This window comes from Lactuca sativa, chromosome 5 (genome assembly GCF_002870075.4).
Source record: "Lactuca sativa cultivar Salinas chromosome 5, Lsat_Salinas_v11, whole genome shotgun sequence".
Taxonomy (NCBI): Eukaryota; Viridiplantae; Streptophyta; class Magnoliopsida; order Asterales; family Asteraceae; genus Lactuca; species Lactuca sativa.
Genome location: NC_056627.2, coordinates 240,493,858 through 240,565,946, shown reverse-complemented (window position 1 = coordinate 240,565,946; position 72,089 = coordinate 240,493,858). Strand labels below are relative to the sequence as shown.

Here is a 72,089-nt window from a genome sequence, read left to right as displayed (position 1 = left end):
ATATTGGTTGTTTATATGATAAATATGGATTATTTCAAATTATTTGGTAATTATCTAGTGACTAGAATAAGATTAGGTCAAATATAGATAATTATGAAATTAATTGTTTAATTTGAATTATTTGTTATTTGATCCCTAATGTTTTGAAATGTTTCAAAAACTTGCCCTCAAGTTTTGGAATTTAAAATTTGACTAAAAGTTTAATTTTGCAATGTTTAATTCTAAAACCCTAGTAATTTGAAAAAGTTCAAATCACACCCTTATGGTTTTATTAATAATTAAAAGTGATTTAATAAATCCATAAAGTTTTGGTTTACATTTAATTAAATTAAAAGTATAATTTACTAAGTTAAACCACCTAGTATTTTAAAAGTGTAAAATACACCCTATACTATATATAACATTAAAAGTCTAGTATTATATATGTATGAGTAAACAGTCAGTCTTACCGTTAGTAGGCCTCATTCACGAAGCTGGTCTATAAGGGGTGTTTAAGGAAATTACCTATAAAATGGCGATTGAATGGGTATCCACTCTTACCCACCGCACTCTTGACTAGTGGAGGGTTGTTAGCCGAACGGGTAGGATAGGACAGAAACCTTTCATTATAAGTATAATGAAGTACAAAGTAACTAAATGCTTTTTCAAATTCCCAAATCATAGTTACTTTAGGAATAATGTGAAATTGTATGCTAATCCATAGAATTACACTTCGTACCCTTGTCAAACGTTTGTAGAGCGTGTGTGGTTAACCAGCACACTAATTTGGGGATGACATTGGTAGCGAAGGGTGACTCGGTGTTTGTCATAGATCAATGGAGCATGTGTGGCTAACCGGCACATTGATTAGGTGATTGTAGCATTGGGTGCACCACGTGATTTGTATGGTTATTCACACCTTGTTTGTGATCCTCGGCATTCCAGTCACAAATAGCAGGGCATAATCAAGATTAAACATGCCATTGAAAATTTCAATGAATCTCAAAAGATCTAGGAGTTTCAATTCATTTAAAACTTAAACTTCCTTTTCGTTTTTCATGGTGGAAATTGGTAAATCGTCATTTACCTACCTTCAAATATTTTGCAACTAGATTACGGCATCCCTTTTCTAGGTTGTAGAATATTGTGTTGGATCCTAGCCTTAATAACTCATTTGGGTGTTTTATTAAGGACTCAATCAACTTAACTTGAATTTTCTCCCGTTTTGTAGATATCTAACTCTAACCATGGTATTCCCGAATCCCAAGGAAAAGGTGTTCCTAATGAAAGTGAAAGCTTGATTCAAAGTGAAGGATCACTGTGGACTAGCTTAATTTCACTTCCTCCTCTTCCTCCCGTTGTTCTCCCTAACCCTAATGATCGAAGATTTGAAAGGTTCAAGATCACCGAATCCCTATTGGAAATGGAACATCAAGATGGCAAACCCGTGTGTGCTCACATCCTAGGGATGAAATCACACATTGATAGGTTGATTATGTTGGGTGCGTCTATCTCAAATAAGTTGGCTGTGGACTGGGTTCTTCAGTCATTCCCTGAATCATATGATAAGTTCATTAGAGAGTATCATATGATGAAACTTGACGCAACCCTCATTGACTTGACTTACATGCTTATTGCTGCCGAATCAGAAATGATTTGGCGAAGTAATGGAGCATATTTGTCTGATAACTCAACCAACCATGCTTCCATGGACACCACCTGTTCCTGCTGCCAAGGGAAGGGGCAATGGATACGAAGCTACCTGAAGGACCTGAAGAATCTAAGAGATAGGAGAGTCGATAAGTATGGCTCTACTTCAGGTATAAAATCCACTATCTAACTCCATTTAAATTCCTATTCTTTATTCATAATGTGATAAGATTGCATTTGCATGTTTTGCAGGATTAGAGAAAAGAGAGGAAGTTTGATGGAAGAGCAAGATGAGTCTGATCACGAAGAAATGGATTTCGATCGCATGAATTCGAAGATCAGATTTTGAGCTTAGGAAGTAATGATAGATTTGTTAGGAGTATATGATTACATAGTTTTTCATTTGAATTTTGCATTGTAAGGACATGTTTTCCGCTATTTTATGAATAAAATAAATTTTGGTTTTTTATTTGTTTATCCTTGCAATGAAATATATGAAAAATTGATGTTTGTGTACTTCTATTATTAGCAAAATGGATTTGATTCTTAATTATGTTATTTTTGGAAACGTCAAAAGTTTACCAAATAGGGAGACTTTCTCATCGCCCAAGTTTCAATTGGACAGAAACTTGGAATCATGCAATGTGTATTGTATGATGAATGAAAAACTTTCACATTTGGGAAACTTAGACTAATTCTTTGGCAAAGTGTCAATTGAAGGACAAGGAGATCAAGTACACAAGGTTGTGCGTTGATCAAGTCCACCACAAAAGTGACAAAGATATTCGTCATGATTTACTAAAGTTTAGTAAATATGATTATACTTATAAGATTAAGTGTAATTCTGAGTTGATTGAAAGAGTTTCAATGAATAGTAGAACGAATAAAGAAGAATCAAGTAGGCAGAAAGATAAAAGTTTTGCTTTTCTAAGAAGAAGGGAGAGTACCTTTTATTGTGTTTTATGATAAGTCTTAAAGATTAAGAACCATGTCTCAATAGATCCTCTAAGTGAGTCTTAGTGCAATCACATGTCTAAGAAGAGGAATCGAGTATTGTAGAAATGGTTAAATCAATAAGTCAATCATACTTCGTTCCAATATCAAGTCTTAGAGTCAAGATTGTGACATTGAGTGAAAAGTATTAAGTAGGTTTATAACACTCATCAAATGTGGAACTTGGAAAAGTTTTCTTATTCTTGCACATTTGAAATTGGTAAGTTGTGCTGTCTTGGATATGACAAAGACCAACTAGGACCAATTATGTGAAGTGTTTTGTCTTGATAAGAACTACACTAACTCTTGAATATTTGATTTGTCAAGAAATGTTTCTTGACAAGAGAATCTTATATATCAAGGAGTCAGTGGGAGTCTTAATGGTTTTGAAAGGTTTCAAGAACAAATCAAGAATAAACCCTACAGATCATCACTAGCACACGACTTGAGGTTTACAACCTGTCGTGCTGACATTGTTTTTGTTTTCTATGCCATTCCAATTGAGTTAATTATGTATGTGAGTTCTATGAGTTCTCATTTGAACGCATACTAGAGCCTTAGTCGATGGAAAGTACATTGATATGTAAGGACAAAACTACTTGGAAGACATGGTGGGCACTCGTGTTACCACAAGGCAAGAAATCAAGATTAAGAAAGTTCAGTCCATATGAGGTTGAATTTGTCACAAACTTTGGTTTTGGCAAATTCACATGGATAGGAACTCATACACCGTAAAATCTAAGTGTCATAAGATTCCCTCCTTCATGAAAATGACTGTGAGGAAATGCTTTCACTAAGAGAGATCTTAAGAAGATAGCAATTGTGAAAAATTGTATTCTCAAATTTGATTATGGTTACGGCATCCCTTTCCATAGTTCGAATTGTGAGATTTGGCAATTAGTTTGAACAATTGGAACTTAGTAACATAAGTTCTAAATTGTTTAAGCACACATATGAGCTATCTAAGGCAAAGGTGTATAAGTTTAAGAAGCTTAGATAAAGGCTTGTCGAAGCATCTAGTATTAGAAATATGAATTTTAGAAATTCAATAGGCATTGTTTTCTAAAAGTTCATTTGTTTTCTGAATACATGTCAAAGCTAGTAGGAGCATAAGTGTTATGCTTATATGATAATAATCATCATGATAAGTGTTATGATTGTATGATTATTATGGCGAGTATTGCAAGTTAGCAATATTAATTATAGAAAAACAAAGATTCAATTTGCAAAGTTGCATGGGTTGAAAAGTTGTTTTGATATAATTAAGGGAGAGAATATTATACTTCGTTTCAAAATCTAAAGCTTAGATTGAGAAATTTTAATATTTTCAGTCAAAGGATACATTGTGTGTTCTTAAAATTCGATTATGATTACGGCATCCCTCTTCATAGTTCAAATTGTGAGAACGTGACACATAAAATATTATGGCAAAAGATTGGTAAAGTATCATATCTTTATGTAAGACATTATGCATCGTGTCCCATACGCTTCGGGTATAGGATCGATTGCAAATGCTATAATATTTACCATTCTAAGATTTTTTCAAATGTCTAGCGCATTAAGAGGGAAAAAGGACTAGAATAGATTTTGACTAAAATTATTAAACAACTATCATAGGACGATCCAAAGTTCGTTGAGGATTGGTCGCTTGTGAGTAGTTGGAAGTATGGTATTGGATGGACCATATCGACATTATTATGAATAGATAAGATTCTATTAAGAATGAGTTGTCATATGGCAAATGTGGAAATGTTTCCATATTGGGAGTTGGATATTAAGAATCTATGTCTAGAATAGAAACTTTTATGCAAGAAGGATGTTCAAAGGAATGTACTTTGAATGTGAGACTTCACGTCTATACAATTGTCTTATAACAAATTCTAAGTAAGTACTTTGTAATTTCATTAGCCAAGTCTTGGTGACTTTTGTGCTATGACTTTACGAAAGGATCGTTGCGTAAAATGTTAGAATCTAGCATATTCTAGTAGTGGAAGAACCTTGTGTTCTTACACTAATAATGGGGATTGAGGAATTGTGAAATGAGAATCATTGGAAAAGTTTTCAATTGTTCTATTTCACAAAGCATGGACCATAGGAAACAAAGTGTGCATGCCTAAAGCATGGGACAGTTGTCGTTGTAATTCAAGTAATAAGTTGATTATCCGAAACATTAAATGATAAATAATAAGTAATCAATATGGTGGATAAATAGAAGTGTTTTTATTTACTCTCACAAGTTTGGGGCCATATAGGATTAAGTGTTATTGTTATGTTTCAGTTTTCATGTTTTGACTTCCAGAATAACTAGGTTATTCAAACATCCACAGTCGGTCATACGTTGGGAGTAGGTATGAATCAAGACTATCATGAATCTGTCTGTAGATTGTCTGAAGTGTTTAGACACGGCACAAGTTTGCTGCAGAGTTCATGAGTGCATTGATAAGATTAGAGTATTGGATTAAACCCACGCTCACTTGGATCACTTCATGGATTTATCACGAGTGATTAGTGAGACGATAATATTGTATACTCTTGAAACCGAGACGTGTGAGTTGTTATTTGTTGGTCGGTTACACATTGATAATAAGTAAACGCACCAGTAACTTGGTGTTATAAAACTTATTGTTGTGTGTGATTCGATCAGTAAATGCAAGCGAGCATTCGAGTCAAAGTTTATCCATTCCTTTTACCCAAAGTGGGATAAAAAGCGATATCTATGGGCCTCTCGATGATTTAGTGATGACACCTAAGCGCTTGGCCAAGCCGGGACTAAGTTGATGTGTTCAAATTGTAGTCTGTTATCAGTCGTCATAAATCGGAAGTCGGGAAACAGTATAGAGAGAATGATTAAAATTCATGTCTTATGTCTATACGATATTTTGATAATGGAGGAATATATGATCCCTTATCTAGAGGACACGCTATCTGATAAGATCAGATTTGACAGCGGCTTTTGAAAGCTACGATTGCTGATCAGGTTCTGAAGTCATACGGAAAATAGTTATTAGACTTATCCAAGTGGGAGACTGTTGGATTAGTGTCTAAGTCCATAACTATTCTGGTATGTACTTGACCCGATTATGAGCATGGTCCTTTTGGGTTGCCTTCACCATAGCAATATGTAGGATGATTTAAGGAGAGAAGGGTTTAAATATGATTTATTAATGTATTATGAGAATAATATATTAAAGGAGAAATCATATTGTTTAATTAATATTAGTCAATAATTAATTGATAATTAATTTTGTGGCTAAAAGAGATTAATTGAATTCAGGGGACTGGACTGCAATTATTGGATAATTGAGTTATTGGGCTAAGGAATGCTAAAGGATCAAGGGGTGAACGAAATTATGATGGAAGCCCATCATATTTTCGTCCATGGCCTTATCCAGAAGGTTCCATGGGCTGCTTAGAGTTTATGCTGTCCATTAGGGTTTTGACTGAAACCCTAGCAGCCCACACAAGTATATAAAGGACCCCTTAGGCTCCAAAAATGTGGACAACTGATTCACTAGGGTTTCTATTCGTTTTTGGGCAGCCTCTCTTCTTCTCCTCTTCATCCAAGTTGTATAAGGTGTTTGTGACTCCATTGGAGGTGCATCAGTTGAGGCACTAAGCTTTTAAAGCCAATCCAAGCAAGGAATTGATTGTTATTGCTATATAACAATCAAAGGTAATTTCTAAACCCTAATTCAGTTTATAAGATGTTAGATCTAAATTTATTAGTCTTGGATTCAAAGTATGTACAATAGAGAAACCTAGATCCAAGCATTAGGGTTTGTATGAGCACATAGGATTGTTCTTATGCATAAAAGCCATCACTAACTTGATTGCTTGGAGTTCTAGAAAACAACCTAAAATATCTCATTCTAGTATAGAAGCTGAGTACAAGGCACTAGCAAATGGTACAGCTGAAGCAACTTGGATACAGTCATTATGTAACATCCCGAAATCTAGGTAAAGCTATTATGACCTTCCATTTTGTCAAGTTGTCAAAAGTGGCCCTTTCTAAGAGTTCTTGTAGCAAATGAGTACGCTGGGCGTACTCATTCGCTTAATTTGGACGCGGACTCACCTGGGTACGCCGGTTACGCTGGGCGTAATGGGTCCAGATGCAAACCCTAATATTTGACTTGTGCACTATATAATGGATGCTAAGGCTCATTTCTCAGCCTCCATATCAGTGAGTAAAACCCTAAGAGAGCCTCCCAATCGTCCTTAGCTTGAGAGTGAGTGTTGCGGAGCTAAAAGTGCCTTGGTATGTTAGTGAAGAAGAAAGAGAGGAGCTTGTGGAGGCTAGAGCTTGAAGTGAAAGTTTGGATCTGAGATCTACAGAGGAAGGAGTTGCATTTGGAGGTATAAAGTTCAAAACTTTCCTCTTCATTTTGGTTTGATGTTTCATGGACCATTTTAGGGATAAAAGTCCCAAAGGTGGAGACTTTATGAGTGTAATGTGCTCCATGGACCTAGATCTATCCCATTTCAGTGGTATTTGTGTTATAAATCCATAAAGTTTCCATCTTGGTCGTGGATATGAGGTTCTGCATGAGTATTGAGCTTTCTAGTGTTAGGAAGTGGAGTATTATGAGTGTTAATGACTTGTCCAGCCATGCAAAGGCTTAAAGTCTCCTACTTTATGAGGGTTATAAATGGTCAGATCTAGAAGTTGGACGTGGGTCTTAACGGATTAAGACCCCAAAATGCTTAGAGTCTGAAATTGGGAGTTACGCTGGGCGTAATCCCAGTATCCGCGGCGTAAGGGGTCGCGCACCCCGCTTTCTGTGAAGACACCAGGTATGCCTAGCGTACATGTGTGGCACGCGCAGTGTAACCTAAGGAGTTGACTTTTGTTGACTTTTAGGGTTTGGTCAACTTTAGGGTCTTTGAGCCATGATAGGGGTAAAATGGTCTTTTACCCTTTTGAGAGTACTAAGAGGAGGAATAGTCTAGCCTTGAAAGATGTATTGATTTAGAGTGTTCATCTCATATGATTAGGAGGAGGCTAGATCGGAGTTTACAGAGTTCGAGATTTTACCGAGTTACCCGAGGTGAGTCTTCTCACTATACTTTACCTAGAGTGGTAATTAGAGTTATGTGACAAAGTATGTTGTATGATTTTGCATGATGTGATTTCTATGTGATTTATGCTATGTATGTGCCAGAGTTTTCAGATTTACGACTGTAAGGTCCACAGAGTTAGGGCCAGAGGGCCCACAGAGTTATGGGACTGGAGGGTCCCACTGAGACACATTGACCAGAGGGTCAAACAGAGTTATAGCCTCGAGTGGCTAATATGTATTGTTTGTGGTATTTTGGGGAAGTCACTAAGCATTTATGCTTATAGGGTTGTGTTATGTGTTTCAGGTACCAATGAGGATCGCGGGAAGGCGCCAGCTTGATCAGTACACACATGAGGAGTTTTTATATTTTGATCTTGGGATGTAATGTTATGTTTTGACTATGTGATACAGTGGTGTTTTTATAACAATTATGAATGAAAATGTGTATTATAAAATGTGAAAAATTATTTTGAAAATTTGGGTGTTACACATTACTTAAGGAGTTGGGAGTTGTTCAAACAAGAGCATGAGTTCTGTGGTGTGATAATTTGGGAGCCACGTATTTAACAGCTAATCCGGTGTTTCATGCTAGTACAAAATACATAGAAGTTGATTTTCATTTTGTTATAGAAAAGGTGGCAATGGGAGCTTTGGATGTACGATTTATAGCATCTAATGATCAATTAGCAGATAGTCTCACAAAGCCAACTACAAGGAATATGATGGAACGTTTGTGTAACAATCTTAACCTTGCTCCAGTTAAGATTGAGGGGGGATGTAAAACGGATAATAGATAAGTCTCATATTTAAATGTTTAGATATAATTGTTGTAAAGATTAGATCCATAGTTTTAGGTTCTGATTGTTTATCTTGTTACTTGTAAAGTGTTTCTATATAATGAGATTATACCCCTCAGGGCTATTCACACCAAAATCTATTTTCTTAACTCTAACATCCCTTTCGTAATCAAAGAGGCTGCTTCAGACCTCCGTTCAGACCTGCACCTTGTGCACTAAAGTAAAAGAAACAGAGGAAAACAAGAGGGGAAAAAAGAGGGAAGAAAGCATAAAAAATTATTATGCATAGGTAAAACTGGGGAATATGAATTGCTTGGTGCCTAAGCTTTATTAACCGAAAAAGATTTGTTTTGGAAGAATTAGAACAAAACCCACATGCCCTATTCATAATAAGACCAAAAGAGTTCGACTCAAACACAAATACTGGTGTAACGACGTAAATTTCAAAACAATTTTTCACATTTTAAAAACACACTTTCATTCATAATTGTTATAAAAATGTCATTGTATCACATAACAATCCATAACATCACATCCCAAGATCATAACATATAAAACTCCTCATGTGTGTGTACTGATCATGCCGGCGCCTTCCTGCGATCCTCACTGGTACCTGAAACACATCACACAACACTGTAAGCATAAATGCTTAGTGAGTTCCCCAAAATACCACATACAACACATACGCCTTTCTAGACCATAACTCTGTGGAACCTTCCAATCCTAGTGTCTCAGGGGACTTCCGTCCCGAATCCCGGTAGACCTTTTGGTCCTACCCGTATCGACCTTTCGGTCCGTAACCTCCTGACCTTCCGGTCCATGTCCTCTTGACCTTCTGGTCCATATCATCTTGACCTTCCAGTCCTTATCATACATAGCATACATATCACATACATATCACATATCAGCATGTAGCACATATATCTCATAGCATATAAGACCTTCCGGTCACACATAGGTACCCTTCCAGGTACAATATAGTGAGAAGACTCATCTCGGTATCTCGAATAGTCTCGCACTCGATCACACTGGTCTAGCCCCCGCCTAAACACATAACAATACTCTCAAATAAATAATGGCTCTCAAAGGCTAGATTAAATCCACTCTACAATTTCCACATAAGGGTAAATGACCATTTTACCCCTCCCTGACCCAAAAGTCCAAAGGTTGACCAAAACCCTAAAAGTCAACAGGAGGCAGTACGCGGCACGTACCTTCTCTGTACGCGGGGTGTACGTCAGCGAACCACAATCGGGGCTTCAACCCCTTACGCTGTGCGTACTGAGAGTTACGCCCAGCGTAAGTCCCAGTTCAACCATTTCATAGATTTTGGTCTTAAACGGTTAAGACACTCCTTTAACTTCTAGATCTGACTCTCTTACAACCTCTGATTCCATAAAGTCGAAACCTTTAAGCCTTTACATGGCTGTAAAGGTCCTTACACCCTCAAACCTCTTTCCTTTTTCCCTCCAAAGGTCTAGATCTCATGCATGGCTCCATATTTACGTCCAAGATTGCATTTTTATGAACATACAACACTTATAGTCCTGAAATATGATATATCTAGGCCAATGGAGACCATTTGCTCATAAAGTCTCCATCTTGGGATCAAAAACCCAAGAAATTGGTCCAAGAAGCACACAACACAGATAACAAGGCAAGATTTGAGCTTTTTACCTAAGGAAGAAGCTCCAACCTCTGAAAAGCTCAGATCTATTCTTTCCCACAAGCTTCTAGCCTCCAAAATAGCCTCTTCTTCTCTCCTACCACCTTGAAATGACACTTAGAAGCTTAGAATACCAACACTCTAGCTACAAACGAAGGAGGGCACTCTTTTAGGGTTTCACTCTCTGGAATGGAGGCTAAGGTCAAGGCCATAGCATTCCTTTTATAGTGCACAAGCCCCAAATTAGGGTTTTCATATGGGCTCACTACGACCAACGTAACCCTGGGTATGCCCAGCGTACCCAGGCGAGTCCGCATCCAAAATAAGCGCGCGAGTACGCGCAGCGTACTCCTCAGTACGCCCAGCGTACTCACAAGCCTAACATTTACTTAAAGGACTTAAATTGACAACTTGGGAAAAGGAGAAGGGTTAAATAGCTGTACCTGAATTTCGGGATGTTACAACTGGAAACAAAAAAAAATCAAGAAACTAAAGATGTCCAAATTTTTCTCAATTACCCCAACATTTTCCTCCATAATCCAGAAAGTTGTACCATATTCACTCATAACATCTTTCTAATCTCTTTAAACATATTTTTCCCATTGAATTTATCATGATGTCAACTTGATGCTCATGAGCTATCTGGACACCGATGTTTTTTACAAACAGATATTGCAACCAACTCTGATAACTACCCATTTGATCTAGTCATCTTCTATTGGCTTTGAATGAAAACCTCTTGTTCACTTGTCCACCAACTATTATCTTTATCAAAACCAACATCATTTTGGAATGCTTTTATATACCTAGGGATGGTAATTTGGCCCGACCTGGTGGGGAACCCGACTTACCCGCCCCGATCAGGGATGAGTATTCCCTACAAAACGTAACTTGGGGTATAGGGTCGGGATCCCCGCTATGCTAAAACCAGGAAATGGGCCGGGTTCGAATATATTAATCCCCAACCCGCCCCGGCTATATCTATCTATCTATATATATATATATATATATATATATATATATATATATATATATATATATATATATATATATATCCAAGTTCTTTTGAGAACCAAAAGATTTGTGAGAACTTGCGAACTCATAATCAGCTCATTATTTTTCAACACCAAAAACATCAATCTTCTCAAAATGGTGCATTTAAGCCATATCTAGGCTAAAAAAATATTTGGCTATTTTCTTTTTTTTGGTTTTTTTGTATGGCTGTTAATGAGCGCAATAAGCAGTCATATGGATTGTTGATTGCTCATCAACAGTCCATATTGTTGTTGATTGTGCTCATCAGCACTCCATATGATAGCTAATTGTACATACATGTAAATTTCGAAAACAATTAAAAAAGTTGTCAAATCTTTTTTAATTTGAGTATAGATACGGCTTAGACGCGCCATTTTGAGAAGATTGGTGGTTTTGGTTTGAAAAATGATGAGTTGATTATGAGTTTGCAAGTTCACACACTCTTTTTAGTTCTCACAATAACTTAGCCTTATATATATATATATATATATATATATATATATATATATATATATATATATATATATATATATATATATATATATATATATATATGTAAAAAATAAAATGAGAACCCTAAAAGTTAACGTTCCTAAGAGTCACTTATTTTTAGCTTATTTTGGTCTACTCTAATATTTTGATTTTTCTAAGCTTAAATAAATTGCCAAAAGCAATAAGGACATAACAGTATTTTTTTAAGCCTTTTAGCTTTAACAATAAATATCTAATATCTAAAAACATTCCTAACACTTCTAAAAGATTTTTTGCAAGAAAACTTTTTCAAACCCTCTCAAACTCTCCTAAGAACCCAAAACCCAACACCAACTTTGCCACCTACCTCCGCCACTTGTCACCTACTGTCGCCGCCCACCGCCGCAGTCATCTACCGCCTTTTGTCATCGGAATGTTGAGTATCTAAGGTTTTTTGCTTTAGATCCACCTTCGAATTCCACTGATCTCAGATTTAGAGTTAAAAACTTTGTTGCTGAATGTCACCGCCGATGAATAGAAACAAACAACCAAGTCTTCACTCTTCTCTGATGTATTTATTTCAAGATCTAAAATGTCTAGATCTATCGAAGCTACGATCACCATATCAACACTGCTCGTCGTAAACCACCAAATTTGTTATTCTGTCGTCCCGATCTACAAACTCGAGTTCAGATCTATGATTTCCGCCACTACCGACGTCCAGTTCTACGAGCTCCGGTCCAGATCTATGTTTCTACCATAACCGACGTCCAAATCTGAAAGCTGTAGCGAGATTGAAGGAGTTCTGGAGAGATCTGGTTTCGTGTTCTTCAATTCACACACCTGGTTTTGTGTTCTTCATTTTAGATAACTTGGAAAATGTTTATTGTTTTTCCTCTCATGATCTAGATCTCTTCTTACCGTCAAACCACCACCCTCAAACATCTTCAAAGAATCAAAGAACGTTGTCTGACGTTAGACATAATGAGACTCTTATATATATTTTATCAGATCTGATGTTTTTATGGTGATTATGGATTTGACGTATGTGGTGCACACAAAGTGTTTGATGAGATGCATCAATGAAATTTGGTAATTTATTAATTTGTGAATAAGTTTTGTTTATGAATTAATTTGTAAATATGTAAGTTACTAAGTTGTGAATGTGATTTTTTGATGCACTAAATTGTGAATTAGTGTTTGAAAATTTTGAATTAAGATGTGAATTAGTGTTTGAAATGTTGAGTTAAATTGTGAATTCTAATTTCTTTTTTTTTATCTAGATCTTATTTCTAAAATAACGATGTTGGCAGCGTTGGAGCGATGGTTGGTGGTGGCGATGGTTGATGGTGACATATGGCAGTTGGTGGTGTTGGTGTTGGTGGTGGTGGTAGAGTAAGGATATGTTCTATTTCTCACTCATCTTCTTCCCTGACTTCAGATAAGTTATACTTTTTTATGATTTATGTATGTGTTTTTCTTTTGATGTTTTCTTCTAAAATATGAGATAATTTATTTATGTATTAAACTGTGAATGAGTTGCTAATAAAATATGAAATTATACTTGTAAATGAGCTATGAATGTATTGCATTAAACTGTGAATTGTGTGTATTAACTTGTAAATTTATTTACAACTTAATATAAAAAATTCACAATTTATTGTATTATGTTGTGAATTTTGTTTATAAAACTGTGATTTTTGTGTTTTAAACTGTGAATTAGCTGCATTGAGCTTTGAATTTATGTTTAAACGGTGAATCGACCGTATTAGGCTGTTAATTTTGTGTAATAATGTATGAATTTATTATATTAAGCTATGAATTTTGCATACTAAACCATGGATTGACTGTATTAAGATTTTAAAGTTGATAACTTGACTGTAAATGCATAATTTTTGTCTCAAATTGGGAATTTATTGTACTAAGCTGCGAATTTTGTGTATAAAGCTATGATTTTTTTGGTTTTAAACTATGAATTGACTGCATTAAGCTATAAATTTTCTGTTTAATTTGTGAATTGACTTTATTAATTTGTGAGTTTTGTATATTAAACGGTGGCTTTTGTGTTATAAAGTGAGAATTGACTGACTTTCTTAATATGTGAATTTTGTATATTAAAGGGTGAGTTTTGTGTTATAAAGTGTGAATTTTAAACTATGAATATTTTTTATATAAGGTATATATATATTTTTAAAAATCTTCAATTTAGAAAATTAAATGATTTTTCAAGACTTAATTTTATTTTATTTTTACTAATTTTTTTTTATATTTTGGCTAAAAAAAAAAAAAAAAAAAAACATTACCACAAAACATTACCAAAGAAATAGGAGTTACAATGTTTAATCATTAAACTGTAAATACTACCAGAAAAATGTCATTGAATTTACTGTTAGTCTAACGATGCTCCGACGACAAGTGACAAGTAGAGAGAGAGAGAGAGAGAGAGAGAGAGAGAGAGAAAGAAAGAAAGAATATATATCAAATATAAAGGAAAATATATTTGGTAGAAAGGGTAAAAATGCATCGTTTGCGTGTATTTTTTGGAAAACCAACTGAATGAATAATTAGATGATACAAAAATAACAAGATTTGCAAAAACATCCTAAGAAAACATTGATGATTCACTTTTTTCTTGAATCAAGTTGGGATTCCTTTTTCGAACAACTTTAGTGAATCATCACAAAAATGAATCATCGATGCGTTTTTTCGTATTTTTTTGTGAATCATATTATTTTTGTATTATGTAATGATTCATTTTGTTGATTCACCAAAAGACGTATAAATTATTCACTTCTTACCCTTCTACCAAATATTTCCTTCGTACTGGATCTATAGCATACATACTTATAAAGCTAGCATTTTTCTTGAATCTCATGCATTTGAAACTGCATTCATTTGAAACCCCCTTTTTTAACTAATGCAATTCAAAAGTTTTCTTAATTATGATTTAACACTCAAAAGTTTTATAACTTATATTATGTTTAATTAGCATTTAATGAAAAGTTGACTATAAAAAGGTCAATCTTTTGGGAACGCATGCATACAAATCACATAAAAATTTCAGAAAGAAAACAAACTTAAAGGTTTTTTTGTTGGGTTAAGGTCTTATGAGCCCTTTTGGAGATATGCTATTATATTAGAGATTTTAATTTGTAAGTTTGTTATACTAACTCGTTTTTATATTTTCTTCGTTTTTGGATTATGGTAATACAATCATTGTATATCGTGGTTTAAAAGCTCTTACTCGTTTTAGAAAAATCATTTCTTTTTAGAAAATTGTCTCAAATCCTTAGTTTGAGTCGAGACATATGCGAGGGTACATCCGAATCCCTCAAACCAAGGCTATGATACCAACTTGTAACACTCTAATTTTTCAATTAAAATTTTCATTTTTAAAACCACCCAAAACACATTTTCACATTTCTCATACCCAAATTTATAAATTGTTCAAAACACAAGATAACAAAATGTTTAACAATATCCCAAAATCCTTAACACAAAATCTCAAGCTGGTGTGTACAATCATGCTGGTGCCTCCCGCGATCCTGAGAGGTACCTGAAACACATTTCACACAACAATGTAAGCACAAAGCTTACTGAGTTCCCCCAAAATACCGCACACAAATAATTAGCCTCTAATGGCTATATCTCGATAAGGACCCTCTGGTCATGTGTCTCAGTGAAGACCCTCCGGTCTCACAACTCAGGTTGGACCCTCCAGTCCAGTATCTCAGTGAGAACCCTCTGGTCTCACAACTCGGTTTGGACCCTCCAATCCTAACTCAGTAAGCCACAGAATAATATACATCATAAATCACCAGGACAAATTTCATGATATCACATAACTCAACATAAGAACATAAGACCCTTTGGTCAATAACTCAAATAAGACCCTCCGGTCACACACTATTACCACTCAGGTAATTATAGTCGTACTCAACAGTAGGTCTAGACTCCGCCTACATATATCATATTAATCTCTAATTAACAGCTTATAATAACAACTCCAAGATGTTAAGCTAACTCCTTTTCCATGGAAAGGGTGAAAGACCATTTTACCCCTCCATGGTCTCTAAAATCCCTAACTTGACCAAACCCTAAAGTCAATGGAAGTCAACACTCGAGTCAGCATTCCATGTTGACCCAACTCGTCGAGTGCATCTATGCGACTCGTTGAGTTCCTTCGTTTCTCTGAAAAATCGGGAATATCCAACTCAACTCATCGAGTTGTCTCACCAACTCGCCAAGTTCGTAACGCGTCCAAACTATCAGGGAAAACCCTAACTAACTTGTCGAGTTGGCTCACCAACTCGTCGATTCCCTTCAAGTCATTCTCTCATTTAGACGTCTTTAAGCAAGACATATGCACCAAACTATAGATCTAGCCTTCTAAGGCTGAAATACCACGTAAAGCTGCAAGCTTTACGTCCATGCATGGCATCTATGGCTAAGTTTTCCAAACCAAAGCTCAACAAAGGGTTTACGACATGGAAGTTGGCCAAAGCTTGATAAAGCTTGAATCTTTAGGCCTAAGGGACCTAATATTGTCTAGATCTGAAGCCTCATCTTCATGGCATGCTCAAACATCTAAATGACTCAAAAGGAAGGTAGAAATGGCCATAAGCTCCCTATTGGAGAGATCTAACAAACAAGTGGTCAAGGTAATAGCTTTTTACCTCCAAATGATTGCTAACACCGAAAGAATGTTGGATACAAGGACTCCTTCTCGTTCCAAGCCTTTTGTTCCTCAAGCTCCTTCAAAGAATGTACTAAAACACTCTCTCTTAGCCGCTCTCTCTCTCTCTCTCTCTCTCTCTCTCACAGATGATAATAAAACGATTAGGGTTTCTCTCAAGGTGTTAAGGTGATGAGGGAGGTGGGGTAAAGGACTTAAGGTCCTTTAAATAGGGTGCAAATCCTGAAAATTAGGGTTTTCATGCTTAGCTCCTACTCGTCGAGTTGACTCTAAAAATCACGCGGCTATCTCAGTCTCTACTCGATGAGTTGGGGCCTCCAACTCGTTGAGTTTCCCTGCCAAAATGAATATAAAACAATTTAAATTTGAACATGGGATTCAGGATGTTACAAATTTGATAGCAACTGGAGGGGGATGATATAGTAGGATTCATATTCATCCAAAATTGAACACTTAATAATACATGTTCCACATAATTCAGAATATCTCTTTAAGTAAGCATTACCTCTTTTATAATCGACAATTAAGCAATAACATAAAGTTAATACAATATTCCCCAATACTTTTCCTTATGTTTATTTATGTTTTTTTAGATTCTTCATCTTTATAGTATAATCATATCAGGGGCATCCAAATTGCCTCTCATCTTGTGAAACGATTTCAGTCTAGATGTTGCAGGTAGGTTGGGTGAATCAACCATGCTTGAAGCCACCCGGTAGCTTCCTATAGTTGATCTTTTTCTTTATTCAATTTGTTCGTTGAGGCCGCTTTTTTGTAATCATGTGTTTTAATATGTTGTTTTCCTACTAAACATGATGTCATGTGGGCAACATATGTAAAACCCTGTGACGTATGATCCTGGAACTATATTGGCTTAAATCTTTATATAGTTTTAAATTATATATGTATGATCCTAGAACTATATTGGCTTAGATCTTTATATAGTTTTAAATTATATATGAATTTTATATTGGCTAAACTTTTAGCTTGGAAGTTTTCTTTGAATTTTTATAACTGTGGCTTTAATCTTTTTTTTTTTTTTTTGTGTAGGGATTTTGAAAGAACGCTAACATAGAGGGTGTTTTATGGGATTGATGATGATTAATGCAGCTGGAAATGTATAATTTGTGTTCATTATATGGTAATTGGATTTAGGTGAAAGGGTGTAGTTTTTGTCAAAATGCATAACAAGGCTTATTTCTTAATAGGATTGGTTATTTATTTGTAAACAGAGAAAAACTTGGTTTTCATTTTGGATTTATATATAACTAGATGTCTGCCCATGCAAAGTGGCGGCGATAGATAGTTTTTTTGGCAAATATTTTCTTACGGGGTAACAATTATTAGATTTTATTATTAGTTATTATGTAATAAAAAAATTATCACTTTTAAATAATATATTTATGTTTATACCTTATATTTATATTATTTGTTTATACTATTGATGTAAATTAATTAATATTGATGTCTAGTTTAAGAAATATATAATAATTTATATACATGAATTTAATATTTTAAAATTTTCATTATAACCAAGATGAACTTAATTACTTTCCTTAATTATATTATTCAAACTTTTGACAAGTGTTAATGAATTATTTATGCATAATAGATTTGCACAAAAGCTTGTAATTTATACCTCTTAAAATTCAAGATATGGCTAATATTCTTTATAATATAGTATAAGATATAAGATAAGTAGAAATCTACTTTCACGTACAAACAAATAGAACAAATCGAAATTATAAACCTGCATTGTAAATGAAGGTTGTTATGCATATTGTTTACTATATTTGTTTCTTTTCTTTTCATTAGTTTCCAAGTATCTATCTATTAGATGAAATTTTCCTTTGTTCCAAAAAGATGGCTACCCAAACAGCAATTGCTTAAGAGAAGTGAAGATGCCAATGTCTATGCTTTAGGATCACATGCTCCTGGTTTTTCTGATAAAGTGTTAAATGTCGACAAGTGCTTTTTACAAACTGAACCCACGAATAACGTAATGTACTTTGGATCATGAAACCACTGACATTAATTCTTAGTGGATTGAATTACAAAAATTTCATCTTTGGTAAATATGAAAGATCAAGATGATATCATGCTTCCTTTTAATTTGCATTTCTGGTGTATAGGTTCTTGCAGCCGTTCAAGATTGTTTGAGGAATCATGAACTTGGACTCTCACCATATGATTGCCACTCTCAAGATGGTTTTATGATTAAGCACCTCATGATAAGAAGTGGAAGGTACCACTTTTTTCCTTCACATCCCAAACAGAGATGTTGACACTAGACTCCTCAACTTATGGCTAATTTTGTGATTTTTTCCTACAAACAATAGATTTTAAAGCCCCTTGTTGACAAACTATGAGTTTTCCCATAAGTGACATGCAAATTTATCACATACTTCTGGATTTCTATCTTTATAGGCTTATAATCGTCGAGGTCATCTGATTGTTTTGTCAAATTACACCAGTCCATTGTTGTTTTGGTAATTTATGAAGCTGGTAATTATTTAATTTTTCATTTTGCTGTTAATTGATTTTTAGGTGGTAGAAAATGTTAGACAAAACTATCATATTTTACTCCTTTTTTTTTTTTTAACGTAGTCTAATTTGAATTTATCAATTAATCATCTATGGGTGTTGTAAAGTAGGGAATCTTCAATCTATAAGAAATTATTTTGTTTCCTTTGTGGCTCTTACATTGATAGATGTTTTATTTGTTCATTTTTTGAAACAATTAAGTGAAAAATAATCTTATGGTAGCTTAGAAATTTATGATTATAATATAATTATATGACTACACTTGAACTGATGAAGGAATTAGGCTTTTATCAACCATTATGATTCTTACAAGTACATATTTTCTCTTTCTTAACTCATGTTGATCATCTATTTTAATTTTCCATTATAATTTTGTTGATATGAAAGCTAATGTCTTTTTCCACAAAGGCTAAAATGCAAGAGATATGATACATGTACGTATAATGGAGCATACTTCTAAGCAACTTGTATGTATGTTTGATATGTTGTAGTAAGTATTGTTAGAACAATGTGAATTTCATACTTGCGAATGATGTTATTATTATGGATGTTGGTTTTGGTTAAGGTAGTACGTAGTCAACTAAAAAATCAAGTCTTGGTAGTTTTCATATTAGATTGCTATACAATATATTTTGATCTTAATCTCCAAAAGCTATGGTAAATAAATGTTTTTATGAGCCCTTTTTATAAATTTTTCAAGCCCAATATATACATACCTGTTTACAAATTACATTTTTCTTGGTATCAGGAAGATTTCCCACACAATGGTCATTATAAAGAGATAACAATCTATGTACTTAATTATACATTTAAACATGGAGATATTCAACTTCTCATTGTTGAAGGAAGGATGGACATGCAACCATATGTATATCTTAAAACTCTTATGTATTTTAATTTATTTTTATTTTTATAACATTTAAAAAGAAATTATTTTTACAATATTTCAGACGCACATTGATCGTTTTGAAGAAAATAAAATGGCATGAAGATCAACATAGAAGAAGCGTAAGAGAAAAAAAAATCCGGTCGGAAATGCAATCAAAAGAACACGTGAAATTATGATACAATTTATGATTAAAACGTGACAAAAGATGAATCGAGAGACAAATTTTGATTATCGGATCGATACTTACTGCAAAATTCCGAAGAGCTAGTCAGGACGAGTCAAGAAGATGTAAGGGGACCAAAAGTGAGGTGAGGATCTTCGTCCTCAAGTTTGTTCGATCGAGTATCAGCAAAGAACTGTAACACAATAAGCAAAAACTTGTCAACTCAGATCCAATTAAATTCAATAATTAAGCATGAAGAGATGATATGAAGAAAATGATTGCACCGATTGCTTGGGTGAAACATGAAGGCTGAGGAAAATGATGAAGATTCGCTGATTGTAGAAATCGATTTCATTAACGTCGTAGACAATTGTAGGTGTAATCGGAGAGGAGACTGGTGCCATGAGATAAACTACCGATGGTTGTAGCATTTGTTACAAATCGATTTCTACAATAGATCTGGAGAGAGATGTGGGATGAAGGGAGAGAGAGAGAGAGAGAGAGAGAGAGAGAGGGAGGGTAGGGTTGATGTTATCCCCGAAATGCCCCTCATTCATTTTAATTAGATGACCCCATGTCTTCTTTTTATCAAGTATTTACAAAACTGCCACAATGCATCTTAGCTCTTTATTATTTTAATCTAACGATTCTTGTTTAGTTCTTGGGTTCTTGGGATACTATGAGTTCTCAAATGATCATTTCTTTATTTCTCTCTCTCTCTCTCTCTATCTATCTATATATATATATATATATATATATATATATATATATATATATATATATATATATATAATGTAGAATGAGAGAATATAAAATATTTTACATAAAAGTAATATCTGGTTATGCAACCTTCTAAAGTAAGATTGCATATAAGAATTTTCAATGCAACCCTGCTATCAAATGTTGTTGTGTTCAATAAATTTAGCAATCTTTCTATAAAAATGGTGCATGATATATTTTAATGCAACCTGTATAACAAATGAAGTTAATTTATAATCAAATGAAACTAATGCTCAAACGTTGCTTCTAAAAAGTACATTAAGCTCATTTTGTAGTAGTCAAAGTTTAGTCCACATCAACAAGATTATGTGACATTTTTTACCTAGATATTGGTTACTTTCGATAACAATGGTATTTTAAAAAATGAAATATTAGTTCATTATATCCGTATGACGTTTTTAGTTGGGGTATGTCTGTAAACATTTTAAAAAGTTGATTACCATGTCTATGATGCTATCCCTATTAATATCCAAAAATAAATATTAATTGAAAAAAGTTTAGCATTACTTAAGGGACTTAAATTGGTTTTGATAAAAAGAGTGACAAAAAATGCAATAAAACATCGTCACAAGAAAGTTGTTTGAAAAAAAAATTAGGGATTCGATACAAAGAATATGACATACAACATTGACCATTTTTGCACTTTACATTCTTTAAACTTAGAGTATTATTGTAACGCCCCAAAAATACCGAATAAAAATTTCACTTTAAATAAGTCAAAATCATTCTTTCATTATCCCAAAAGACAGTTATAATAAAAGTATTATAAAAACATCAGATTAAAATCATAAATAGTCAATTCGGAATAAATCTTTAGGGGATGTAGTACTATCAAACAATATTGGGTCTATTTCACCCCCTTCGATCTCTTTTAACTGGTACTGGATTTATTTCACCCCCTTCAGTCTCTTTCAACCGGTACTGAGTCTATTTCACCCCTACAACTAACCATACAATCATATCAGCAAGAGTCACAAACACAACAAGCACATACAGGCATAGCAACAAATTTCACAAAGATAACTATCATCCTATAAACATAATCTAATGAGCCGACATTGGTGTCTTCGAACCATGAGTATAGTGAAGTGACTGACCAAAACTACTCAATAAAAGCCTAACAGCTATCTCACCAAAAAAACATCCAACACAGGCTTCCTAAAGCCAAACCAAAACAAATCCTTAGCCAAATGCTAAATTCTACTCAAGTTTCTCCAAAAGTCAAACTGGTCAAAAAGTCAACGGTCAAAGATAAAGTCAATAATGCCAATCAGCAGTTGTGACATCCACAAATTCACGATCATTTTAAAAATGTTATTTATGCTTATTTGGAAATCAGAGTATCCATTTTAAAGAATAATATTGCAGAATCTGTTCCTAGAAAACATGATAAATATATTATCAAAGCATTTCTGAAAAATGTATTTTGTTTATATTAAAACTTTGGGATGTCATCGTCAATACAGAAACATAAGCCTAAACAGACCTTACATTCATTTACACTAGTGATTTACATCTCCTTTAATCTCCCAGTGTAATGTAGCTTCATATCGATACCTGTGATACAAGTAAACTGAGTGGTTAGGTTGGGAAACATGGTAAGTACATAGGGTTTTCAACCCACATTGGTATAATTATTATGTTTAATCATCAAACAATCAACCCAACTACCCATCCCCATTATCTTCTTTATTCTTAAGGATCTATCCTAAGAATCAACTATCATTCATTCATTCATTGCTAAGGATTATCCTGAGTAATAGGCACGAAGTCCATCGCTGCCAGGGTTTATATAACAGGTACTAAGTCCATAGCTATCGATGTTAGGCACATCGGCCAATGTTCTTACATGAGGCACTAAGTACATAGCTGCCAGAGGTTTTAGAATACATCTGGTGAACACATAGTTCAAAAGTTAGGCACAACTGCCAATATTATCCATTAGGCTCAGCTAACATGATATTTAGAGTACATCTGGTGAACACGTAGTTCAAAAAAACCTACAGATTGCGAGTCTGCTAGCATTCCACTTGACTGTCTAGAATAGTCTGTGGTCGTCATCTATACTCTGTTAGATGACATCATTGTTAAGGACAAGGCTTATCATCATCTTACACCTCTCATCGTCCATATCATCTTTTATCTCTCACCTTTTACATCATTTTTCATCTACCCATATTTACCCAATATATTTATAGGTATAAAAATACATATACAGTTTAAATAAAGTAAGACATATATAAATCGTTCATCTAACATAGATATCAAGAACACATATAATATGCACACATATCATGTAATTTATGTTAAATACTTCATATTTATGTGTAAGATGAAAGTAACTATGCACTCACTTGTTAGTGATGACTCCACGCTCGGGCAACGCTTTGCTTCTCACAATTCTATTTTCCTTCGATGAAACCTAGTATCATTACCACTAGATTTTAGTCTAATATTTATCGTGACTATTTACAAGCGATATTTTTTGATAAGTGTTAAACAATAATTTCAACCACTATGTACAGACAGGGGCCAGACATGAAACACCGGAGGGCGGGACCATTTTGGCATTATAGAACTTCTGAAATCCAACAACCCTATGTGGCCCTTCAAACCAGATTCTCCGTACCGTGAGCAGTTAAAAGATATTATAATAACACTTTTTATATCACATTTAATAATATATATTGTTTATATGTTCCTAATAACGATAAGAAATTTAAACATAAGCTATACTTAAAGTAGGGTATTCATATCTCATTTACTTGGGGTTTGGTTAGGAACCGGGCTCTGCAAACGCAGAACTTCTGAGCTGAAAAGCTCTTATTTTCAGATCCTTCTGGCGCTCCGGGGCTTTCCTCTAGCAATTAGAAGTTATTAGGGCTTTGGCAGTGGTTTAGAGATAAGTTAGGGAGAGAGAGAGAGTGAGAGAGAGAGAGAGAGAAGGGTTATGGTGTGAGGAAAAAGGGTGAGCTTCGCATGGTATTTATAGGATAAAAAATGGCCCAACTCGGTGAGTTTAAGCATCCAACTCGTCGCATTGAGTGCCAAGTGTCACCATCTGGTGGCAAGGCGTGAGGAGGAAGAAATGGTCTAGATTAAGCCATGTCACCCCATTCGCGGTAGCACCCTTCCGTCTTTTAAATTTTGTAACTTTCTCATATGAGATCCATTTTCGATGTTCTTTATATCCATGCGTAGGTGGCGACGTTCTCTACAACTTTCCTTTTGACCCAATCGGCTAATTCTCGAACGATTTTGAATTTAATGGTAAGATAAGATTACACTGTTTAACGACTGTGTAAAATTCATAACTTCTACATACGGACTTCGTTTTCGACTGTCTTTTTATCGTTGAGCTCATATTAATGGGATATTCAATTCTAATTTAGGTTGTGTTGTCTAAAAATTGATAGATCTAAAATTCAAATTTTGGGTTGTGCACTTCTATGCTAAATCTTAGAAAAATCATAACTTCCTCATACAAAGTCAGATTTGGATGTTCTTTTATGTACGTTCTCGGTTTAACATATACTAGGACTTTTGTTTAGATCCCTAAGGATAAAAAGTAATTTATCAAAAATTCACTTTTTATGTTATGCGGTGTCATGCCGGTTTAGCCGTAATACTTCGACAAGTCATTACTTTTTCGTTATAACTCGGATTTCAACGTTCTTTATATGTATGGAACCATTGTGACATATACTATAACTTAGTTAAGAGTATTTATTCTAAATAATCTACTATAAAAAAGTCATTTTTTACGCTTATTGTCTCTAAATTAACTAGCCCGAATCTGCGGGCGTTACAATTGTCTCCCCCTTAGGATGATTACGTCTCGGAATCATCAACAAAACAGGGCTTGTCTAATGACTCCATACGTTGTCTCTTCATCGTAGGTTATACCCATAACTTCTATGTTCCTTCGAATGAGTATTTAACTCTTTGACTTCTTGATTACAGGTAGTGCTCAATCTTGCACCTACTCTCTATCTCGCGTTGGACGTTCAGTCGTAACCTTCGAGTTACAAAATCAATCCTTATTGGAGACTCCTTCTTCTTCTTAACAGAATTACGATAATTTCTTTCATTCGATTACCATAATAGACCGATGGGTCTTATTCTAATGACCTCTCATCGTATCATGCAACACTTAGACTAAGGTCTTTTTGAGTAATATTCTATAATGGATGCTTCCTTCCTTCATGTTCTAATGTGATATAATCACATTCCAGCACATAGTACTTCTAGCTACAAGCTTCTTACTTTATCAGTGATCGCGATACTTTTATTGATTGCTTCAATTATCTTTCCCTTAAATCTTCTGGCTTAAGTTGGATACTACATGGAACATGGTTCTCTGAGCCACGTTACACACTCATCTAGCCGGACTCGATTAGATATGACCACTAGGGTTGGAATAACAATCATCTTCTTAGTCATTACTGAAACGATGGTAACGACAGACATGAACAAAATAAAATCAATTACTAGCGCCTTGGTAACCCTATGACTTTCCCTAATCCTAGTGAGAGTCTTGTGCTTCCGGCAGTATAGGCCTCTACTACCTTTCACGCATACTCATACTCATCCCAAGTATTGTTTTGTAGTTCTCCAAGTCACCATACAAGAATTTCACATAGTCATTTAACACATCAAATAACATAACCAAGGTTTATATTATTTCCTGAAACGATTACATAGGTATTCAAGTTCACCCCACATTATGCCTCTTATAATAGGCTTCTCCACATGATACTATCTATATGGTTACTTCATATCTCGATCTTTGGGTATATAGATCATCACTCCTGATCCCTTGCATTGTCACCTGCCTCACTAAGGATCATCTGGAATGCTCTTACCTTTGGCTTCAATGGTATGTATGGCTTTGTAGATCCTTCACTATTTGGGCAGTCTTGCTTGAAGTGTCATTCTTCACCATAGTTAAAGCAGGCTTCTCTCTTGGCCGTGCATTCGCCAGCATAGTGACTAGTCTTCCCGCATTTGAAGCAGGTCATCTCTTTAGAACATCTCCCAATGTATTTCCTTCTACGCTTGTCACACCACTTTTCTTTACCTCCTCCTCCAGACTTTGAGAGCAAGATGTTATTGTTGGACCTTGAAGATCCCTCAAATTTCCTCTTCTCGTCAACTTCAACCTTGTTAGTGGTTCTACCTTTGATTATTTCTTCATTAGACTTAGCAACCCAGATGGTTACCTCAAGAGTAGGTGCCTACCATACTGGCATAGTAGGTTCGTCCTTATTTTGTTGAAGTAGATTCCTTGTCTCTTCCATCTGACGATCCAACATCATTTGCATCATTGGATGTACTCCTGCGATCGTGATTGACTTGAGTGCAGCTGCTACTTCTGGTGCACGCTCAATCACTTGTGGCTCAGGCTACGGGTTACCACTTCCGAATTCGCTTTGAGTTCTCAGCATGTCGATATATACACCAAATCATACATTCGGTGTGAAGTGACAAGAATTTAGATAGGAAATCTTTTATTTACAATCTACATGTAAATCTCCTTATCACTCCGAAACGTTATATGACAGTTCTAATACTATAACTAAACATTTAGAAATCTGAACACATAAAGTTTCCAGATGCGGTCAGCAACAGAACATAGATCCGATAAAACGATAGCTTCATAAAACATCATAAATCATTTAGCACATAAAAGCATTTTAGGCATCTTCCATAAATAAGCTAGTGCTTATGTCTATTCAGGTGTATTTCGTAAAATATATTAGACACACTCCTCACGATCATTTCTTAGCATTTTAAGTTGAAGTATAGAAATAAAACCTTATTACTAGTTTGCTTAAACTAACGCTATGATACCACCCGTGACATCCCCAAATTCACGGTCATTTTAAAATTTTTATTTATGCTTATTTGAAAATCAGAGAATCCTTTTTCAAGAATAATATTGCTGAATTTGTTCCCAGAAAACATGATCAATATATTATCAAAGCATTTCCGAATAAATGTATTTTGTTTATACTAAAACTTTGGGATGTCATCATCAATACAAAAACATAAGCATAAACATACCTTACAATGATTTACACTACTGATTTACATCTCTTATAATCTCTCAGTGTAATGTAGCTTCGTATCGATACCTATAATATAAGTAAACTGAGTGGGTCAAGTTGGGAAACCTGGTGAGTACATAGTGTTCTCAACCCACAATGATATAATTATTATGTTTAATCATCAAACAATCAACCCAATTACCCATCCCCATTACCCTAAGAATCAACTATCCTTCATTCATTCATTCCTAAGGATTATCCGAAGGAATATGCATGAAGTCCATCGCTGTCAGGGTTTATATAACAGGTACTAAGTTTATAGCTACCGATGCTAGGCACAGCTGAAAATGTTCTTTCACGAGGCACTAAGTCCATAGCTTCCAGCATTTTTAGAATACATCCGACGAACACATAGTTCAAAAGTTAGGCACAACTGCCAATATTATCCATTAGACGCAGCTACCATGATATTTAGAGTACATCTGGTGAACACGTAGTTCAAAAAAACCTACAGATTGCGAGTCTACTAGCATTCCACTTGACTGTCTAGAATAGTCTGTGGTCGTCATCTATACTCTGTTAGATGACATCATTGTTAAGGACAAGGCTTATCATCATCTTACACCTCTCATCGTCCATGTCATCTTTTATCTCTCACCTTTTACATCATTTTTCATCTACCCATATTTACCCAATATATTTATAGGTATAAAAATATATATACAGTTTAAATCTAGTAAAGCAAGTATAAATCGTTCATCCGGCATAGATATCAAGAACATAGATAGTATTCACACATAGCACGTAATTTATATTAAATACTTCATATCTATGTATAAGATGAAAGTAACTATACACTCATTTGTTAGTGATGACTCGACGCTCGGGCAACGCTTTGCTTCTAACAATTATATTTTCCTTCAACGAAACCTAATATCATTACTACTAGATTTTAGTCTAATATTTATCGTAACTATTTAAGAGTGATATTGTTTTATAAGTATTAAACAATACTTTCAACCACTATTTACAGACAAGGGCTAGACATGTAACACCGGAGGGCATGACCATTTGGCATAATAGCACTTCTGAAATCCAACAACCCTATGCGACCCTTTAAACCAGATTCTCCGTACCGTGAGCAGTTAAAAGATATTATAATAACACTTTTATATCGTATTTTATAATATATATTGTTTATAAGTTCCTAATAACGATAATAAATTTTAACATACGTTATATTTAAAGTAGGGTAAACATATCTCACTTACTGGGGGTTTGGCTAGGAACCGGGCTTTGAGGGAGCAGAACGTCTAAGCCAAAAAGCTCTTATTTTCGGAGCCTTCTGGCGCTCCGGGGCTTTCCTTTAGCAATTAGAAGTTATTAGGGCTTTGGCAGTGGTTTAGAGAGAAGTTAGGGATAGAGAGAGATGGAGAAAGGTTATGGTGTGAGGAAAAAGGGTGAGCTTCGCATGGTATTTATAGGGTGAAAAATGGCCCATCTCGGTGAGTTTGAGCCTCCAAGTCGTCATGTTGAGTGCCAAGTGTCACCATCTGGTCGCAAGGCGTGGGGAGGAAGCAATGGTCCAGATTAAGCCACGTCATCCCTTTCACACCAGCACCCCTCCGTCTTCTAAATTCCATAAATTTTGTATACGAGCTCCGTTTTCGACGATCTTTATATCCACACGTAGGTGGCGACGTGCTCTACAACTTTCCTTTTGACCCCATTGACTAATTCTCGACCGATTTAAATTTAAAAGTATGAGAAGATTACATACGAACTCCATTTTCGACTGTATTTTTATCGTTGAACTCCTACTAATGAGATCTTCAATTCTCATTTAGGTTGTGTCGGCTAAAAATTGATCAATTTGAAATTCGAATTCCAGGTTGTGCACTGCTATGTTAAATCTTAGAAAAATCATAAGTTCCTCATACGAAGTCAGATTTGGACATTCTTTTTATGTACATTCTCGGTTTATATACTACGACTTTCATTTAGATCCCTAAAGCTAAAAAGTAATTTATCAAAAATTCACTTGTTACGTTATGCGGTGTTGTGCCAGTTTAGCCGTAAAACTTCGACAAGTCATAACTTCTTCGTTATAACTCAAATTTCAGCGTTCTTTATATGTATGGAACCCTTGTGACATATACTATAACTTAGTTAAGATTATTTATTCTAATTAATCTTCTATGAAAAGTCATTTTTGACGCTTATTGTCTATAAATTGACTAGCCCGAATCTGCAGGCGTTACAACATCCCTCCACGTCGTGGCCTTCATTGGCCACATTGTAGAAACAAAATACCAAAATAGTCGCTAATCCTCCATTCTCCATGTTGTGGCAACCTAAGGCCACACCATGGGGATTGGCCTGAACAACTCAAACGAGCTTAATCCATTTTCTTTTGATTTCATGGGCCTAAATCCAAATAAGCACAACATGCTAGCCTCAAGTCCAGAACAGAAGTCTAATGGCCCAACAAGGCCCAAACATACAAACCCAAACAATGGCCCGATATCGAAAACTTCAAGCCCAAAATCTCATCTGTTGAGTACACAGGGCGTACTCAACTCGTACGCTTAACGTACTCCATCTGGGGCTAGTACGCGTAGCGTACCAGTTGGGTATGCCCATCTTACTCCCCAGTTTTCCAACCTACTCCATTAAGCACTTAATTGGTTGATAGCTCAAGCCAAACCCTCAAATCTTATCCTAAAGGGGGACTTATCACGTAAAGTTGGCAACTTTACCCTCATGCATAGCTTAATGGGACTCAAAAGCTCAAAAAGAGCTTAGTAAAGGTCTTACTACTTGAATGAACCAAAAACATCCATAAAGTTTTCATTTTTATGATCATAGGGTCTAAATGGGGCTTAGATCTAGCATCTATTACTTCTGGAGTAAATCAAGAGCTCATCTTTACTTCAAAAGACCTAAAAATGCCCAAGAAACACTATAAAGTAGATCTAACATAAATACTCATCAAGGTGTGAGCTTTTTACCTCAAAAAGCTTGAAAATGAGAAGGTGGTCTTGGATCTTCAAGCTCAAGCCACTCCTTTAAGTGATCCTCTTCTTCTTCTTCACTATAAAACACCAACAAATCACTCTAAAGCTCAAAAATTCACTAAATGCTCTAAGGGTTTCATTTTCTTAGTAAAGGGAGATGGAGGCTGATAATAAATGTCCAAAAGATGTTATAATGAGGCTTAAATAGGGTGCAAACCCTAAAAATTAGGGTTTCCCCTTGCACTACGTACGCCATTTCCACATATGTCCTACATACATTGGTGGAACCCGCGATCATCAGGAGGGCTAGTACGCTAAGCATACTCATTGAGTACGCTCTAGATACTAACCAAGGGACCAAATTGAAAAAAAAAAATTGTATCAAAGGGTTAAAAGGAAACTTACCAAAAACTTAAGTGTTACACAAAGACAACAAGCACATACAAGCATAGCAAAAAAATGTTACAAAGACAACTTTCATCCTATAAACATAATCCAATGGGCCGATATTGATACCTTCGAACCATGAGTATAGTGAAGTAACCCACCTGAACTATTCAACAGAAGCCCAACAACAAAACATCCAACCCAAGCTTCCTAAAGCCAAATTGAAACAAATCCTTAGCCAAATGCTCAATTCTACTCAAGTTTGACCAAAAGTCATACTGGTCAAAAAGTCAACGGTCGAATTTAAAGTCAAAATTGCTAATTAGCAGCCATCTATGTCGTGGCCTTCCATAGCCACGTTGTAGACTCAATGCCAAAACAATCGCTAATCCCCCAGTCACCATGTCGTGGAAGCCTAAGGCCACACCGTAGGGACTTGCCTGGACAACTCAAACGAGCTTAATCCATTTTCTTTTGACTTCAAGAGCTCTAAAGCTTAGATCTGGTCCTTTCCATGGTCTTAATGGATAAAATTTTTAACTTTATCGATTAGGAAGACCCAAAAATGCATCTTTCTCAACTTAATCCATTAAGTCAAAGTCTCCAAGCTTCAGACCTAAATCAACATGATGTTTAGATGGATAAAATTTTGAACTTTATCCATAATAATGTCTCAAGATTTCAAGATATAAACTTTAATACACCAAAATGGCCTAAATGACCAAAATAACTCGCAGGTTTGAAAGGGAAGGCAAAAAAATTAAAACTTTCCCAGTCAATGAGGTCCAAGAAAACATTCTAAACTGATCAAAAGGTGTTGGAGTCCAGATCTGAAACATACAATGTTCTTGGGACCTTGGAGAGTAATAAAGTTGCCAACTTTATTCCCAACTCTCACTCAAAATTCATTGAAAAGGAACAAAACACCAAATACACTTAGATCCAAAGATGAAATGCAATAAAGCTTGGAACTTTATAACTTACAAAGGTCTAGAAGGTAGATGAATGTTGAGATCTTTAATTTCCAAGCTTCAAGGATCAATCTTACATGAAAACATTGCTCCAAAACAATCAAAAACTCCAAAAATTGATGAGATATGAGAGGGGATGCTCAAATCTTGAAAATGGAGGCTAGGGTTTTGCCAAGAGGGTCTAGATATGATGGAGGCTAAGAAAATACCCTAAAACATGAATCCTTACCTTAAAATACCATGAAAACCCTAAAAATTTCATAGGTTTTGGGTTGCATCGTTCTTATTTCATGAGAATATATTCTCACCTCATGAGGACTCTCACGTCGTGAGAATTACTTCTCACCTCGTGAGAACGGATTTTCACTCAATTTCATTACAACTTCAAACAATCATAACTTCTTCGTTTTAACTCTGTTTTTGACCTTCGTTATATGCACAGAAAGGTATTGACAAGCCCCACAATCCTATATAAATACATTTGACTTAAAACACATCGAACTAAAATCCTTAATTCATAAAAAAAGCCTAAAACATCACTTTTCACATTTTACCCATTGACCCCAAGACACAAACCAAGGCTTTAATCACTTATCCTACATTATCATCATCCAATAAGGTCTAAACCCCGTTCCATTGAAGCCCAAAGCCTTTACTTGATTCATTTATTGTCTACAATCACGAAATAAGAAACTTTTCGAAAAATGATGTTAGAATTATATGGGTCTAAACCATGTTCAAATCCTTTAGTGGTTTGTTATTTTTTCCTCAATCAATATTGTTGTTAACCTATACTACTTTTATGTTTTCTAGGCGTGGTTTATTTTTTTATAGGTGAAAGGTCTGCAATATAAGAACCAAATCTACAGACCTTTATAGTAGATGAAATGGACCAAACGTATGTGGTCTGCTGTAACGACCCATTTTTTATTTTATTGTTTAAAAGTGGAATATAAGTATAAGAATAACTAATCAGAAATATGAATTTATTAGCATTTTAAAATTTTAAAAGAAATTTATAAGATTTATTATCATCTAATAGCTAGTTAATTGATTAAATTAATAAAAGGCAATATATATAAATTTAGGGCGATTAATTAGTGGTTAATCATATTTATAGAAAACAATAATAATTATTAATAATACATAAAATGAAAAAAATAGTTATTTTGTATATAAAGAACTTTAATTTAAGTATGGGACTAAATAGATCAAATGAGAAACTTAAAATGTTGAGCTAATGTTCAAAGGGACAATTGTTGACATTAAGTTCAAAACATGAAGGACCATTGTTGTAACTTTACAATTACAAACAGACAGAAAGATGGTACTCTCATTTAGTGCATTTTAAACGAATTTCTTTTAGTTTTCTCTGAAATTGAACGGCAACTTGATATACAAACGAATACAGAAATGTATAAAGTTTGCGAAATTCTTTTGCAGGCGAATCTCCTCCAGAAGTTCGTATGAAGCAGGCCCGACCCTGAGGGGTTCGGGGTGTCCAGGCCCAAAAAAATAAGGCCCAAGTTCTAGTCAAATTATAGTGTTAATAGTTATATACTTTTCGTTTTTTTATTAACCCGTTTTTCATTGATGTATAACACTTTTCGTTAACACTTTTCAGATCTCGTTCAGTTGGCAATAGTCCAACTTTTATTTACTCCTAAATAAATAAGGTTTGATTCCTCTTTTACCACCTTACGGATTGTTAAAAACAAAAATCAATTTTATAATATGGATCGTTTTCCGCAAACATTTTTTTAAAAAATGACTTGTGCGATAACTGCTACCTTCAATCTCTCATTCTAAATGACGAAGGTTTCCAACTTTTTAGTATTTTATCTTTATTAATCAACTTTATTCCTCACTTTGCATAATCGTTTTACCTAATAACCATTTTTTTTTAATTTTATTAATCGGCTTTATATTCCTCACTTATGCATAATAATTTTTTTAGTTGACCAACTTTATTTTAATTCACCTTCACCCACCTTATCGAATGTTAAGATGCTAAGAGAGTCTTACGATTCATGTGACAATCGTTCTTTTGTTTTGATTATTTTCACTAGGGCTTAAAATCAACGGACATGCCTTGGTATAAGGTTCCATTTCCAGCAGCAAGGTTACGAGTTTATAAGTGTTGATTATTCTTGGGACTCGATGACGACACTATTATTTTCGGTGAGCTTTAGAGCATTAGGTATGGCTGTATGGGTCCGTTGAGGTGGTGTTATAACACCTTATAACACCAAGGAGAAAATGGTGTTCATGGTGTTATGATACCACTTTTCATTGTTCATATCATATGCTTTTAAAGGTGAGTGCAAATATTATTTTATCCGGTGGTGAAGTCGTTGAGCTCCGTTAAGCTCATAATTATTCTTGGTGACCATAATCACATTGATGGGTTTTAGAAGAGATTTTTTTTTTTTTTTTTCATTTTTCATTTTTTTCATTATTTATTATTTATTTTTATGCTTTTTTGCAAATCATTACTACAAATAAGGCTCTTTCAAATTGATTCGTACAAATTGGGCCGTTGGCCCAGACATCTAACTTAATTATTTAAAAGTTACGTAAATGGTTCGTGTTATAGTTTTCACCCTTATTTTATATAACAATTTATAAATTTCTTATTTGAACTAGTTTATTTATATATTTATTTTATAAATAACTCTCGTAGATCAATATAAATGAAAATTTTCATTTAATGTTATACTTTTAACCCGTTATTTTTTGTAATATGTTATAAATATATCATTGGTATTTTTAATTTCTATTTTATAACATTATTAAAATTTCATATATAACCTTATTTGTTTTAAATATATTATTAAATTCTATATATTATTTAATTTTAACGCGTAAAGATCTCATTAATAACTTCAAACCAATACTAATATTAAATATAAATATAATTATGTAATGCAATAAATAAACACATAATTTACGTTACATTGATAATATTTACAAACTACAACCTTTCAGAACTTAATTTGGAAATTACAATACAAATTAAATATGAAATTACAAGATCACTAATTATAAAATAACGAGATCAGTAAAAAATTACAGTTTATGTCACATGGAATCGTGGATGAAAACTTGAATTATTTTTTCTATTATGGCCTGGTTGATAGTGCGAAGTCCATATTTCTGAGGTTCATCAGGATGAGAGTGTCCATCTCATTGCAAATTCGGTTTTCAGGCCTCCGACCTCGACATACATACAGTTTTTAGTAACCCGCTTAAATCACCCAATTTGAAACCAATAAATACCTATAACGAGTAAGTTGTACAAAACCAACGTTATATTGTTGTTTGTACATCATACTAATGTATACATCATTCATATACGGAAAGAGGATTATCCCTTCTATATCAGCAAACTGCAATTGCATGTGAACATGAAAATCTTTTCATTTGCTGCTTACCATATGTACACGTATGTTGAAAATATTGGACAATATGTGTATTTCCTCCTCTGTCATTTATTTGTAACACTGTGACAACTCTAAAAAACACTTTCGTTAGAAATAACAGGTCGACATAGATGAAATGCATTAATAGCCGGTCCAAAAGCCCAAAAAACATACTTGAACATTGCCAAATGTGGCGAGACATTTGGGTTATGGAACCACTGCACAATTGTATCGGGGTTTGAAGCTTGCAAAGCTGAAATGTATTTGGAAACTCAACAAAAATACTTTCCAATGTTCCATAAATAGTCTCTATTGCTTGTCTACTACCACGCCATGCCATGCCTTCTAGTAAGAAACATTAATATTTAGACTATTTTTAATATCTGATTGCATGTGTTTCAGCTGATAAGCAACATCTTTTCGAATTGAGTGGACGATGTGTGATAAAATAGTTATATGATTTAAAATTCTTGTTATTATTGGCAATACAAGATCCAAAACAATGATGTGCATCAACCCAACACGTAATATGTCACATATGACGGTTTTGTTTCTTAATTGAACGCATATACCATTGACAAGGTGGTGTATGGTGCATAGAATTAAAGCTTTATCCTTGATCTCCTATAGTATTATATTTTGCTACCAATTTGTTATTTTTACTTTCATACACTTTATACTCTCTATTTTGGGCGATAGACTAAAGTATTGCTATTATGAGCCTAATTTTGTTTTCAAATTTATTCAAAAGATCTATATGAACGTTGTCCTCTAAATCTACTATGTCACCGTCTCCTAGATTTCCAACATCATTCATAAAGGCCACAACCGAAATCTCACTTACACCATCATAGTCTTCCTTAAAATTACTTAATGACTCACTATTGGAGTCGATGTTTGGACTATCAAATCCAAAGTCATTATCTATCTCAAATCTATCATTATTTGGCAAAGAAAATCTTACCTCAAAATTACGAAGGAGATCTACAAAACTAGTATTTATATATGTCATAATAACAAATATATGTGAATGTAAATGCAAACTAAATAATAGGATAAAAACACAATTAGTGTCCTACATCTAATGTTTCACATCAAATATTTATATGATAGTTAGAAAAGAAATACATACCTTATGTTAGAGTCATGATAAACCCAACGATGCAAATTTAAAGGAAAGATGAAAGAATTAAGAATGTAAATGTGAGTAGAGAGCACAATACCGAAATAAGGATGATAAAAAAATACTTAGCTCAAATTATCGAATTTATAGCATCAAAGCCTAAAATTATTCAAATAAAAGTAATGATATGACACTTCATACAAATGCGTTTTAATAGTTTTTAGATGGATAGTGACATTTTTGTTTTGATACTTTTATTTTCTTTTACAATTCAAAAATTGATTTTACAACTCAAATTATAAACTATATATTTATTTGTTATTTAAATAATATAGTAATACTTAAAATTAAATTATAATAATATTGAATATTTTTATTTATTTGGAGTAGTTAGATTTTTTTTATGGTATAAATTGTTATATAAATTTTTATAGTATATTTATAAGAAATAAGATTATATGTTAAAATTTAATAAATATATTAAAAAGAATTTAAAAGACCAATAATATGTTTTAAACCCGTTTATATATAGTAGGGTAAATGGCACAAAAAACACTCTTTTACATAGAAATTTGATTTTGACACCGTGTTTTTTTTTGTGTCAATTTTGACACCGTGTTTCCCAATTTGTTACAATTCTGACCACTTGATCGGTTAACCAGGTTACATGATGACGTGTCAGTTTTGATGATGTGACATGCTAACGTGTCAAAATTGATTTTTTTCCACAAAAAACACTAGGTTTTCACTTTTTTTTTTTCGATTTTGACACTAAGTTTAATTTTTTATTTCAATTTTGACACTATGTTTTTTTTGTTCCAATCAAACATCATTTGTCAAATTTTGTTCAATTTTGTCTATTTTCCATTTGAAATCATATAAATATATTTTTTTTATTATATTTTAAACTGTATAAACATATTTTTTTTCGTTTAAAAACCACATTTTTATTTAAATACAAGGTGTTTTTTTTCTTCTTACATTCAAAGCATTAGTTATATCATAAGAATCAAACTAACTATAAGCTTCTAATAAGATGTAAAAATTTGATGGGTTGCAAACTTGATATCCGAATTTTGATCAACTACACGCCTCCAAACCTCAAAACACATTTTAAAGTTGCATATTTAGTATAAAATATAATTTTTATATAACTAATACATATTCATACATAAAAATATCGTTTGAGTGTAAAAAAAAAATATATTTATACAAAACTATGGTTTTTAAATGAAAAAAAACATATATATACTTTTTAAATGTATTAAAAAAATATTTATACGGTTTCAAATAGAAAATTGTCAACATTGAAAAAAATTGGAAAAAATAATGTTTGATTTGGAACAAAAAAAACATTGTGTCAAAGTTGAAATAAAAAATTAAACTTAGTGTCAAAATCGAAAAAAATAAAAGCTTAGTGTTTTTTGTGAGAAAAAAATTCAATTTTGTCATGTCAGCATATCATGTCAGCATGTCACGTCATCATGCCACGTCAACATGTAACCTGGTTAACCGGTCAAGTGGTCAGAATTGTAACAAATTGGAAAACATAGTGTCAAAATTGACACAAAAAAAACACAGTGTCAAAATCGAATTTCTGTATAAAAAGAGTGTGTTTTTGTGCCATTTACTCTATATAGTATTATGTAAAATAAAATGTTAAAACCGACTATTTCTATTATATTATAGAAAGATAAAGGGTTGAAACTAACGATTTAACGGTTGAATGAAAGTGACCACTTATGTTATTTTTAAACAATCAATGAAAATATATGGGCCACCCACCCCTATTTGTAAAAAAGCAATTTGATATAATCCCAAAAAAGGAATTCGAAAATAGCAACGTTTTTAGTTAAAAAAAAAAAAAACTCATTTTTAGCATGTGAGGAAATCAACTTCTGTTGCTGGTCAAGAAATAGTGGTGCAGGCATTTGATGTGTCATTCCTAGTCTAGTGATTATTAAATTTGATTCAAAAGTATACTCATAGCGATACTTGAATAATTAATTATAGTCATAATCTTATGAGAAAGCTTTCCAGAAGCATTATAAATTATATTATAATGCTTATGTGGATTTATTAGATAACATCATTCATTGTTATTTAAGAGGATCAAGAATAGTCAAAAACAAATAAATATTCATATTGGTGGTAGATGAATAGATATTAGCAAAGATTGACACCGAAAATATATGGAATTCCAATGAGTCCGTCGATAAAAAAAATGAAGTATAACTAAAATAAATACTTTATAAATATTATTAAGTAAAGTTTGGTTTTGTGAACCAAGTAATGAATATTAGAATTATCAATAATTTGATTTTAGGTGCACAATATAAATAACTTGGATGCAAATATAATTATTTTATTGATATAAAATGAATAAAATGGGAAATGCAAATATGATTATTTTATTGATATTTAATGAATAAAATGGGAAGTGTTTTTTATTTATTATTATTATTATTATTATTATTATTTTATTTTAAACTAGAAGATGTCTAGATTCTAGTCCATATCTTGTGACAAAGACAAAGGAAACCAAGAATATCTGCCGATACTGTTGTTAATTTGATTAATAACTAGATTATGTCATACACGTTTTGTTTGAATTAAAATGATATAACAAGTTGGAAATCCAAAAATATAAGGTGTATATAATTTATCATTTTTCTTGTACCGGAACACTTTTTTATTTTACAGTTATTTAAAATCATTTTGATCTCTTTAATATTTTTTTGTAGCCCAATCTATCAGTCATGCTTATTTTCACATTGTCAAAAAAAAAAGGCCATGCTTAGCTTCACATAGACCATTAAAATTGTCTTAAATTCTAATGCAATTAATTAATCGTAAGCGAATCTAAAATGTTGATCTATGTTTCTATAAATAGTTTAATAACGAAAACATTGTCTATTGCAATTCGAGCATAAGAATTTGTTAATTAGCAATGGCTTTTATGATCACCACTGCATCATCCATAACTATGAACTCTTCCCCATACCCTAATTACATGACATCCAGCAAGTTTGGATGCATTCCAGGGGCCATGCATGAGCATGAGAGGATTAAGTTAAAGCAGGCTTCTTCCTGGAGTTTGCAATTTAAAGCTCCAATGAAGGTAAACGCTACAAAAGTAGATGCCATAGATTGGAGCATGGTCGACCCCAAGAAAGAGAGTCCAAACATGGTTTCGGATCTTCGCGTAGAAAGAATGATTCACGATGATTCTATATTCCAAGAAATATTTTGTATTAGGTTATATGAAGTAGGGCCAGATGAAACAGCTTCGATAGAAACGCTAATGAACCATTTGCAGGTATATATGTTCAGATTGTATATACGTAAAAAAAAAAAAGCAAGATGCAAATAAACTGTTATGGACATGGCCTTTTGGTTTGTCTGTTTCTAGTTATATACATGCTATTTATTCACAATCTCAAGGTGGACTAACAGGAAACAACAGCTAATCATATGAAGAAAAGTGGATTAATGCATGATGGGTTTGGGTTTGGGTCCGAGGAGATGTCCAAGCACAACCTAACGTGGGTGATGGCAAAGATCCAAATGATTGTGGATCGTTATCCAATTTGGTACAACATGCATGACTCATTTTCATCTATACATGGACCTTGATTCACTATAATTCTATCATTCAATCATCTTTGTCTTTAAAGCTGATATACATTTAACTTTTTGTAAATCATTAAAACACATCTCTTTACAATTATGTATATTGATCGGTAACTAAATCCTCAAACTTACTAGCTTTGTGAAATTCACATTTCCTTTAAACCACAAGGAATTTATCATGTAGAGATTATTAGTTGGACCATGATGTACTCTGGCATGCTTAAATCTTCTACAGGGGTGATATTGTTCAGATGGAGACTTGGAAAGCTGCTCATGGAAAAAATGGTGTGTGTTGTAATTTGACATTGCATGATTGCAAAACAGGCGAGATATTAGTAAGAGCTTCAAGGTATAAATCTTATCGTTACATAATACATAATGACTTAAAACTTCTTTGTGTGTTGATATAATACTTCTATCTTGTAGCTATTGGGTGATGATGAATACAAAGACAAGAAAGTTATCCAAATTTCCAAATGAGGTTCGAGCTAAACTCGAGCAAATCTATGTAGATAAACCCCCTTTAATCGAACAGGACACTAGAACATGGTCAAAAAGTGAGGAAAAGATTAATGAACACATTTGCAAAGGTTTAAAGGTGGGTCGAGTTTTATCTAATTTGAAATATTGTATATTGGTTATTTGCTAAATATATGATTTTTGTTTCACTTGACACACAAATATTAGCCAAGATGGAGCGATTTAGATATTAACCAACATGTGAACAATGTGAAATATGTTGGGTTGATCCTTGAGGTAATTGGTTTATCTTATATTTTAGAGAAAAAGACAATTCTAGCTTAATTCCTTAACGTTTTTTTTAAGAAATAACAATAAAATTAAAAAAATTTACCAAAACAGCCATCGAAATCGTACTTGGACCGGATTGGGCTGTGATTTTCTCCTGTTGGGTGCAATTTACAAATATATTTCTGTTAATATACATAGCGTAAATAATAGTTGAGGGAAGCTAATTACAAAATATGTCTACTTCTTTAGCGGTAAGCTAATTACAAAATATGCCTTGCCTCTTAGGAGGTACAAGTTAAAAGCTCACCCTCTCCTTTTCCTATTTTCCCTCAAGAGAAGAAAATCGTTGCTTAATCCAATCCAATCCAACTATGATTTTCATGGCTATATATTTTGGTAATTTCATAATTTGTTGGTAATTTTTTGATAAATCACCAAGGAATTAGGTTAGATTTATCTCCTTTATATTTTAAGGATAAATGATACATGAGTTATAATGACACTTAATTGCTATCGTAGAGTGTTCCCAAGACAATAATAGAGAACTACGAGATTCATAGCATGACACTAGATTACTATCGAGAGTTTACAAAGGACAATATACTGCAATCCTTCACTTCTATATTGACAAACAACAGTGATGAAACATCTAATTATGACATTGTTGATTGCCAACATTTGCTTCGATTTGATATTGATGGTGACAATAGTAATATCATGAAAGGAAGGACTAGATGGCGGTTGAAACAAGGAAACAAGTAAAGACTTCAAAGCGTCAATTACTTCTGCAACGCAAGTGTCCAACAATAATTAGTGTCAGAGTCAACCCTCCTCCATCAACGTAAATGTATTTACGTTCTTTATACGAATGATTGTTACTTTGAAATTCATGAAATAGGTGTGTTTATTTTTATTAAACTTTTGCAATTATTGTCTCTCTATAAAAATCAAGGTACCCTTGTGATTATATATATAGATACATATTTTTTTAAGGATTACAAACCATTTTTCTTGAAAACTAAATGATATTGTTGTGCTTATTATAAATGTGCAAGGAAAATAAGATGAAATAGAAAAATGATTGGATAATCTATTTAGATTCTTATTTACCATTTGATGAATACGTACTTACAAATATGATAAACAAAAGAAATGAGAACTGTATGAAACATTAATGAATTAGGAAGACATAAAGCTAAGAGCCTCTCTTCTCTGATGCTCGACCTCATTTAGAGTAACAAAACACTACCAAATTTGTTGGAGATAACATCCAAGACATGAAGATAAGGCGAATCTTCAAGTCAAATAAATTAAAGTATGCTGATATTTCTTGTAGTTTAACAAAAAAGGCCTAGATGCATGAAATAACAATATACTTATACTTATTTGTGGTAAAGGAAGCTTAAATATAAGAAATAGCAAATTACGTTGCTATTTCTTGCATTTGAGGACATAAAAGGACATGTGTAATTTCTTGCACTTAATGACCTGAAGTGCCTCATCTAGCTTTATCAAGTACTCCTCTATCGTGGTTCCATTCTGTTGACAACATAATAAGAAGAGAAGTGATTTGTACACAACAATTTTTTGTCATACACAATAATGTATGCACTGTAGAGTTGTATAATACAACATTTTAAAGCACCAATTGTTGTGTATGGAGAAAAATTGTTGTGCACAAATCATCTCCCTAATAAGAAATATGTAAATCCCAGAAGCACAACCATCAGAATTTATAGAACAATTAAGAAGTGTGTGCCTATTTCACATTTCTTATAAAATAACAATATGGTGCAAACTACCATACCTTTGATAAGATTTTTATTATCCGCTTCATTTCCTCTTCAAAGTTTGCTTCTAATATTTTGTTAGCTTCATTAATCATAAAGCACTACAACGTCCAAAATTGATTAAACTATCCAATTGTTCATTTCAAATACAGATAAAAGAATTAGGTCATGTATCTTGAAAAGTTGCAAAGTGGAAGTGTAGATTTAAGGACAGACTTTTAGGAAAACATGATTACAAATTAGTAAAAAGTTAACACTTAATAAAGAAAGTCAGAAAAAAGAGGCTTTCCCCATTAAGTTCTTGCTTTTTAAAAATTTGCCCCCTTTTTATTTCCTCTGATATGATGCATGTTTCTCAAATATTTTAAAACATTACTTATGCATACATCAGTTAAAAGGAAAAAAAAACATGAAATGAACAACGTATCTCTTATTATGCTGTCAACAGTTATTACATGCATACAGGTTGTTCTTTACTTGTTTCTTTTAAGTGATCTACATCAAGTTATCACATAATTGGCAGATCAATTTTCCAAAATGACATAATGTAAACTTCATAAAAGAAATAGATAAAAAAAGACCTATTTGTTACATATAATGAATTTATATTATAATTACATAATCAAACACTAATTATCAAGTAAGAGCCTCCAATTTCCTTGCCCATCTCAATCATGAAATTTTCTATATCCATCTCACCACCTCCATTTTTACATAGCCAAAAAATGAAAGAAATTATTGTCTAGTCTCACTTGATCATTTCATCCAACACCTCACATGCACTTAATCAGTTCACTTCAATTAAAATTAAAACTGATAGAAATCCCACCAAAAAGTAGATAGCATAATCTTCTATGGCAATATAGGAGTTGATAACACTAACCAAAGTAATCCAATCTGGTTGCATACCATAATTCCTCATTATTTTGAAGATTCTTGCAACCTTAACTGGTTGTCCATTTTGAGCATAAGTTAAATGATTCTAGTCCATGATACAATCTACCACACTTGGCATATATTCAACAACCCATTCTGCACAAACACAACTACTTCAAATCCACGCCTGGAGATCTGCTCATGTACAACCCAACCAACTTTCAAGGATGCAACTTCTCCACACACCTTAAGTACATGAGGAAGTGCGAAGCAATCCGGCCAAATACATACCTTTTGCATTTGCATGTACAACATAATAGCTTCTTTAAACATGTTTTGTTAGATATATAGAGACTTATCATTAGATCTGGATTTTAAAGACTGAAAATGTTTTGGGTGGGCCAACTTTTTTTTTTCTAGATCGTTTTTTTTTGTGTTTTTTAGTCGGTCTTGGCCTTTTAGATGTTTAGGTCAAATCTTGTCGTTTATATATATATGAACGGTCATACCTGTAACATTGTAGCAGAAGTGGAAGGAAATCTCTCTCTGGTTCAACAATGGACGTAGCCTATCATAAGATAGTGTGAACCACTTAAATCCATGTTTTCTGTGTGTATTGATTTCGTTTCTGATTTCTCATGTTTCTCAAATCTATTTTATTTCTCATTTCTTCAAACCTAACAACTGGTATCAGAGCTTTAGCTGAAGACGGAAAGGTGAAAATCAATAAATTTGAAGGACATGATTTTGAATTATGGAAGATGCTGATTGAGGATTACTTATATCAGAAGAAATTAGACTTACCGTTATCTGAACAGAAACCTGAGAAGGTGGATCTTGCAGAATTCATCTTGTTGGACATACATGACATTGGCGTTGTTAGATTATCACTCGAAAAGAATGTCGTGTACAACGTTGTCAATGAGAAGACCATGTTTGGATTGATAAAGGCACTATCACACATGTATGAAAAGCCATCTGCAGAAAACAAATTTGTCTAGATCAGACAATTGGTAAATATGAAGATGAAGGAAGACGTTGTCAATGAGAAGACCATGTTTGGATTGATAAAGGCACTATCACACATGTATGAAAAGCCATCTGCAGAAAACAAATTTGTCTAGATCAGACAATTGGTAAATACGAAGATGAAGGAAGGAGTGTGTATGGTAGTCCACGTCAACGAATTCAACTCGATAATATACAAGATAGGATCTATTCAAATTAAATTTGAAGATGAAGTCCAGGCTTTATTATTATTATATTCATTGCCTGAAAGTTGGGTTGGAACAGTTACTACAGTCAGTAGTTCTTTAGGAACTACAAAACTCACATTCGAAAGCATCAGAGATTGGATTCTATGTGAAGATGTTCGGAGAAGGAATGTAGGAGAAGGTTCCACCAGTTTACTCAATACGGAAGAGAGGTACAGAAAATAAAACAGAGGTAGATACACAAGCGAAAGATCAAAGTCAAGGAAGAGAGGATAGTTAAGAAGCAAAAAAGAAATCGTATGATGGAACTTTAATGAGAATGGACATTTCAGAAATAAATGTTCTAAACCTTCTATAGATAATGGCAAGAAGGAGATGAATGTGGTTGTAGACTGCAATGATGCACTGATTTGTTATGTAGAGAATCCAGTCGATTCTCAGATGATTAATTCAGGAGCATCATTTCACGCTTGCCACAACAAAGAAATCATGAGAAGTTTTAGATCTTATAGTGGCACTATTCGCCTGTAGGATGGTAAGTTTGTGAAGATCACTAGTATTGGAGATGTAGCTTTAGAAACTTCAATGGGTACTACTTGGATTTTGAAGGATTTGAAATACATTCTTGATCTAAAGAAAATTTGACCTCAGTAGGACAACTGAATGAAATGGGACATGATGTAAAGTATAGAAAAGGTAAATGTAAGGTTATTAAAGGGAAATTGGTCATTGCTAAAGGAAAGAACAAGGGAGCTCTATATATGGGGGAGTTTACCTCAGGAGAATCAAATGAAACTATTAGAGATGGGGAGTCCTCTTCTTTATGGCACCAAAGACTTGGCCATATGAGTGAGAAGGGAATAAAGATGCTTGCTTCAAAGGGTAGGATCCCGCAGTTGAAGAATGTAACAATCGGATTTTGTAAACCATATGTATTCTGTAAATAGAGAAGCTTGAGCTGATACATTTTGATGTCTTAGGTGCTACATCAGTTTCATCAACAAGAGGTTCTCGATATCATGTTACCTTTACAGATGATGCTACAAGAAAGGTATGGGTTGACTTTATGAAAAATAAATCTGACGTTCTCTTTAAATTTAAAAGGTTCAAAGCTTCTGTGGAAAATGAGACAAATCTAGCGATAAAATGTATGAAGTCAGATAATAGGGGTGAAAAGGGGTTTATTGATTACTATACAGAACACATAATCAGAATATTGAAGACTGTGCCAAAAACACCTTAGCAAAACGGTGTTGCAGAGAGGATGAAAAAAATTAAATGAGAGGGCTAAAAGCATGACGTTATCTGCAGGGATGCCAAAAATGTTCTGGGCAGACGTAGTAACCACAGCTACTTACCTTATGAATTACAAACCCCCAGTCACCATTGGGTTTAAGATTCCAAAAGAAGAATGGCATAAAAGGGAAGTATCTCTCTCTCTCTCTCTCACACATACACACACACCTTAAAGTATTTGGTTGTTTTTCTTATATCAAGGTTAAAGATGTAGAAAAAGACAAACTTGAAGCCAAATATAAGAAGTGTAATTTTATCGGGAACAGGCTGGATGATATGGGCTATAGATGTTGGGATAACCAAACCATGAAAGTGATCAGGAGCAAATATGTCACTATTAATAAAGACGCATCTATATAGATGATCTAGATATAGCTCCAAGAAAAATCAAACAAAATCAAAAGGCGATGTTCAAAGAATTGACAGATGCTGATGTTTTACAACCTAAAACAAGTGAAGGCTCACAAAATAGTGAGAGAGCTGAAATGACAGTAAATATTGAAGTAATTGGGAGTTATAAAGAAGACAAAGACTCAAAAACCGAAATCCCAGATTAGTCAAAAAATGAAGCTCCAAATTAGACTGATGTTGAAATTCTTAATCTCAAAAGATCGACCTGAGATCGGAGACCCACTAGAAAAATCTTATTCATTCACTAATTACATGTTACTGATAGAGAGCAGAGAGATAGAGTCTTATCCAGAGGTGATGAAGCTGAAAGCCTCTATAAAATAGAAGAAATCCATGGAGGAGGATTTGGATTCACTTGACAAGAACTATACCTGGTTTGTAGTCAAATTACTAGCAGGAAAGAGAGCTTTGCAAAATAAATGGGTGTTTAGAATCAAGGATGAAACTGATGGCAGCAAGAGGTATAATGTCATACCAGTTGTAAAGGGTTTCTAACAGAATGAGGGGGTTAACTACAATGAGATATTCTCTCCATTTGTAATGATGACTACTATTCGACTGGTCATGAACATTATGTCTGCTGAAAACTTACTTCTAGAACAACTGGATGTTAAGACTACATTCTTGCATGGTGACCTTGAGGAAGATAATTACATGTTCCAACCAGAAGGGTTCCTGGTGAATGGTAAGGAGAACCTGTTGTGTAAACTGAATAAAAGTTTATATGGATTGAAATAAGCTCCAAGGTAGTGGTATTTAAAATTTGATAGCTTCATATAGAAAAGTGGGTACAAGAGATATGAGACGGACCATTGTTGTTATCTAAAGAAGTTCATGTCTTCTTACAATTATCTTTTATTATATGTTGATGATATGTTGGTTGTTGGATCAAACATACATGAAATCAATAGACTGAAGTAACAGCTCTCCAAAGAGTTCGAGATGAAGGACTTGGGAGCTGCCAAACAAATTCTCGGGATAAGCATAGTCAGAGACAGAGTTGCTAGAACTTTAAAGGTTTCAAAACATAAGTATATTAGAAAGATTTTAGAGGAGTTCAACATGACTGATGCAAAGCCAAGAAGTACACCTTTAGGAAGTTAGATAAAACTTTCAAAGGAAAAGTCCCTAAAGACAGATGAAGACAAAGAAGAAATGGACAAAATCCTGTAGTTGGCAGCTTGATGTATGTTATGGTATGCACAAGATCGGACATTGCACATATAGTGGGAGTTATGAGTAGATTTATTTTAAATATAGGTAAAGAGCATTGGGAAGGGCTCAAGTGGCTGCTATGTTACTTTAAAAGTACTTCTGAAGTCGCTCTATGTTTCAGCAGAAATAAAGTGGTTTTGGAAAGATTTGCCGATGCTAATTTATAGGGATGTGCGGATTTGGGAAAAAGCACTAATGGAGGCAGAATATATGGCCATTGTAGAATCAAGCAAAGAGTTGATGCGGTTGAAATTTTTTGCTCAGAACTAGGAATAAAACAAGAAGACTGTGTTCTCCATCGTGACAATGAAATTTTAGTACATCTCATAAAAAGTCCAATGAAGTGTGTTAGGATTGATTACGAACACAAATGATTAAGACAATCAAAGCTGCTAATGAAAACGACATGTAAATAATGTCTGTTTGCCTTGATTTAGTCTGAATGAGTACAAGAGTACAAGAAAGAATACATCAAGTGTTCGAACGTTACTCTACTCTATGCACCTACCCTGTTGATAGGGTACGACAGACTCACAAAAATTTACAAAAACTAAACATCAAAGTGTCGAAACAACGATGCCTTGTAAAATAGATAGAGAGTAGAAGTCATACTAATTTCAACTCCTTATATACTCTGACTACTTTGACTCCTTACTATTCACATTCGACCCCTATAATCTCCCCCTTAGTGAGAGTAGTCGAAATTAAGCAACCAACTTTAAATTTTGTAGAAGTTATCTTCGAACTCCATATACCATAGAATGGTTTTTCAAATCTCAACTTTGTCTTCAATGTCATTCTTCTTGCAATTATTGATTCAAATATGGAGATTAGTATATTGAGTGTTTACGTACCTCTCAAGATCACTAATTTGAAACAAAAACATTGTCATTCACTCTTTCTTGTTCTTTCCACGAAACACAACACTATGAGGTTGAGGAACAATTTCACCATATTCATAATCATCAATATTTATCTTTCCTCTTAACAAAGATTAAGGGACTTTCGATGGCTTCTTGACAGCTGTTTCAAGATCAATATCTGTGATCGCCAAGTAGTCATAATAGTTGTCAAGAAAGAGTTTGATATGAGCAAACCCAATAATAAAATCATCCTTATTGGTCTCTGTTATCTTCAAAACATCAACAGCTCTCAAAATCTTCATGACCGTGATCAAATCATTTAAGTTCATCAATGGAAAATCTGCTATTGTGAACTAAAAAACAATGTTATTTGCTCTTACAACAGCATAACGAAAGTTTTGTAGTAGACCTTAGAACATGCTATCACGAGTAATGGTCATCACTTTTTTTATCTTCACTGGAGACCATACCCCTTCCTCATTCTTCCCCAAGACTTTGTGAAAGCGAATCTTCAATCTTCTAAATTCTTCCTTATCACTGAAGTTCTCTACGATCTGGAATTGTGAAGAAGTGAACAAGATAAGATTGATCGGAAAGTCGAGATGATTAAAATCAAAATTTTATGTGTCGTAGCTCTTCTTTGGTAGTTTTTGAAAATCATCATTTATTCCAATAGAAACAATATCTTCTATTGTTTCATAACACAACTGCTTGTTGGGAACATCCTTGTTCAAGTCGGGCGAGTCATTCGCTCTTCGCCTTAGAATGCTGTTTATTACCCTTTCTTTTTAGAATTCGATGGCTTGTTGCTTTTTCTTCTCTTATTCTGATTGAACAACTGAGATTGATTTCCGTTTGTCATTTGGATCAACATTTGAAGTTGACTTGTTAGGGATTGAACTTGAACCTCCTGCTCCTTCATTGATCGAGATTCCTTTTGTCAAACTTGTTGTTGTTGTGGATGTTGTGTTTCATAGCCGAAGGAAACACATAATATGTGATATCATTTCATACGAGAACTGATAACTGATGGTACACTCCAAAGAAAATCCTTGGTACTAAGAATCCAGTTGATATATTTACTAAGGTGGTAAGTTGAAGCTGAGCATAACTTCAATTAGGCTTCTAGGAACTTGAAGATGAGGCAGGGACTAGAGAGAGAGAGAGAGAGAGAGAGAGAGAGAGAGAGAGAGAAAGAGAGAGAGAGAGAGAGAGAGAAAGAAAGAAAGAAAGAGAAAGAGAAAGAGAGAGAGAGAGAGAGAGAGAGAGAGAGAGAGAGAAAGATGAGTGTTACATGGGATACGATCTTTGTTGGTAGTTAAATGATATTCAAGCCTTCAAGTGGGAGATTGTTAGATATTGAGACTTATCATCAGATTTGGATATTTAACGACTGAAAATTTTTGGGGCGGGACAACTTTTTTTCTAGGGATTTTTTTTTACTTTTTTTTTTTAATTTTTTGTTTTTTAGTAGGTCTTGGCCTTTTAGATTTTTAGGTCAAATCTTATCGTTTATATATTTATGAACAGACGTATTTGTAACATTATAGCAGAAAAAATCTGTGAAATAAAATCTCTCTCTGGTTCAACAGTGGATGTAAGCTAATGCAAGATAGATTGAACCACTTAAATCCCTATGTTCAGTGTGCTTTGACTTCATTTCCGATTTCTCGTATTTCTCAGATTTATTTTATTGATTGTTTCTTCAAACCTAACATGTTTTGCTTAAAATAACCCCGAATAATGGTGTTCCACAGAAACATATATGGTTCAGGAAATTTATCAAACAACTTGCAAGAATATGATATATCCCCTAGATTATGGATAAATTTTGTGATGATGAACACATTACACCCAAACCAGGTAACAATTATCAGGGAATGAACTTCATAGAGATGTCTCCTGCAAATTGATTTATCAAGAAGAGACCTGTAAAAAGATTCAGAATTAAAGTCACTATTAATGATGTTCCTACCGTTGTTTAGTTTGTGAAGTGCAAATGGTTAGACATTTGATGTTTGAATCTATATGGATAGAGATTTTCGGGAAAACTTCGTCAAAGTTTTTGGAATAGTCAGAGTTCTAACCATGATTGTGATGATCTTTTTCCAGAAACTGTAAAGGTAGTGATGCTTTCTTTCTCGGGTGTTTTAACTTGAGAAACGATGTTTTCATCCATTGAAAGTACTAAAAAGCTCAAAAAACGACAATTAATTTTAGGACACGCAAAAATGTGTGATAATCGTCAATTTTGATCAAACAAAGTCAACAAAAGTCAACCAGGTCAACTCAACTCGTATTAAAATTTTAAGAGAAATGTGATATTCCCTAATGTTTCTAATGTACTATTGACAAGTTATAATACAAAGTACCTCTCTTGTTAAAAATTATTGAATATAAACCCTAATTAGGGTTAGTGATGTAAAAATTCGATAATTAAATTATATACTATTTATGTATAAATAATATTCATAACACAATGTAGTTGAGTTCATAAACTTTATACTACATGACAAAATTCATGACAAATGTTACATATTCAGATTTTTAGTGAATTCGTTACTGAATGTGACAAATTCTTTACCCGGCTTAAACACTCAAACTTTAACGAAAAGAATTAGGAATCATCCTAACTTTCGTGTAATGTGTTATTATTTTTTATGATAATGATTTTTATAATAATTTGAATTTATATGATTCAAATTAAGTAATTATACATCATTTTTACCACACTTTTTTTTTTTATAAAAATCACCAACTTCTATAAAAATTACCCATTTTTTTTATAAGAGTAAACTAATAAGACCACCTTTGTCTTATATGATTATTACACCTTTATTAAAGTATTATTGTTTAATTAAGTGAGACAAGCTGGAATATTAAATTCAAGAAAACACTCCATGTCTCCCGATACCTACCCCCTCTCTCCCCCTCCCTCTTCTCTTTAATTTGGCCGACCCCCATCCCATCTTCTTCATTTTTGTTCATCTCTTTCCTCAAAGAGCAAGCTTTCTCTCTCAAGGCTAATTTTCATAAGTTGGTTCTTAATCTTTTGGTAAGTTTTTCCTTACTAATCTAGTGATTATATATATATATATATATATATATATATATATATATATATATATATATATATCATCTATAAAGGGTATATAATTAAGGGCCCCACCATTTTAAGACAATGTCTTAAAAAACAAGGAGAAGACATTATGACCTTTGATTTCAAAATAAATGGTGTAAGATGAGTATCCATGTGAAACAAAAGCAACCAATCAAATTCATCTCTTGAAAGCACATTGACTCTCACACGTAGAGGACATCTTGACCCTTAATTTTATCTTAATACCATCAAAACCATTCATTAAGTTATTCATCCGTGTGAACAAAATTCAACCAATCAAACTTCATCTTAGCATGAATAAATAAAGCCACTTTCACAGTCATTTCTTTAATCATCTTAACTACAAGTCTCTCCCCCACTTATAACTCCCCGGATGTTTCTAATGCCTCACATCAAATCAATAGCACCATTCTGTAGTTTTGTTGAAATCGGATACCATTCCTTCTCTTTGTTTCATGTCGTGAACGTTGTATCTAGATTCAACTTGTATTTGTTTCATCAATAGCTCTTTTCTGTAAAAAAAAATTCAAATTTGTGATTTTTGTAATTTGTATTGTAAGAGAGTGGTTATTGCTGTTACTTAAAGTGTTCATAATAACGTATCTTTGCAGATTTGTATCAAGTATTAACATATATAAAATGCACAATGTAAATTATGTTTGATATGTGTGTAAATTCAATTTTGTAAAAGAATATATCCAGCATTTGTGTTTGGATTTTTTCCCTTTGAAGTTTTTTAGAATCAATTTCATACGTGAGAATGTGGGATAATCTTCCATGTCTATTAATAATGAAAGAATATTGCAAAAGTAGTACTTATGTATCTTTATTTTTGCAATGTTGTAATAGAGGTAAATCAAGGATGTAAGAAGTCTGTTTTTATTATTAACTAAATCATTAAATCACAAGCAAGTTATAAACTTCGAGATAGAGAATACATTAAAAACAAAGTATATAGGAACGAAACAAAGACACATGTAAATTAGTTCTTATTGTTTGATGGAAGCCTTTACAACCCAATCTTAGATACAAAATCGAAACATCCATGTTCATAGATTCTTATAATCGAACCTTGATTACTAAATAATGAAACTTTATAAGAAAGAGTATTTTGAAGAGAGCATGATACATTTAAAAACCCAGTTTTGATCAGAAACAGAAAAATAGACAAATTTATTCCTTTTTAAAAATACAAAACACAAGTAAATTTTCTAATTACTAACACAAATACAAACGGAAATCGGTACCACAAACTAAAAGTGCTACAGATTCTAAAACAAGAACAAAAATTTTCTTACATGCTAGATGCTGCTTCGGGGATAATTGTTGGAGATGGTTAGACCGTCGCCGACTGTTGCCTAAGTTATCAGTAGTGTTGCAGAAAAAGTAGTTGCTGGTTGCTGCCTGACGGCTGGTGGTGTAACTTCAGTTGCTGCTGGTTGGCGGATATTAATGCCGAAGACAAGATTCGAGATGCAAGATTTTAGGGCTAATGTATAGGGGAGGTTGATGATGACGGTAATGGACAAGGATCAGGTGGCGGTGGCGGTGACGTCATGTATGGGGCCAAGGACATGGTAGCGGAGTCATGCCATAAAGATGTACCAGTTGAGGCGGCTGTGTAAAGAGGACGAAATTAATTAGGTTTAGGGTTGTCGTGTTCTAAATATACATGTTGTATATAAGTGTAATGTTATATGTGGCCCAAAGCTGTTTTATAGTAGAAACCACATATGTTATTTTAAATTAATTATGTTATAATTGTATATAAAATATTAAATATCTAATTAATTACGTTAACCATTTCGTTGTTTCTAATAACTTTTATATTTTTTAACTGTATTACATATACAATAAATATAAGCTATAAACTTGTATATAAGTGTAGATTTTGAGATAAGTTTGTTGTTTACGAAATAAAAAACATAAGCTATTCAATTTCAAATATATTTGTCTAAAATTTAAAAAGTATAATTGTTTTTTTATTTAGTAATACTTAACTATTATTTGTATTACATATAAATACACAAACAAGTATTATAATTAATGTTGTTGTTTGTTTTTTGGAAAAAACCTCTTCAGACCTCTTATTGTTGTGCGACGCATCACGCGCACAATACTTTTTATTTCGCAGTTGTTTGTTTTTCAGAAGTCTTCGAATTAAAAAATATCTGCGTGTGTTCTTTTTGACGCAACACTTGTTTTGTCTCTTCCTATCTCTTCCAACCTCTTATTCTTCTTTTTTTTCTTGCTAAAATATTGATTATATATTGTTGAAATCTTATTTCACTTTTTTTTTTTTCGTTTTTTTTGTTTATTCTTGTTGAATTTTTTTTATATTGAATAATAATAATTTGTTGATGTAATATCATTATTTTATGCTAAAATATCTTTACTTTTTTTTGTTAAAATATCATTATTTTTTGCTGAAATATCATAAATTTTTGCCGAAATTTCATACTTTATTAAATTTTCGGTATTAAAAAACTATTTTCGGATTATAAATCAGTTTATTTTAAATTTTTAATATCTGCAGCTGTCACACCCCCAAACTAGAACGGTGGAATCGTTCGAGGACGGATGACTTCATGTAGTATCGAAACAGTTGAATACATAGTAAAGAAAGTAACACAAACATCATATATATAATTTGAAAGTTTACATTGTAGAAAGTACTTGTTTCAAAAGAAATTACAATATGATGTCAAAATGAAATTAAACTAACGCTGCATCGTCCCTTCTTCAAAAGAAATAGTATTACCTGTATTACTGAATTCCTGAGAAATACAAGTAGTTTTGAAAGAGTAGGTCAGCATTTAAGCTGGTGAGTTCATAAGTATTTAGTGACAATGTTTGTATGAAATAGAATGAAAATGGTTTGTACATGTTTAAATGTTCCTAGATAATCCCATATTTTCTACTGTAGTAGATGGTAGTTTAATTGTTCCAAAACTGTGATGCAATAGTGCTTTTCATGCCTAAAATAGTAGGTTTATGTATAAATCGTGAAGGCATTTGAAAAAACCCCCGTAAATCAATGTGTTTTTAATACTCCATGTGAGTCTTATAACCATACTATTTGACCAGGATGCCTATAACAATGTGTTGGATTACTGTCTAAGTCCATAACTATTTTGGTATGTACTTGACCCGATTGTGCATGGTCCTTTTGGGTTGCCTTCACACTGGTGACTAAACAGGATGATTGTTGAGGAGAGAGGCTGGTTTATTGTTAAGAATAATAAATTGGAGTATAAATATGATTTGTTAATATATTATATGAATAATATATTAATTTGGAATCATATTATTAATTAGTATTTAATCAGAAATTAATTAGGAATTAATTTCGGGATTAAAGGAATTAATTAAAAGTACAGGGGCTATTTTGTAATTATTCAATATTTGAGGATTTGGGCTATTAGATCACCTTTATTAAGGCTTGAACGAAAATCCTAGAAGGATCTAGGAGTTTTTGTCCATGGGCTTAAGGAAAGGAGTCCATGGACTTGCTTAGGCCCTAAGCTAAGGGATTAGGGTTTACACCTTGAAATCCTAGTTAGCCTTAAGTATAAATAGCACCCTAAGGCACTAAGATTTCATCCAAGCCTTGGGAAACCCTAAAAGGGAAGAAATCTAGAGCAAGATACCCTTCTCTCATATCTCCCATATTCATCCTTTCACCTAGTGTGTTTGTGAGCCATTAGAGGTACTACACTTGTGGTACTTGCTTTCAAGAGCTAAGGAAATTCAAGGAACTAGTTGTTATTGCTATATAACAACAAAAGTTATGTATTCTACTTTTATATATGAATTTCGAAAATAATAGTAGCATGCCAGGTTTCCTTTTATGTTCATAAAGTTGTATAACTAATAGTGAAAACATAGATCCAACTCTAGGGTTGCATGCACACATATGATTGTTTGTATAAAACCCATCACAACGTTCTTCAGGCGTTGGAAAGTTATGACATTTGTCACCCCAAGCCTGCCGGCCTAACAGTAGCTAACAGCTTAGGTGTGGGATTGCCAATCCCGTATAGATCTATACTCAAATATCACGCTCCCCCTACAAGGGATTATGGTATATAATACATGACTTAAAATGCATACTCGAAAGTATGTGAAATGTCTCACAAAACTTAGTATAAAACATATTTACGTATGAAAATGTCCATTTGTTCTTGTATATGAAAGTATTTCCTTGATATAGTATTCATTAGTATGTAAATGTTCATGATTTTCTCGTAAACTATACCTATTATAGTTTCTCAAAATGTGTGTTTCATTTGTATAGTAAACCCTAGTGTAATGCTCACTTGTTATGAATAGTATAACTTCTGTAGTGCCATAAATGAACACATATACTTAAAGTATAAACATAGTGTTTGATTTGTGTGTGTGTGTATATATATATATATATATATATATATATATATATATATATATATATCAAAATATTTCATTTCAAAAGACAAGATGTTATCGTGATATATTTTGCGTATGAAAGTTTCCACATAGTAGTTATGAATCACATATGATTCACTTGATAAAAAGTGTATAATGAAACTTTTATGTAACACACTATAATAACCGTGTCTTTACTTGTATTTCCCCCCCTTTAAAAGCGTATAGAAGCAATTATAAAACATTTAAAAGTGTAGATTATAGGGGTATGAACACACTTGGTTGATTGAAGATAGTGATATGAAAATTGAGCAGAACTTCGTCTTGTGAAAGTCGATTTTCTTGGGATTATTGGGAATGCAAAACCTTCCTTCGGGACTTGTACGTGAAAACCAGGGCTTCGGGAGGGTCTCGGGGGCTTAGAATCAGAGTTTCAGCACAAGAGAAGAGAGAATTGAGCACTAGAACTCGAAACCATCGGTTTCTATTTATAGGCTGTGTTTTGGGGTCTCACGTTGTGAGTTTTGGGTGTCTCATGTTGTGAGGCTTAGTCAGCATGATCCTCTTCGACGATTTGACGTGGCTGACACTCTGGCACCCATCAGTCACGAGCTCACGTCGTGAGTTTTGGTCTCCTCACATCGTGAGGCTGAGTCAGCCTCGGATTTTGTGTCCCAAACTTGTAAAATCCGTAACTTTTGCGTACGAGCTCCAATTTCAACGTTCTTTATATGCACGCGTAGGTGTGAAAAGGCTCTACAACTCTCATTTAGACTTTATCGGCTAATTTTTAATTTATTTTTATTATATCATTTTTAACGGGACGGGACACGAAAAGTCTGTTAAAAACCCATAACTTCTTCATCCGATGTCCGTTTTCATCAGAATTTTCACCGTTGCGCTACTATTGTTGGGACATTCGATTCTCATTTAGGTCGTTTCGGCCAAAAGTCTCTCGGTCTCTATTGTGAGTTTTTAGCTGTCTACTGCTATATCCGAATTTTTGAAAAATCATAACCTCCTCATACGAAGTTAGATCTGGACGTTCTTTTTACGTACCTTTATGGTTTAATGATATATACAACATTCACTTAGATACTTAAGGCCAAAAACTATTATATTGAAACTTCGCGTTTTTCGTTTAATCGGTGTTGTCGGTTTTGTCGGAAATCTTAGAATGGTCATAACTTCTTCGTTATAACTCGGATTCTAGTGTTTTTAGTATTTATGTAAACCTTGACACAATATCTAACACAGTAGGTAAACCAATAGAGACTTTTGTACATTTTATTTTCAAAGTTAATTTCATTATTTCAAAAGTGGTTACAATACTTGACTTTTTATGTCATTACATAGAGTCGAAATATCGGGTTGTCACAGCAGCAACATACAAATGTTAAAAAATCAAACATGTTTCTTATTACAGTCTGCAGTCGTTTGGTCCATCTCTTCTACTGCAGAGGGTTGTAGAGGTGGTCTGCAGACTTTATGGAATTTTGCTTCAAAAAAACAAACAACACCAAAATGTGCGTGCGTACGATTATTTTTAACTAGGCGAATTCACGCGCGTTGCGCAGAAACACCTATATAGTTGAAATCTGTACAAATATGTGTTTTCTGTAATATAACAATAACATTATTGTTAAATTTTATATAATAATTCGTATACTAAGTTGATATAATATATTTATTATTTTGAATTATATAATAGCATATACATCAACTGAAAATGCATAATCTCAATCGTTTAAATGACCATTACCCGTGGGTTACTTATGAAAAAATTAAATATAGTATATGGTTTAATGTTATTTATAGTTGTTATTGTTAATTAATTTTTCAAAATTTTATTTCTTAGTGTTTTAATTTCAATCATTGAAATTATTTAAAATATCAAACATTGTTTTTTGTTTTTAAAGGTAACAATATAATCATTTATATAGAGTTATATTTAACCGTTATTATTGTAAGTTATTTTAAGCTACTTATTTGGAAACATTAATGATTATACAAATATCTCAGGAAATATTTTAGTTACATTAGATTACAATTTAGTTTTTGTATTTAGCAATACAATTTATCACTTTTACTTATTCGCATGGTGTATCTTCGGCCACGTCACCTCACATGCGAGGCTTCCCCGTGTACACTCGTTTCCATCTCTGATTGGTCCGAATCCGAGGTCCAGTGGGCATCAGACGCGCCTCGTGTCCTAGGCGCCATCTAAGACGGATCGTAAGACGCCTTCGCATGCGCGTCTAGCCTCCGTGTCCCCTTCGGATATCTGACGCGTGCAGCTCTCCGATTCGACCGAAGTCTTGTCCAATCCCCTTCCGACATGCCATGCCAGGTGTCCAAACCGAAGCCCATCACCTCGCCACTTGTCCGAGCACGTGACAGCCTTTCCTTGCTTCGGATCGGAGGCTTCGGCCTTTATAAGAGGTGCGAGACTCTCCAGATTTTTCACCTTTATCACCCCAAATTTCACACACTTTCACCCATTTCACTTCCATAACCTTACAAACAACCCCCAAAGCCCCGGTATCTAGTCTAAAACCCTAAGCAATCTTCGAAGGTCCAAGATTTCCGAGAAAAACAACCTCTCTCCAGTCGAAACTCTGCTCGATTAAAGTCGGTTTTTCACTAAATAAACTCCTTTCCAGAAAAAGAAACGCTATCCAAATCACCACTTATCAAGTGAGTCTCCATTCGAAACTCTGCCCGATTAAAGCCGGTTTTTCACTAAATAAACTCCTTTCCAGAAAAAGAAACGCTATCCAAATCACCACTTATCAAGTGAGTTCATACCCCCGTATTTTCATAATTTTTACTGTTTAAGGTGGGGGGGGGGGGGGGGAATACAAGTATAACACAAGAACTTTGTGTTACAACTAAATGATTTCAAATCACGATAAAACAACATTAAGGCATAAAAAATACTTCAAATATTGAACTCTTTTATAAACTTATATTTTTCCCTAAAATTCAGATTTGTATACATATATTAATATAAATAAGATTTAAAAGGCTTAGGAATAATAACTCATTCTAGGTCATTTTCCTTGTTTGGATGTGGACTTATAGTACCGGTTATTTGTCCGAATGTCATTTAAAAATTACTCTTATATATAAAATTGTATACGTATATAAATATAAAAGTTATTTCATCAGTTTAATTACCCTTTGTAATATGTTGAGCAAGGCGTTACATGCAAAAATAGTTAAATACCAATTCATAAAGTACATAGAACTTATAATAGGTATAATTTATGATACATAGAACAACAATTCATGATTCAAGTATACTAGAATACACCATTTTACAAGAAACAAAGGTTTGATTCAAAACAAATCAAGGGTTTACGGTTTTCAAATACATGTTAATTCATGGATATACAATCAATCATTTATTTCAGAATGATTGGGTTTTCATTATACATGTAACGTTTATATGCTTTTTATGAGACATTGAATTCAGGTTGTTTAAATTTATCTAAACAACTAAGTTAAAGTCCTGATAATTATAATTAGAGTCTCTAGTCAGGGGATCAAAACAAATTGTGTGCAGATCTATATTGGGATTGACAACCCCGCACTCAGGCTGCTAGCTATAGTCAGGCATGCACGCCAATGAGTGACAATTGTTATCAACAGTTTAAACGTCTACAAAGCGTTTGTTTCAGGCCATTCAGTCACAATATGGTTATAATAACTCAATAAAAAGATATTAACAATACGCTAGTGTATAAACAACTAAACGTAAGTACATCTTCATAGTACCGGTTTAATAAATACAAACTACAATGGTATATTACAATTTTGAATAACAGCTGGTGAAATGGGCACACTCTCAGTCATAAGTTTTACAAATATAGAACATTGGTTTACAAATAGAACGGTTTATGGGAATAAAACTACTTTTCATATACAATAGAAAAAATAGGATTTTCTGGAACAGTTAACATATTCAAGATACAGAGATATTCTTTCAAACATAAAGACTTATGCACTCACTCAGCTTTATGTTGATACTCTCTTTTCAAATTACTTGTATTCTCAGGGAAATAATAAATAGGTACCCCCGAGCTTTTTGAGACGATGGAGCTATTTTGAGTCATATCTTCTTCTATTATATAACTATTTTGGTTTCAATATACATTGATTCAACACATGTAAATACTTATACTATTTAAATACAATGGTTGTTTGTACTTTGATTGCTATGATGCATGTGTTGTGATACTACAAATGAAGTCCTCCACCCCCGGACGTTTCTGCCGTTTGGTTTGGGGGTGTGACACAAAGTGAGTTCATACGCCTCATTTTCATTTTTATCCAAGTTTTAGGAGGAGAATACAAGTAAACTTTTATAATTGTACAAGTTGCTATACATGCTTTACTTTCATGTTGTGTACAAATGTTATCTACATGAAATAATGCTATTACCTAGTATTATGAACAATTATTGTGTGGTATGTTGTTCAAAATTCAAATTTATGAAAAATGTGTATAAGCATGCTATATGTTCTCAAGAAAAAGTCATAAAAACTATGGTTTTATGGACACAATATGACTTTTCTAGCAAAAAATGGTTATAACCAAGTTATTATACCATTTTGTGGGATATTAATCAAAATATGTTATTTTGGACATACGTTATGAAACTAGGTATAAATAATAAGGATTTGGTTTTAAGAAAAATGAAACCTAAAAGTCTATCATTTCATGTGAAAATTAGGGTTTTCAAACAAAAATGGTCATAACTAGGTTATGCTACCATTTTTTTGAGATTTAACCTAAAATATGTTGTCTTAAACATAAAATGTTAACTTCACTTAAACGTCACAAAAAGGTAATAACAAATTTTACAAATTTTATAATTCATTATTTATCGTTTGGTGAAGTAAAGAAAGTCAAAAACTAGAAAACTCACTTTATCATACTAAAAGTTCATATACTTGTGTTAGCTGTATAATATATGTTATTTATGAACATATAAACATGTCAACTTATATACATGTGCATATATAGGTATGACCAAATATTTATAATAAACTATAATAGGTGTAGTTTATGGGTCATTAACACTATTAAAACATTTTTGGATAAGACGAATAATTATATAAAAGTGTATAACTATTATACACTATATTAATACTATGGAAAAGTGATATTTACACATACAAGGGTTTTCATTACACAAAACGTAAACTTGTTGAAACAATTGTATGAGACAAAGTCTTCATCATACCTACAAGAGTACACACTAAAGTCCTGAATTACAAATAGAATCTTGGTAAGAGAGCATGATACTTGTGTATAGATCTATACGGAATTGGCAATCTCGCACCTAAGCTGCTTGCTACAGCTACACCGGCAGGTCTGGGGTGATAAATCTATAACATTCCAATGCCTGAAGAACGTCGCAGCAGGCCAACTTTGATTTTAGCATGGTTGTAATAACTCACATGGGGAATCAACGATACATTTAGTTTACGGGGTAACATGCATTCAAATAGTTTTATATAAGAATAAAACTATGTAATACTATTTCAAGTGCATAAATACTTATACATTTTGTTTCATCTTAGGGTTTTTAAGACTACAACTCATTTTTATGGAAATATTGGATTTCTAGAAATAAACATTATCATTTTACAAGGAAAGAGTTACAGATTTTTCACATACAAAACTCTTATGAACTCACCAACTTAATTGTTGAAACTTTTCAAAACTGCTTGTATTCTTAGGAAACCGTTAAACAGGTAGTCACAAGGCTTTTGAGGATGGGATGTTATGGCGTCGTACTATTCATTTTGTCATCGTAATGTAATTGGTTTTGAAACATACACCATTTGGAAACAATGTAACATTTTGAATTATATTTATGATGGTTGTGATTGCTTTGATCAATATTATACATTATGTTGTGATACTCCTCCTGAAGTCATCCACACCTAGACGTTTCTGCCATCCTAGTTTGGGGGTGTGACAAATATGTATTAGAGCATTGTTTATAGTGAACTAAGTATATCAAACCATGTAAGATATACAAGTATAAATACAATGGGACTAAAAATATCTGACTAAAACATTTCGTACAAGTGTACTTTTAAAATATAAGGATATTTTTATAAAGTATAAGTACATACATACATACTAGAACAATGTCATAACAAGAACAATACAAAAGTAATAAAATAAGTTGAGCACTACGAATAGGCCTAGGTAATTATGTAATCAGATCTAGGATAGATAGAGCCTGATCAACTATATTTGGCCAATATATGACTAACATGTGCTTGGGAATCATCGTAGTGAGCAAGTCTTAGAAAAACCTTACCAACCCCCCATACAAAGAAACTTTACAACCAAACATAAAGTTTAAAATACTATAGGAGTATTTTATGATACTATAGAACCATACACCTAGACTCCTTATGTGCCTCTTATACCTCTATCTTTGCATAATCGACATGGCCCGATTTCACCTACCAGGAGATCCTTACTTTCCCAATAATAAGAATGGTGGATGGATCGAGGAGGAGCCCGAGGAGCAAGTCGAGGCTGACTCACTAGCTGCTGAGGAGGACCCGGAGGAGAGATAAGGTGATGATGAGGACATTAACGAGGACCTGATGGAGGAGGACTCCGATGCTGATTCTGAGGTCAGCAACCCACGTTTTTCCATCCCTAACCTGCACGATCCTATACCAGAGTCGAGCTTTCCGGTATACCGCCATCCAAGTGGTCCATTATGGATGCGCACTCCTCGTAAGACGATACCTCCTTTTTGTAGACCCGAGATTTTTCTGACAGGTGTACCAATCGAGGATCCGACACCCTGTTGGGCAGAGGACCTACAAAGGGCTCTCCCTATCATGATTCTCTGCATTTCACACCTTGATGAGCATGATAGGGCATCTACCAACCAGATCCTAGATGTTGGTGTCACTGCTGAGGTCACCGCCGCCCGATTTTGTCATCTAGATGAAGATAATGATTAGACATGCAAGATTATTGATTATCTTATGGAGGATGTTACGACTGCCCAAGTCGAGGCTAAGGAGCTCATGGACAGGCATGCCTACATGAAGTAGAGGATGATCGAGAAAGAGCTCCGAGCTAAGGAGGCTAGGGAGGAAACAAGGGAGATCCGAGCATTCATAGCCACACTTCGAGGGCCGAAGGATGTCACTCGCCATGAGTAGTGTTTATGCTACTAAACTTTTGTTATAGACTAGGTCTTTTGAGTAAGCATTTGTGCTACTCCCTTATGTATGTAGGTCTAACCCTGAAAATAAGTGATTACACTATTCTAAGGGTCGTTATGCTGCCGATTTTATTTTGGGTTTTAGGTATATTACAGACCTCCATGAAGGTTAATTTTCCAAAACTATGTACTACAATGAAACATTATCAATGAACTGGTTTGCATTTTATTTCATTGGGTATTACAATTAATTCATAAATTGTTATGCAATTGTTTAATTATTCTAGTAAATTTTTATGAAATATTTACAAGTTACAATAAAGGCGAGACAAAACAAACATATAACTGAGATGTTCCATTTCGATGATACCTGACTTATAACTACTATCGAGGACTTACCATCATTCCATCTCTAATCCCTATGGAAGAAGAATGCCACCATGCAGAAGTAATCGACGTACCAATGTAAACCAAGAGTTCCACCAACACCAACTCCCCAGGTGGACCTCGTTGTTGGGTTTTAAGAACTATAACACTCGTATGGTGCGCATGCAACCCTATATGCTTTGGATATATATACTCTAATTATACATACATTTTCAATTTTCCAAACCATACATCCTAACTAGCATACAATAGAGGATATACAACATAAAAAGCAAGTTAGATGAATACCTCTTGATGTAGTTTGTAGTTTTGGCCATTCAAGAGCTTAGCACCTCAAGTGTGATGCCTCAAATGGTTCATAAACACCATGAAGAAAGGAGGACTTTGAGAAAGAGGTTTAGACAGTCCAAAAACAATTTTATCTCTTCCTAGAATTCTTAGGTGCGTCAATTTTGGCTAAGGTATAACATATATATATATATATATATATATATATATATATATATATATATATATATATATATTGTAGGATTCGAAGAGTCATGGGAAAACCCTAATCAACTTAGCCCATCATGGATCAATAGCCCAAACTATATATATATATATATATATATATATATATATATATATATATATATATATATATATATATATATATATAACTGATTTACATAATCAGTCCCCGTTAATTTTATTAGTCTCTTTCGATCACAAAATAAATTCCAAATTAATTATTGATCAATACTAATTAAATAATATGATTTCATATTAATATATTAAACTTGTAAGATATTAATAAATCATAAATAACCTCTTTCTCAATTGTCCATCCTATCAGGTTGTTTTTGTGAAGGCAACCCAAATAGACCATGGTACTCTTGGGTTGAGTACATACCAATTATAGTTATGAGCTTAGACACAAAATCCAATAGTCTTCCACTCGGATAAGTCTAATAACTATTATTGCAAGTACGACTCCAAAATCCCGACTAGTAGTTGTAGCTCTTAAAATCCGTTGTCGAACTCTGACCTAGCAATGACGCGTCCATTAGATAAGGGATCATAAATTCCTCCATTCTAGATATCGTATGAACTGATAGATGGATTATAATAATTCTCTCTGTTCATGTGTTGTTTCCGGATTTCCGATTTATGACGAACGACTAATTGAACAAATCAAATCAGTCTAGGCTTGGCCAAGTGCTGAGGGTTGTCATCACTAAATCATCGAGGGGCCCACAAATATCGCTTTTATCCTACTTTGGGTAAAAGGAATGGATAAAATTCGACTCAATTGCTCGCTTGTACTTACTCATCAAATCACACACAACAATATGTTTTATAACACCAAGTTACTGGTGCGTTTACATATGTTAATGTGCAACTGACTTGCAAACTACAATCACATGTCTTGGTTTCAAGAATATAAGATATTATTGTCTCATGATCACTCGTGATAAAATCCATGAAGTGATTCAAATGAGCGTGGGTTTAATCCAATACTCGAATCTTATTCCAAAAGTACTCATGAACACTGCAACAAACTTGTGCTATGTCTAAACGCCTTTAGATAATCTAAAGACCCATTCATGACAGTCTAGCTTCAATATCTAATTCCAAAGTATGATCAACTATGGATAGTTTGAATAACGTAGTTATTCGAGAAGTCAAAACATGCAAAGTGAAACACAAGAATAATCGAATCCAATATGGTCTCAAAACTTTTGAATATAAATAAAACACCTTTTATTTAGTCACCATACTGATTACACATTATTCATTATATAATGTTTTGATTTATCAACTAAATACTTGAATTAAAACAACAGTCACCACATGCTCCAAGCATGCATACTATGTTTTACCTATGGTACTTACTTTGTGAAATAGATAAATTGTAAACATTTCCAATGACACTCATTTCAAAATTCCAAATCCTTATTGTAAGTTTGAGAATACCAAGTTCTTGCCACTTATTGTAATCTGTTAGATTCTAAGCTTATATGCAATGATCCTTTTGTTATGACTATGTACACAAGTCTCATAGACTTTGCCAACTACAAAACTTTCCATTGGAGATTGTTACTAGACAATTCCATAGATACAAAGTCTTATATTCAAAGCGCATTCCTTTTAACATCCTTATTGCATAAAAGTTCCTAACATACTCATAGATTCTTGATATCCAACTCCTATTATTAAAACTTTTCCATAATTGCCATATGACTATCCATTCTTAATAGAATCCTATCTATTCAAAATCATATCAATATGGTCCATTCATTACTATACTTCCAACTATCCATAAGCAACCAATCCTTGGTAAACCTCAGATCGTACTTGACAGTTGTTTAATAAGTTTAGTCATATCCGGTTCTTGTCCTTTTTCCCTCTTAATGCCCTAGACATTTGGAAAATTAGAACAAGAGAATATTATAGCATATGAAATCGATCCTACACCCGAAGCATGTCGGATTAGGTGTCTAAGCCCATAACTATAATTGGTATGTACTTAACCTGTGAGTAGCATGGTCCATTTGGGTTGCATATCACCACAACAATTTGATAGGATTGACTTTTGAGAAGAGGTTATTTATGATTTATTAATATATTTTAAGTTCTAATATATTAATATGAAATCATATTATTTAATTAGTATTGATCAAGAATTAATTTAGAATTAATTTAGTGATCAAAAGAGACTAATTAAATGTAAAGGGATTGATTTCGTAAATCAATCATTCTTATGATGTAGGCTTATGGTTATTTAGGATGGGCTAAACCAATATGGTAGTCCAGTTTTAACCCATGGATCCTAAGTAATATGAAAAGTCATTCACATTAGGGTTTACATGGATGTAACCCTAATCCTAGCCACACTATATAAGAAGACCCTAGGCTACTAAAATCAATACCTAGTGATCTTTGGAAGACTATAGCCGATTTTTAGTGTGTATAAACTCTCTCAAAAGTCATCATTTGTCTATGGTGTGTTGTGAACCATTTGAGGTGTCACACTTGGGGCACTTAGTTTTTAAACGCGAAATACAACAAGTTCTACAAGCTACATGATGAGGTAAACTCCTAACCAGTATTTTTTGTTAATTGCATGCTAGTTGTAGGCTTAATGCTTTGGAAAAAATATTGCATGTATAATTATAGAAAACATAGATTCGAAGCATTTAGGGTTGTATGTGCACCATAGGATGTTGTAGTATACTAAAACGCTTAAGTGGTATCAAAGCCTATGGTTGGTTTCTATTATACTTAACGCTTATTGTTTTTTAAAGCAAGAAAAATTGTTTTTTGGAATCTGCCTGATCACCACGAGGTGGTGACTGTTCAATGGGCAAAATTTTCAGTTTTTTGGCCTGTTTTGGATTACGATCATTACCAAAAAATGTTTTTGTTCATAAAATTTGATTTTGTTGCTATGGTAATGATTATCTTCATCCAAAAAAAAGATAATTGTCATAGTTTCGAAATTTGTATTAGTTTATATGATAGGCTAATTTCTTGCAAATGGTTGATATGAATTATCTTGACTTATGAGTTTAACTAGATTATGTATGTATTATTTGATTATTGTGTTAATTGAAATAATGATCTAAATGATTTTAATGAAATCCATAACTCGTCCTCAAGTTATGGAAAATGAAAAGTCTTTCTTTCAAAATGTCATTAAAACTCATAGGTTACGGAAAATGAAATGTCTCATTTTAAAGAGTCATTTTAAATGGTTTAGAAGTCTTCCATAACTTGTCCTCAAGTTATGGAACCTGAAAAGTTTTCATAAAAACCATATTAAACTCATAAGTTATGGAAACCAAAAGTTTTGACAAGTTTCAAAACTTGCCCTCAAGTTTTGGAATTTGTAAAGTTTCACTTATGAATACTTTAATTCCATATTAAACCCAAGAATTTTAAAAGTTGAAATTCAACCCTTATACTATTATATTATTATATGTTTATAATTATATATGTATAAGAATAAGTCAGTCTAACCGTTACTAGGCCTCATTTACGAAGCTGGTCTATAAGGGGGTATAAGGTTACTGCCTATAAAATGGCAGTTTAATGGGTGTCCACTCTCACCCACCGCTTCCTTAACTGGTGGAGGGTCGTTAGCCGAACAGGTAGGATAGAACATTAACTCTCATTATAAGTATAATGATAATTATAAACTAACTAAACTTTTATTAAATCCCAATCTTAGTTACTTTTGGAAAATGTGAATATTGTGCTAACCCATGAAATTGCACTTTGCACCTTGTTAAGTCGTTAGTGGAGCGTGTGTGGTTAACCGACACACTAATCTGGGACTAGCAGTGTGTGGAAAAGGGTAGCTTGATGTTAATCATAGATCAATGGAGTGTGTGTGGTTAACTGGCACATTGGTTAGGTGATTTGTAACATTGGGTGTACGAAGCTAATTTGCATGGTTATTCACACCTTGTTTGTGATCCTCTGCATCCCAGTCACAAACTTGAAGGGTACAATCGACATTTAAACATGCCATTGAAAAATTCAATGAATCTCAAAGGATCTAGGAATTTCAATCCATTTAAAACTTAATAATCAATTTCGTTTTTCATGGTGGAAAATGGTAAATCGTCATTTACCCACCTTTAAATATTTTGCAATTGGATTACGACATCCCTCTTCCGAATGGTAAAATATTGTGTTGGGTCCTAGCCTTAATATTTCATTTGGGTGTTATATTAAGGACTTAAATCAACTAACATGAATTTCTCCCATTGTAGATGTCTAGTTCAGACAACTATGGTCTTCCCAAATCTTTTGGAACAAACATTCCTCTTGAAGATGATATCCCACGTGGTGATCAAGGTGAAAGATTAATCCCTTTGTCATGCATTAGTGGAAATGGAAATCATTCTTCACTTCCTCCCCCTCTCCAATAATTCTACCTAACCCACAAGTTCAAAGACTTGAAAAGTTCAAGGTCACTCAAGCCTTACTTGCAATGAAACATGAAGATGGAAGACCTGTGCGTACTCATGTCTTGGAGATGAACTCACATATTGACAGGCTGAGAGTATTGGGTGTCGAAGTCTTGAGGAAGCTAGCCGTTGACTTGGTTCTTCAATCACTTCCTGAGTCATATAGTGAGTTCATTAAGGACTACTATGTGACAGACCACGGCATAACCCTTATTGATGTTACTTATTTGCTTGTTGCTGCTAAATCAGCAATGATTTGGCACACTAGAAAAGCAAATTTGATTGGAAGATCTACTTCTAAAACTTCCATGGACATTGACAATGGTAACATTGGAAGTCCAGAAAAGATTTCTCTTCCCAATCGAAAGGGATCATCCATAGTCAACCCGGTTGACCAAATGGTAAAGAGAAAGGCTAAGTCTGAGATTGTCTCATGTGCCAATGCAAAAAAAGCCATTTGATGGGACATTGGAAGCGAAGCTGTCCTAACTACCTGAAAGATCTAAGAGAATGTAGAATCAAAAAGTTTGACTCTGCTTCATGCAAGTCTGTTGTCTTACTCTATTAAGTTCCTAATTGTTGATTCTTAATACATGATCTGAAAAGGTTGCATTTTAATGTTTTGTAGGATCATGCAAAAGGAAGGAAGCTTAAGGGAAGAGTATGCTGAATCTGGACTCGAAGATGGATTTCAATTGCAAGGTTTGATGATCGGATTTTTGAGCTGCTACTTAAGAGTTATGATAGATTGCTTAGAAATTTGTAAAAACATAGTTTTCATTTGTAATTGCATTATAAGGAAAAGTTTTTCCTCATTTTATAAATAAATAAAATTTTGTTTTTATTTAATTATATCTCCTTGAAATGGCATTTGTTGAAAATTGATGTTTCTATGTTTCTATGTTAGCAATATGAATTTGATTCTTTTGTTTGTGGTAGTGTCGAGAATTTTCCAAATAAGGAAAGATTCTCATCACCCAAGTTTCAATTGGATAGAAACTTTGAATCATGCAACTTGTAGTGTGTGATGAATGATAACCTTTGCCTTTGGGAAATCAAGACTAATTCGTTGTTCACATGAATATATGAGTCAAGTGAAGGACTAGGAGATTGGGTACACTTGGTTGTGTACTGGTCGAGGTCCACCACAAAGATCGATAAAACTATTCGTCATAATTTACTAAAAGTAAGTAAATATGGTTATGCTTACAAGTTGAAGTATAATTTTGAAACATTGGAAAAGTTTCAATGTATGACAGAACGAATGAGAAGAATCAAATTAGGCAGAAAGATAAAAGTTTCCCCAATTTGAAAAGATGAGAGAGTACTTTATGATCGTGTTTTATGATCATCTTAATGATTATAGAAAACTATATCACAATTGATCCTCTAAGGACACCTTAGTGCACATGTATGACTAAGAAAAGGAATGGTGAATTGTTGAAATGGTTAAATCAAAAGGTGAATCATACTTCATTCCAAAAACTAGTCTTGGAGTCATACTCCATGATTGTAACTTGAGTGACATAATATTAAGAAAGGTTTATAACACTTGTCAAATGTAGAGTAAAATGTTTTATGTTCTTGTACATTTGAAATTGGTAAGTTGTGATGTTTTGGATAAAACGAAGGCCAACTAAGACCAATGGTGTGAAGTATTTGTCTTGATAAGAAACTACACTAACTCTTGAATATTTGTTTGTCAAGTGATGTCTCTTGACAAAGAGAAAATTATATGTCAAGAGGTCAGTGGGATTCTTAAAGATCTTGAAGAGTTTCAAGAACTAATCAAGCGTAAACATATTGTTAATCACTAGCTCACGACTTAAGGTTAGTAACCTATCATGTTGACATATTCTTGTTTCTGTGGCCAATCCAGTTAAAGTTGACTATGCATGTGAGTTCTCTGAGTGCTTAATTGTTTTCATAACAACTTGGAAGCAATGGTAGGCCTTTGAGCTTCCATGTGGCAAGAAATTAAGATTGAACAAGTTCAGTCCATATGAGTTTGGATTTGTCACTAACCTTGTCTTATGATTATGGTTTGACAAATTCACATGGATAGGAACACATACACCATAAAATCTAAGTTTCATAAGGTTTTTCTCCAATTCATGAAAATGATTGTGAGGAAATGCTTTCACTAAGTAGATTTTAAAGAGATAGCAATTGTGATATTTGCATTCTCAAATTCGATGATGATGATGATGACATGCCTCTTCATAGTTCGAATTGTGAGAAATGGCAAAAGGTCTAAACATTTTAGACTTATGGCTGTAAGTTCTAGAATTGTTTAGACACACATGTGAGCTATCTAAAGGAAAGTTGTATGAGTTTGAGAAGCCTAGATAAAGTCTTATCGCAACATCTCGTATCAGAAATCTGAACTTTGGTAATGAACGTCAATGAGTATTGATCTCTAGAAGTCTAACTGATTTTTGAATACATGTCAAAGCTAGTGGGACCATAAGTGTTATGCTAGTAAGATAATAAGTATTATGTTAGTGGGAGCATAGTATTGCAAGTTAGCAATGTTAATTATAGAAAAACAAAAGGTTTCAAATCGCAAAGTTGCAGGGTTTAAAAAGATGGTTTTCTATAATTAATGGAGAGGAAATTATACTTCATTTCAAAATCTAAAAGCTTGGATTGGGTTTTTTTAATCAAATTTAGTCAAGGATATATATATGAATGTTATGTTGGAATGGTTCAACATAAGGAAATTCTATATATGGAAATGTTAATTGCATTCTCAAAATTTGATTATGATTATGGCATCCCTCTTCATAATTTGAATTATGAGAACATTGTAAATAGAAATATGGTAGCAAAAGATTGGTCAAGTATCATGTCTTTATGAATCGTGTCCAATATGCTTTGGGTATAGGATCGATTACATGTGCTATAATATTCATCCGTTCTAAATTTTCCAAATGCCTAGGGAATTAAGAGGGAAAAAGGACTAGAACCGGATATGACTAAAGTGGTTAAAAACTGTTAAGTACAGTTCGCGAAGGATTGGTTGATTAAGGAAAATTGGAAGTATAATAATGGATGGACCATATTGACATTATTATGAATATACAGAAGTCTATGAATAATGAGTTGTCGTATGACAAACATGGAATGTTTCCATAGTGGGAGTTGACGAATAGATGAGAAAGTTAGAAACTTTTATGCAAGAAGGATGTTCAAAGGAATGTACTTGAATTAGAGACTTCATTTCCTTGGAATTGTCTTGTAACAATATCCAAAGGAATATTTTGTAATATCGTTGGTCAAGTCTCTGTGACTTTTGGTACCTAGACATTACAAAATAAGCATTGCATGATAGTTTAGAATCTAACACTTTCTAGCAGTGACAAGAATTTGGAATTCTTACACGTGCAATAAGGATTTGGAATTATGAAATAAGCATCATTGAAATGTTGTCAATTGATCTATTTCACAAAGTAAGGATCATAGATAAACATAGAGTGCATGCTTGGAGCATGGGACAACTATTGTTTTAATTCAAGTGCTAAGTTGATTATACGAAATATTATATAATGAATAATGAGTAATCAATATGGAACTCAAAAGTTTTGGGGCCATATAGGATTAGTATTATTCTTGTGTTTCACTTTGCATGTTTTGACTTCCCGAATAACTAGGTTATTCAAACCATCCATAGTCAATCATACTTTGGAAGTAGGTAATGAGGCAAGACTGTCATTAATGGGTCTGTAGTTTGTCTAGGTGTTTTAGACATAGCACAAGTTTGCTGTAGTTTTCATGAGTACTCTTGGAATAAGATTCGAGTATTAGATTGAACCCATGCTCATCTGAATCACTTCATGGATTTTATCACAAGTGATTGTGAGACGATAATATCTTATATTCTTTAAACCAAGACATGTGAGCTGTAGATTACAAGTCAGTTGCACATTGACATATGTAAACGCACCAGTAACCTGGTGTTATAAAACATATTGTTTTGTGTGATTTGATGAGTAAGTACAAGCAAGCGTTTGAGTCGAACTTTATCCATTCCTTTTACCCCATGTGGGTAAAAGCGATATCTATGGTCCCCTCGATGATTTAGTGATGACACCCCTAAGTGCTTGGCCAAGCCTGGACTGATATGATTTGTTCAATTAGACGGTCGTCATAAATCGGAAATTGGGAAACAAAAGATGGATAGAGAAAATGATTATAATCCTTGTATCATGTCCATAGGATATCTAGAATGGAGGAATATATGATCCCTTATCTAATGG

General features: G+C 33.5%; 1 protein-coding gene and 2 long non-coding RNA genes across 5 annotated transcripts; 1 reads left to right on the top strand and 2 right to left on the bottom strand.

The window, feature by feature from the left end:
• Positions 1 to 34,057: 34,057 nt before the first annotated feature.
• Positions 34,058 to 35,842, bottom strand: LOC122198086 (uncharacterized). Of its 3 annotated transcripts, XR_006191925.1 has the most exons (4): positions 35,703 to 35,842; positions 34,745 to 34,912; positions 34,583 to 34,662; positions 34,058 to 34,427 (listed from the first exon to the last, which is right to left on the bottom strand). It is a non-coding gene; the product is annotated as an uncharacterized LOC122198086 (long non-coding RNA). The 3 variants fall into 3 exon arrangements; XR_008224067.1 differs by having other exon boundaries at positions 34,058 to 34,662; positions 34,745 to 34,915; XR_008224066.1 differs by having other exon boundaries at positions 34,058 to 34,662.
• Positions 35,843 to 38,629: 2,787 nt separating this feature from the next.
• On the top strand, positions 38,630 to 41,061 carry LOC111897947 (palmitoyl-acyl carrier protein thioesterase, chloroplastic). The gene is made up of 6 exons (XM_023893900.3): positions 38,630 to 39,012; positions 39,150 to 39,286; positions 39,562 to 39,675; positions 39,753 to 39,924; positions 40,014 to 40,082; positions 40,596 to 41,061. The coding sequence occupies exons 1-6, from the start codon at positions 38,644 to 38,646 to the stop codon at positions 40,836 to 40,838; spliced, it is 1,104 nt and encodes a 367-aa protein (XP_023749668.1). The 5' UTR covers positions 38,630 to 38,643; the 3' UTR covers positions 40,839 to 41,061.
• A 9,934-nt stretch (positions 41,062 to 50,995) lies between these two features.
• Positions 50,996 to 52,658, bottom strand: LOC111897953 (uncharacterized). The gene is made up of 2 exons (XR_002852443.3): positions 52,161 to 52,658; positions 50,996 to 51,374 (listed from the first exon to the last, which is right to left on the bottom strand). It is a non-coding gene; the product is annotated as an uncharacterized LOC111897953 (long non-coding RNA).
• Between the last annotated feature and the right edge of the window lie 19,431 nt (positions 52,659 to 72,089).

Coding starts and splice junctions, on each gene's coding strand:
- LOC111897947 (XM_023893900.3), top strand. CDS start 38,644: ATGGCTTTTATGATCACCACTGCATCATCCATAACTATGAACTCTTCC. Junction 39,676..39,752: donor ATATTAGTAAGAGCTTCAAG/GTATAAATCTTA, acceptor TCTATCTTGTAG/CTATTGGGTGATGATGAATA. Junction 40,083..40,595: donor ATGTTGGGTTGATCCTTGAG/GTAATTGGTTTA, acceptor TTGCTATCGTAG/AGTGTTCCCAAGACAATAAT.